The sequence below is a fragment of the Nannobrachium achirus genome (assembly GCF_963921795.1).
Source record: "Nannobrachium achirus genome assembly, chromosome: 17".
NCBI classification, from domain to species: domain Eukaryota; kingdom Metazoa; phylum Chordata; class Actinopteri; order Myctophiformes; family Myctophidae; genus Nannobrachium; species Nannobrachium achirus.
Window position 1 is genome coordinate 38028680 of NC_137824.1, and position 72089 is coordinate 38100768.

The following is a 72089-nucleotide window of genomic DNA, read 5'->3' on the forward strand; positions in this document are numbered from 1 at the left end:
TCTCCTTTATTCTTTCTATAGATATAATAATATACAGTATATGCCCTGGGTGATAAAATGGCAAAGAGGGTGATAAATCTTTTCAGCCCTCAGGGCTGATACAGCAGTAGCTGACCAATCAGTTCAAGCTAAAGTGCCACCGCGGCCTGAAGTGTCACCACTCACCATGCCTCGATGTGTAATGCCCTCAGGATGCCACGTCAACATGGACAACATGCTGTTAGCGTGTTGATCCTACATGTAAGGTTATTCTATCATTGACAACATTGACATTGACATTGACAAGGTAGGGTAAGTGATTTAATTTAAGTTTCAGTTTCAGTTTTCATGTAGGTGACAGGCAGGGGGCCTTCCTCCAATCATGATCAAGTGGGGGCAGGCCTTGGAAAGCCGGAAAGGCCCACTCCCACTCGACCATGATTGGAGGAGGGCCCCACTCTATCCTGATTGGAGGAAAACCTGTCTCCTCCACCAAAACTGAAACAGTTATTTTTGTGTTCTCCTCATAAGATAGGGATAAGGCTGAAGTCCAAATATGGACCAAACACTCAATAGTAACTAGTACTATCAGAACATAGGTTGTTATTAGGCCTATTTGAATTAAATTAAATCACTTTCCCTACCTTTAAAGACTAACCAATGGTATTGGTATGTGAACAACAAATGATCACCTGGCCATTTGTTGTTCTCCTCAAGCCTAGAATGTATTTTTGGTGTAAAATGAAACTCAGTAGGAGGCCTAATGTCCTGTCAATACCACTATCCCTCTGGTCTCTCTCTGTCTCCCTCTCTCTCTCTGTGGGCCTCTGTCTGTCTTTCTCCCCATGTGTGTCTGTCTTTCTCCCCATGCGTGTCTCGCAATTCCTGTGTCACTGTGTACTCCCTCTATCCTCTTCATCTCACAGTCTCTCTCTCTCCCACGCTACCCCCAGCCCAGTAACATAATTATTCTTTGCCAATCCCAGAGAGAGAGAGAGAGAGAGAGAGAGAGAGAGAGAGAGAGAGAGAGAGAGAATGAGAGAGAGAGAATGAGAGAGAGATTTCCATGGATGGATGGAGGGACAGACAGACAGACAGACAGACAGACAGACAGACAGACAGACAGACAGACGGATGGTCGGTCAGGCCACAGAGAGAGGATGAAAGCAGCTCCTCATTCCCCTTATGGAGCGTTTCCCCTCTTATAACATCAAATGTGTATAATTCCGGAATGCCGCCCTTTAATTCTGTTTTCTCTCGCATCCAGTACATAGACTAATGCTGCTCTAGGGGAGGTGAGACTGACAGTCACATGCCTCAACAGTGGCTGTCAGAGGGAGGCTGCTTTGCTTGCCTGCCAAGTGCATTGTCTTGATGTAAAAATGAACGTCCCTCGTTTTCAGAGCTAAGTGCTAATTGTAAATGATAGCATTTGTGAAAAGGGTTAGGGTGCCACACAATTATGTCCTTTGGACTGCACGCGCACACAGAATGCATGGGTGCAGCTTTAGTTTGGTCAACTCTCCAGCCACTTTTAACAAGCAAGGAGATACCGATCGGTATCACAAATTGCTATTCATGAGAGCATATTTATCTTTTCCAGACCCCAAGTCCCTGGAATGAGCTGTCTATATGCCGGAGATGTGTGACAGTCCCACATGCTAACTGCCGTCCGAGCTCATTATTTCACCGCTTTCTTCAACTGATCAAGTAGCTTGACGTCTCAATGTCAGCTGAAGGAACCGGAGTCAGCTGTGTTACCATATGAACCAGAATAAATTAATATAGGCTCAACATAGAGGTCCTTTTTGGCGGCTAAAACTTCTATGTGGTGTGTGTGTCTGTGTATGTGTATGTGTATGTGTGTGTGTGTGTGTGTGTGTGTGTGTGTGTGTGTGTGTGTGTGTGTGTGTGTGTGTGTGTGTGTGTGCGCGCGCGTGTGCGTGTGTGTGTGTGTGTGTGTGTGTGTGTGTGTGTGTTACATACTGTATGATGTGTGATTCATGACTTGCTTGAGGTTTGTGTACATGCTGGCCATCTTAACTCTGAAGTAATCCTTTGAACTAACTGTGTGCGTGCGTGCGTGTATGCTCGCTTACGTGCATGCGTGCATGTACATGTGTTGAGATGCGGCCTTCTACATCCAATAGGTGGTTGCCATGGAAACAATCCCACAAGCACATGAAGGGCTCCGTCGCCAAGACGATCTGCTCCAGATAGGAAGCAGTGCTGAGAGACACAGTCACTCACACTCACCACATCCCACAAGAACTGAGCTGTAGATTAGAACATGCATCGTATAATATACATTAAAGGACAACTTTGTTTTTTAAAACAAGGGTTCATATTTTAGATTGTAATTAGAGAAAAGAATGCGTACAAGTGGCTAAATATCTCTTTTTAGACACAATAAGCCGGCAGTTACTTTATTACTATTTACAGTAACACTACTAGCCCCCATAAGTCACATCTGCCCATGAAAGATTGTCGTGTATCTTGGGAATGGGCTTATTGTGTCTAAAAATACATATTTAGCCCCCACCCACTGAAATCAAAATCGTTAAAATCGCTAAAACGATAGAAATCAGTAAATGAAAACATTTGACACTCATCTTTTCTTTTCTCTAATTACATTTTCTGATTGCTCATACTCGCTCCCTATGGGCCGAAATCACTCACTCTCACCACATCCCACAAGAACTGAGCTGTAGATTAGAACATGCATCGTATAATATACATTAAAGGACAACTTTGTTTTTTAAAACAAGGGTTCATATTTTAGATTGTAATTAGAGAAAAGAATGCGTACAAGTGGCTAAATATCTCTTTTTAGACACAATAAGCCGGCAGTTACTTTATTACTATTTACAGTAACACTACTAGCCCCCATAAGTCACATCTGCCCATGAAAGATTGTCGTGTATCTTGGGAATGGGCTTATTGTGTCTAAAAATACATATTTAGCCCCCACCTACTGAAATCAAAATCGTTAAAATCGCTAAAACGATAGAAATCAGTAAATGAAAACATTTGACACTCATCTTTTCTTTTCTCTAATTACATTTTCTGATTGCTCATACTCGCTCCCTATGGGCCGAAATCACTCACTCTCACCACATCCCACAAGAACTGAGCTGTAGATTAGAACATGCATCGTATAATATACATTAAAGGACAACTTTGTTTTTTAAAACAAGGGTTCATATTTTAGATTGTAATTAGAGAAAAGAATGCGTACAAGTGGCTAAATATCTCTTTTTAGACACAATAAGCCGGCAGTTACTTTATTACTATTTACAGTAACACTACTAGCCCCCATAAGTCACATCTGCCCATGAAAGATTGTCGTGTATCTTGGGAATGGGCTTATTGTGTCTAAAAATACATATTTAGCCCCCACCCACTGAAATCAAAATCGTTAAAATCGCTAAAACGATAGAAATCAGTAAATGAAAACATTTGACACTCATCTTTTCTTTTCTCTAATTACATTTTCTGATTGCTCATACTCGCTCCATATGGGCCGAAGTCCAGACTGATACCGTAGACTAGAGGAATGCCTGAGTGAAGCCACATATCAGTCTGGCTAATGCCAGGCTAGTTAAATGTATCAGTGTGTCGCTGCATCAGAAGGATCAATGCTTTGATGCTATAGGCCAGTGGATCTCTGCTTCTGAAAGTGTGGTCCGGGGGTTCCAGCTAGGGTTAAATCACTTTAACTCTATTTTATACTTTAGTTATTCAAAAAGAGATTCTACAGCTTGTGGATCTGGATTCTCAAAGAAATATCATTGAAACAACTTACCGGTAACACATGTTGTATGGGTAAACTGGTAAACATATGTTCAGATGGGGTCAGCGTACAAATACATAATTAATTTGGAGTCCTTGACATGAAAAGCACATACTGCACAAGTTGTGAGCTTGGAGGTGAGCTATTTTCGGTGCTTTATACCACACTAAACTAAGCATAATCAAGTCAACACTGGAGATGTAATGTACTACATGGATTTCTACTCAGACAGGGCAATTCTTTCTTGAATGCTGCATTCAGGTATGGCATAGAAAGGGGCGTTTTCATTTCTTTCACCATAGTGAAGATTTTTTTCTTTCTTTCTTTTAACACACATCCTCTCTTCTAGGAGTCACAACATACATTCAGGTGTGTGTGTGTGTGTGTGTGTGTGTGTGTGTGTGTGTGTGTGTGTGTGTGTGTGTGTGTGTGTGTGTGTGTGTGTGTGTGTGTGTGTGTGTGTGTGTGTGCGCGCGCATGTGTTCAAAGTGAAGGACTGTGTCGTACACATCATCAGGGCTGATAGTGAGTAAACAAGTTGATATATGATATTGATCTAACTTAATAAATCTATATTGTATTTATCAGCTGGTCACATGACTCTGCTTTGTCCTGTGTTATCCTTTCATTTCACTCTCCTCCTTGGAAACTATGTCATTTCACCTTTCTGCCACTAGAGAGCAGCAGAGTTGCTGTATAAATGTCTGCCCTGCCTCTCCAACTGGAGAGTTGGCACAATTATCACATCTACTGAAGTCACAAAAGTTCATCTCCTTACTTCACCCCTGCAGTCTACTGGCCATGTGTCCAGGGCCTTAAACCACCACTGGAGAGGAGCCAGTCATATCAATGACTGGCTTGACATCTTTACTGTAGGTCCAGTGATATTATAGATAGAGTCGCACTGAAAGCACTTACAGTATTGATATTGTAAATCCCATGACTTTAGGATAAGCTCCACAGCCTGTGGAGCTCAGTGCGGGAGTGGATATTCCAAGTACCACAAATACACATTACTTGTACATCCTATTACTGTACAGAACGTGCATAGGCCTACATTTGCAAAGATCAACTGTAACTATAGTAAACTATGATTATATATATAGCTTAAAAAGCAAACAAAACAGGGAAAGTCTTGACTTGTTATCTTGACCCCTGGTGCCAACAAGTCCAGAACCCAGGCGTGGAGGGTCCAGTTCGCCCCGCCGCGCCCCAAGGCTGGCGTTAGTCATTTCCTGTTGGCCGCTCTGCCCTGGCCAGGCTGTTCCTGTTTGCATTCATGTAAGAACAAGCAGCCATCACCATGATGGAACGTTTGGTTTGGAGAGCTGCCGAACACCTCTTCCTCCTCCACGCATGCAGGCCGAGGTGGAGCTGGTAGAGACATCTAACAGGCTGCTTTTCTCAAAGTGGGGATCTGGGGACCCCCGGGGGTCCTTGACAGGGTTCCAGAGGGTCCACAGCAAAATGAGGAACAGTTTAAACACTTAAGCCCACTTTTAGTATCTGTATATTTTTGAAAAAAGTTTGAAAGATCTTGAGAAATGTGGACAAATCATCTGTCCTTGGCACAAAATCTTTTCAAATAGTGGTCCGCAGCCAAATACTGTACATATGAATGTGGGGGTTCTTGAGAACCACTGATAGGAAGGCAAACTATGGTTCTGTGTTTAACCACATATCCTGTAAGCCCTATAGGCTACTTTGTCTTAGGCCAATAGTGAAAATAGCAGATCGACAAGCTTGATGCATTTTGAGCTTGTAGAAAGTGCGGCGTTGTCAGATTTGACATTTCACTATTTTGGAACATTTAGATTTTTACTTTTTAAAACATTTTAAGCTTTATCTTTTTAGCTTATAATGAAACAGCCAATGAGTTTACATTATCTATATAGAGTGACCGTAGGGGTTCATCTATTACATCAAAATGTAATAGATGAACTGTCCGTTTTAAACGATTAATCATGCATTCTTGCCAAGAGACGTGGGATTTACTTGACTTTTTAATGAAGTGTTGAATGTTTATCGCTGGGCAGTTTGGAAGTTACTTTTAGATTTGCAGCAGCTTGATTTATTGTCCTTTCCCATTCTGAAGAGAGCTGCGAACCTAAAGCTCCCAAACAGACACTTTTATGTACTGGCCTTCCTTGTCTGCTAAAATTATACCACCATCACAGTGGCTACTTTTATTACTGTTACTCATGTTTTATAGCCTACGGGGTAAAAATAAGACCGTCCACGGGACAATGAGACCTTTAGTTACGAGACAGATTAATCATCTCTTGGTAGACTGATTCCAACAGCAATGAGAATGTTAATCAGGCACACTTTGACAAACAATTGGGGTGTTTTCAAGGTGAGAGCACCAGGGACATGCAGAGAATGTTAGAGAGGCAGGGGCTGAAATTTCTAAAAGGGCCTTTTGCAGACCTCCAAGCTCACAACGCGTCGCAGATCGACACGTTGTGAGCTTGGAGGTCAGCTATTTTCGGTGCTTTATACCACACTAAACTAAGCATAATCAAGTCAACACTGGATATGTAACTGGTAATGTACAACATGGATTTCTGCAGAGAGGGCAATTCTTTCAACTTCAAGTTCAGGAGAATTTGGACAAGGCAATTCTCTTGAATGCTGCCTTCAGGTATGGCATAGAAAGGGGGCACTTTCCTTTCTTTCACCATAGTGAAAACTGAAATCATGGTCTGGAGAGCGTACTTTTTACAGACAGGTAAAAGGGCAGGGGCTCAAGCCCCATTTGATGTCTATGTGTGCAAGTGCCTGCTTTGACAAACAAGTGGGGTGTTTTCAATGGGAGAGCACCCTGGTGCCCTGCACCACTCTGACCAATCAAATTGCCATATAGTTTAAAGCTGGTTAAGTTTAGATATACTACTACTACTACTAATAGGAAGATGCAATTGGAAATAGCAAGTGTGGTTGCTTGCAAATGAATTTTCCCCATTCAAGTCAATGGGGAAAATGTATTCACTAATACATTATTAATGGCCATATACGGAGAACTCTGATGTCATCAGCCCATATCTTGGAAAGCCTATACTGTCAGTCTCATGTGGTCTATGATGTCAGTCATCTTCACATTTGAGAAAAGTTAAGATTTTAATTTAAGTCAATGGAGAAAATGTATTCACGAATACATTTCTTTAAATGAAACTATATATAATATATCCCTTAGCAAAATGCACCTCTACGTGTCCCGATGAAGCCGGTCGATTTGACATATGGAGTGGTGGCGGTCTACGCCTTAGCTAAATGGAAATTGTGATATTTATGAATACTTCACTGAAGTACAAAGGATTTTGAAATTCTTTGACAATAATGACTTTAACTTTTGGTGCTTTAAGTATATTAAGGCTTTTACTTGTATCAGGGCAATTTCTACTTTTTCCACCACTGCTTAAATTGATGCATATTAAGTGCAGAATACAAGGAGGGGAGAGAGGATCATATTATCCCAATAGTCATGCGTATTCTCTCATCGGATTACCTTCTAACTAGTGTGGAAATTACGTGAAATTAACCACTTTCACTTGCACTTGAAATTGCGTCAAGTTGTGAGCTTTTTGAAATAGCGATTACGTCACGTGGTTAAACTGTTCTTCATTTTTATGGATAACATGGAACATTAATGTAGATCAGGCCTCAAGTCCTATAAAAACAGACAGGCATTTTCTTTATCTTTTGGTTGTTGTCTTCTTTTGTGTATCTCCTGCAGTGTCTGAGGCATTTGTTATAGATATCTATACAGTATATCTCTCTGTTTGTGTTTATTCATGAATGATGCTAATTGTTCAACATGTTAGGCTTGAGCTTATGACTGAGAAGATGATGGTTGAGAAGGGAATGACATTTTAAGGAAACTCACTTGGCTCCTGTGGACTGTAATTTTAGGCTGAACCAAAGTGCTGTGTCGGCCAGTGGCCCATATTTAAGAATGATCTAACCCAGTGGTTCTCAAGTGGGGTTCGGGGACCCACAGGGGTCCTTGAGGGAGTTCCACAGACAGGATCCCCAGCAAAATGAGGAACAGTTTAACCATTTTATACTTGGGATATTCAAAGATAACTGATCTACTGGACTACTTTAATCTCATGCATCCAAAAGCCACCTTCACGCTAAATAGGTCCTGAAACATTTTATACACATTAGACAAAAAAGGTTTCTTGCCATATACAGTAACTGACCTGAGACTCTTTATGTGTTAGGTGTAGCCTAAGACCTATAGGTATTTATGCTTTCCAGAAGTCTCATTTACTGACATGATCTCCAGTACTTTTTCTCCAGTGTTTTTCAAGACAATTCTCTATTGTCTATTTTGAGCTCGAAAGACATTTAGTTAATTGAACTCAATAGCTATACCCGGACAAATACGGGTTAAATTAAATACATAGAAACCTGTGTGTTCTTTTTTGTGTCCTCATGTGATAAGTTGGCAGCGAGCCTTCTGAACCATGTGAGCAGGCATCCTCAGAGCTCTCTGATGCGCCACCACCACCACTCTAAAGATAGAAAGTGACATATTCAGACCACAACTTGTACGATTGGCCCGCATTTCTTCCACAGCAGATGTCTGACATGCCATCAAGGCTGTGGACAGACCTCAGCCAGGGGCACTGCACTGAAGGAAGGACACCAAGGGTAAGGCGGTGGGTGTGTCCAGACATTCATGTGACGGAGTAAAGGAAAATCTAATTTTACTCTTAAGGAAAGTTAGGAAGACCCAATGCAACAGCAACAACAAAAACAACAATTGTTATCAAACCATTTAGGCCTGAACGCAAATCTGTGTCACTGACTTGAACCACTTTAGCCATTATTTTATGCTTTAACTATTACAGCAGATATACAAGCTCACAGTGCAGCTTGTAGATCTGCTATTTTTGAAAAACAATGAACATTTTGTGCAACTCTTCGAATATTTTTGACCTGATTCTATAAACGTCTTCTAAATTCTTCTTCTAAATCAGTGGTTCTCAAACTTTTTCATGTCAAGGACCTCCAAAATGATATGTAATTTGGCCACGGACCCTCATCTCAAGCAAATGTTTGAGTTACAAATGTTCGCTTTTAAAAATATACATTCAAAGACTATATTCGGCTTGTAGATCTGCTATTTTGTAAGCTTGTGAATGGGCTTAAGTGGACCACCTGGAAGCAGGGCCAACCCAGAATCTAAGCTAAGCCTAACCGCCAAGAAAGATTCACTTTTAGACCAGTTATAACCCAATTTTAGACAGACGTTTAGCCGACTATGATTCACTGGGCTATTTTCAAACATTTTCAGGGATGAAACCAGCCACGTTTAAGCAACTTTTAAAATGCTGGTTCAACTTCAGGGAGGTTGTCAGATTGAATGAGTTGCATCCTGTTGCATTCATTAAATGGTCTCAAAGACATTACTGTGTTGAGTGCAGAGGTACAGTGCCTGTGGCAACGCTGTCATTTAATTGCATTCTTGCCTGACAGCCTTCAACCTGATGGGAATCCTATACATGACAGTCAAATAGTTCTAGTTTCAGAGTTTACTTTTGGAAGTCTTAGTTGTCATTGAAACAATATAGGTCTAAGTACAGAGGATTTCTAGATTCAAGATTTAAGGCGTGACTAAATATTCATCGACTGAGAGAGTTAAGAAGAGTTGTTAGAGGAAAATATTAAATCCAAAAAGACCCTGGCAACCTGCCATGTCTACCAGAGATGTTAGTACATGTACAGTACAACATACAGTATTTTCAGACTAAACCCCTTTAAAAAGAGAGGGAAAAAAAGCCCATTCTTCATTGTGCGATCTCCTTACATATTACAGAAGGCTAGCTGATTTCTGGGGCTTTTCAGCATTTCAAAGGAAGACAGCAAGCTTTAACATGACTTCATCCGCAGAACATGTTGACATTCTTTCTATCTCTACTGAAAGCTCTTATCGGAGAAACAGAGTTTCCTCTGCTGAGGGGAGAGACACGCTGTCAGCATGGCACAGCATTTTTGTTATGTCTAACAGCCCATATCTCAAAAATGGACAAAGGACAGACAACTTTAGTGCTTTGTCATTATTATCATCGCTGTGTGATCCAGTTCTATCTCTGTATGTCAGGCCGCCACCCAGGTGTGATGTTGTTGAGACGTGCAGGGCAGACTGGACTTGGCATGGAGGGTTGGTGCAACATTCCAGCTGGATCCTACGACTCTGCATTGGCTGAAAAAACACATGGCCAGCATTCTCTCTGAACACAACCAGCTTGTTTTTTTCGCTGCCATGGTCAGCTGTGGAAGAAGTGGATAAAAACACTGTTGCTTTGAGCATAATATAGTGTTCTGTACACAGACTGACTTAGACTGACTACTTACTGATTAAATTAAGATGTACAGGCTTTCAGAAAGCATGAAGCTATACTTTTAGCAGGGCCTTAGAAAGAAATATGCTTGGAATAACAGCTAAACTATTCATTCCAAATTAAAAAAAAGTTACTTCAAATGTTGCTAATGAGGGGAAACTTGGCCATTCAAGATGCTAATGTGTGTGTGTGTGTACTGTGTGTACAGGTCAACAAAACTCAATATCAAACCTAATCTGATACACAGTAGTGCCAGTCTTCCAGACCACTGACCGTCGATAAAGTCAAGTTCAAAACATTTACTAAGTAAGCATCTCAACCACTGTTGTCCGAGCGACAATGAATTTGACGAGCTGGGAGTGAGAATGTGTTGGACAATGAAGCCATGTACCGGTATGCAGGTGTCCTGTGTGTGCAGAGTACTGAGCCCAGAGTGATGTATGCTCTGATTAGAGCAGGGGTGAGCAACTTTGATGATGGAGAGGGCCACCACATTTTCACACTCACTCCAGAGGGCCACAATGCATATACAGTCAAACATTGGAAAAATAGACAATCTACAAACTTGTAGATCTGCTGTTTTTTTGTTGATATTTTTCAATTGGAATCCTGAAAAGTATTTAATTTCAAATGCATTTAAATTATGTTCTTATGTTAACTTTATGAGCTTAAATACAAATACATTGGGCATAAAAAAGACTAGTACTAGTCATTAAGCTACTAACTAATATAATGGTGGGTCATGTTTGCATGTTTGGAATTACAACAGCTGAAACCAATAATATTAAGTGAAGGTGGGGGCCGCATGTGGCCTCCGGGCCGCCAGTTGCCCATGTATGGATTAGGGTATCCCCAGAGTATGTACCACTATGCAGCTCTACTAACGTACTGAGCTACTCTTTCCATTTATCCAGGGGACGTACAGTAACAGTACTGGGACTTTTAGAGGTTTTTTCTCCACCCTTCCTTGGTCCAGTAAGAGTCATTGGCAAAGGTCTGGAGGAGCGCAAATGGGAGAAGTGAGGTCATGGAGACACTATGAGGCTGTCTTGGCACAGCTGGCCCACTGAATGAAGAGCTGCAGTGTTTGGATGCTGGCTGGTGTCTGAAACAGGCTGACTGGAGCAGTGGTTCTCAACCTGTGGGTCGTTGTGAGCATGTCGATCTGCTATTTTCACAATAGAACCGTGTTATACATAATGTAATGCCTCAACTCTTAGTGCTCGTCAGGGTGGGGGGGTTGTACTTTAACCTTTGGTACTTTAAGTACATTTTGATATCAACACTTTCATACTTTTACTCAACTACATTTTGAATTCCGGACTTTTATTTCTACAACAATGATTTTCTTTTTCATTTCAAGGACCCTCAGTAGGCCACAGACCCCCAAAGGATTTGCTATATATCTGTGGGTCCCCAATCGGCTGTCTCTCCCCCAATCTACACTGTAAAATCCTCAGAGTTCATTTCACTTTGAGAAATGGAACCATTTGTGGAACCTTGCATACTCTCAGAGTTACAGACCCGCAAGGGTATACATTTGGACCCTTGGTGGTTCCCGGACCCACTGTTGAGAACCAATGAGCTAAATGACTCCAGCGGTCCACAATGAGGACACTGAAAGAATAGAGAACGACATAGCCTATAGACATACAGACAGAAACATATCATTACCAACGTGAGGGAACACGTAGTGACAGAAAACTGCTAAATGGTTTCCGCAGTCAGTGTGCTCAGTGTGGTGTTGCTAATGGTCTAATATGGTTGCTAGGTTCTGCTTAAAGTTATACCATGTAACTTTTTTTATAAAACAAATCTTAAAATTGTCCTAACTGTTAAATCGCTAAAGTTTTAGAACCCCCACTCCGTTATTTTCAGCTTCTGAAGCCTTCTCTTTATATGTTTTCTACTTAGCCGTGACAGGGGTGGGATTTCCCGGCAAAATTACGTCATCACACTACCGGCCAATCACAGCGAGGGTTATACACTGCCGGGCAATCACAGCGCATCTTGAAGTGGGGTCGCCATATTTGTAGTCGCCCGTGTGTCTCTTTACTCAAAAGGTAATCTCGCCTACCAGGCAGGGTGAAGTAGTCCGTTTCTCCGGAATGCCTGAACGCACAGGAACCAGGGACCCCTCTAAAGATAGCTCTCGGCGTTGTGGAGGCAGACGCGGGGGTGTGAAGGTACGAAAAACGGGCGAAAGACGCGAACACGACCGCGGTTTGCTATAGGGCTACTGACCACTAGTTGAGCATCTTACACAGTATAGCTTTAAGATCAATGACAACTGATGGTTTACTGAAAAATGCTGTATGAATTCAACACAACTAATTTCATGCTGGAAGCAAGGTTTCATTCCAGGGATCCTAAATACTGTACATGACAAGACCATAAATTACTTACTTATCCCTGGGCTTTATTGAGATATAATTGACTGTTTCTGCTTTGAATCGTGGAGGCCTATGCCATTCATAGGGTGAGGAAACTAATCTCTCTCTCTCTCTCTCTCTCTCTCTATCCCTATGTGAGGGCAGAGACGGACAGACAGAAAAGCAGGCAGGCAGACAAGCAGGGGAGGGTGTGATTGACAGGTTTAGCAGGGGAGGGTGTGATTGACAGGTTTATGTACACAGGATTCCTTTTCAAATGGGATTTGGAAAACGTCCCAGACTGACACTAAACTATTAGTGGTTTTGAACCGCACTTAATATGTTTTCTATGATTTAAACTAGAAAAGGTCATTTTATTCACATAATACTTACATATACGTATACTTATACTGTATATGTCTTATTGAATGTTACTGTATTGTATAGTACAGAAGATATTGAAGGTCAAATGTGTCATTCATAAACGGCGAACAGTTGACGCCAGCATCCTCACTTCCCACACCAATGGTGGCAAGCTAGCACCGACCGACTCGTTGGAGGCAATGTGGGGTTCGGGGTCTTGCCCAAGGACACTTCCACAGGTGGACAGGGGGAGCCGGGATTTCAACCGCTGACCCATGGATCATTGGACAACCTACTCCACCTCCTGAGACAAAAATGCCCCGTTGTGTGTGTGAGCGAGCGAGCGTGTGGGTGTGTGTATTGATACATAGTTGTATGTTTGAGGAGAGCATGGGATGCCCATAGCACAGCTCTGTGGGGCCTTCCCAACACAAACACAGCCAGGGGCCACAGTTCAGCTCTCGGTAGCTCTAATGCAGGCCCAGCGAGGGGTTAAAACAACAGGACAGACAACTGCTGCTCCAGTCAGGAGAAAATAGACACTAAAGCCTCGTAGATCCCTGCTCCCAGAGTAGTCCACTGTTTATCACAGCACGCACAACACACAGCTCAGCTTTCACATACATTACAATAGATTGAAGTGCAACACTGTACAGAGCCTGTAAATACTGTTATCTGGTGTATATAATCAAGTTGAAGTTCTCTCTCTCTCTCTCTCTGTGTGCGCGCGTGTGCGTGCGTTCGTGCGTGTGTGTCTGTCTGTCTTTAATGCACGCCCACACCCCAGGTTAGATTGGGCTGGAACTTTCCATAGCGGTGAGTTATGATCTGGGGAAGGTAATAATGGGCACCTTTTTGAAAACTTACATTTTAGTCAATGGAGAGGCTGAAACTTTGCATAGCAGATGACTGAAGTCATAGTACAATCATCACAGACTGGCCTCCGGGACATGGAAGATTGACATTGTAGTGTGCACATGCGATGCAAGATTGAGGGAAGAACACACCTGGTAAGGAAAATGGCATGAGATGGAAGGTCATGGTCAGGTCAAAACCTTTGTGCCTATTTCACCCATATAATAAAACTGTTCAAATACTGAACCTAGACAGAGGCCTATTAAAGGAGTAGTTCCCCCCCAAAATGACTTTGTTTTTTTTTCAATCGATTACTCACCCCATGGAGACCTGAGTTCAAAAATACATAATTATCTTTTATGTCACATTCCTAAGCCAATAATTTGATTATTATAAATGTACCCTCATTGATTCCGGATGGAGACCATCTCCACCCGGAATCAATGGGCCTACAAAGAGTCTCCTCAAATTGTTGGCTTAGGAATGTGACAGAAACTAAAAAATATTATTGAACTCAAGCCTCCATGGGGAGAGTAATTGATAGGGAAAAAAAGTAATTTGGGGGTTGAACTACACCTTTAGGGATAACGGTTGTGAGACTCGCTTTTATTCACACACACATTCATTTGATAGATAGATTGTATATGCTAATTATATTCACTGTTGATAGGCTGTACATATATTATCCAGATAATCCCTGCTGCTGAAGGCCGGCTGACACTGTACATATATCAGTCTCATATTCACTGTTGATAGCTAGTCTATTCTAGATAAATTAAATTCATTCATATACACTGGTGATAGATGTACTGTATATTCATGCTTACTGGTGATAGACTGTACATTGTACAAATCAGTCAGACCACGTGCTAGTGTTATTAGACCTAGTCTAATTGTTTATATATATTTTGTATACATATTCTTATGTTTAAAATAATATTACCTAAAAATACAGACATGCACACACAAGGTTTGCAATGGAGAGATGGAGGAGTGATGGGCCACCGGTGCCTTGCTCAAGGTTACCTTGGCACTGCCCAGGAAGTGAACAGCTACTCTGTTCAGCTACCAGTCCTCACTCCGTACTGGGGTCCATGCAGGAATTGAAACCCCAAAACCAAGCCCCATGGACACATGTTTTCAAATTCATATACTACAGCTATAACCTCCCAGACAACCCCTGCAAATTATTTCTTGCTGGGAAAAATATCTAAACAATGGCACTGTATTCAGTCAGGGTTGTGATGTTATTAAAGAAGCATTTTATTTGTCATCTGAAATCAAAAATCAAAAGTATAAAAAGTAATAAATAAATTGAAAAATCATTCGAATTTTGAAAGCAAGAGATCCTCACGGCAGGTTCTGAATTACCTTCTACAATCTCTCCTCTTACATCCCTACCCATCCAAAAACACATCAAAACACCGCAAAACGAACAATATCTGCACAATTAACTTAATCCAGTTTAGCTTCTTAATGTCCTATTTCTTTTGAATCATATTAAACTAATGTAACTTTATTCCCATGCAAATCAAGTTGTATGTAAGTTATGTAATCTTGATCCCAGTGACCTATCTCTTCTCATGAGTTTTGAGGTAATTGGCACAACCTCTTCCTGTTTAGAGAAAAAAGCAATATATTAAGACTAGATGTAAGGACAAAACTATTTTTTTTCAGTGTATAACATCTCCACTAGACCTGAGCGTTTTATTCTTCCTATCAGGCAGCTACAACTCCCTTCACAAACATCTGGCTGTCAGTCAGTCGTTAAGGCGCTGTACAGACATTTGCGTGAAACATCTTCTCCGTATCGCCTGAGAATGGCATTGTCAATGGAAGGTTGTTTGGTGTTTTGTCGTTGCCGTGTCTCTTGGCCAAAAGACAGGCTGCGGTTGAGCTGGAGACACGGCAACGACAAAAAACCTAACAACCTTCCATTGACAATGCATTAGTACGGCGCCCCCAGTGGCCATTCTCAGGCGATACGGAGAAGATGTTTCACGCAGCTGTGTGAGTCCAGCCTAAGACACATCCAACACACTTAGTGCATTCCATTCTATTCATCTAAAGTCCAACTTTTGTCCATTAACCTTCGTTATCCCCGTTATGCCCCGTTATGCTTGTTAACCCATTTAGGCTTAGAATTATTTAATGCTTTAACTATTGAAAAATAGCAGATATACAAGCTCACAGCGTGGCACCGAGTGCGCGCTGTGATCTTGTAGATCTGCTATTTTTTTTTAATCGTGATTTCTTTTGCAAGTCTTTGAATATATCTTTTTAAAAGCCAACATTTGTAACTCAAATATTTGCCTCTGGGGGGTCCCTGGAACAACATATTTTGAGATGGGGGTCCGTGGGCAAATACATATCATTATGGGGGTTCTTGACATGAAAAAGTTTGAAAACCACTGACATAGAAACATAGGGTTAAAAAAGAAGAAGAAAAAAAAAAAAAGGATTTAGGAGACACTTATAGAATCGGGTAAAAAATATTCAAAGACTTGCACAAATGTTCATGCTTTTTTCAAAAAAAGCTTGTAGATCTGCTATTTTTTTAATAGTTAAAGCATAAAATAACGTGTAATAATGGGTTAACCTTATCATGCGTTCATGGGGACGACTTTGATCCCGTGTGCGTTGATGTAGGTGTGGAGGACGTTGACCCTCTTCTCTATGACGTCGATGAGCTTGTCGATGCCCCGCCTCCCTCCCTGGCTCTCCCAGTAGACCTGGTCCATGAACAGAGACTGGAGGAGTCTCTCCCTCAGCTTCCTGGTCCTCAACACACCCACCGCCTGCTCCGGAAGCCTGGAGAGACATGGAGAGAGATCAGTGGTGTAAAGCCAAGCAGTGGTTCTCAACCTGTGGGTAGGGACCCCCAGGGGGGTCCCCAAATTATTTTGGGGGGTCCCCAGATGTTTAGCTTAATGTGCAACACTGTTTTCTCACTCAACAGTAAACAAACCAACATAAAGTTTAAGTGTATATGCACATTTCTAAAGTGACAATTTAAGTACTTTTTAATACCTCTAAAATGACATTAAAAATACAAAAGGATAGAGAGCAAAGGACAGTGTGAAAGAGACAACAAAGTAACAAAGAGAGGAGAAAGACAGCAGTTTATCAGTGTCTTCCTAGTCTCACATTCCTGGAAATGTCCACCTAACTATACGTCTTGTCACATACCGGTATCAATTCGATGCGGTTTCAAGAACAGCGTCGAGAAAGGCCATGACAAACCTACGCCTACAGCTTTAAAGACAAATCATAAAACCTTCCCAATATGAAGGACCGTCCAAAAGGTTTTGGTTTGATTCTGCAATGCAGAAGCAGAATGAGCAATGAAGGCTGTTTGTCTCTAGTTGAACAAAGGGTACGGAAACTGGCTTGCAGGTCTATTGATTTCCTATCTATACCTTCAAAGATTCCTTCAGATTTCATACTTTATTGTCCCCAGAGGGAAATGCTTTCCATAGCACTGTACAAAGCAAACAACAATACATACAACAGCACACAATAACAACAGACAGTATAATGACAGACAGCTGAACACACTCAGACATGTTGCGAGGCATATTGTTTAAGTCGGCTATGGCGGCAGCCTGCAGGTATCAGGTATGCAAAGCAAGCCCTAGTCCAGCGAGATTGGGAGTGGGGAGAGCAATTATCCTGCCAGAAGTGGTGTTGGTAATGGGTATGTGTGGGTTTGGTCTCAAAAGTAGTCTTAAAAAGACAAAAAAGTGGTCGCACACACAGTAGCCAAAGTGCCAATATTTATTTTAGGACACAGAGCTCAGAAAAAACAACGTTTCGGCAACAAACTGCCTTCCTCAGGGTATATGTGTGGGTTTGGTCCAGCAAGTTAGTAACAAATAACATGTTAAAGAAGCAGGTGGAGCTGAATAATGCTCTGGTAGAGCTTCAAGGCATTATGGCACACGTGTTTGAGCTGACTTTAGATCCGATTTGATTTGGAATGAGCTTGAGAGATCAAATTTTTGCCTTTGTCTTTTTAGAAACCTGATTTTGACAAAACTATTTTTTTCAGTGTATAACATCTCCACTAGACCTGAGCGTTTTATTTTTCCTATCAGGCAGCTACAACTCCCTTCACAAACATCTGGCTGTCAGTCAGTCGTTAGACACATCCAACACACTTTCATTCCATTCATCTAAAGTCCAACTTTTGTCCTTTAACCTTCGTTAACCCCGTCATGCTTGTTAACCCATTTAGGCTTAGAATTATTTAATGCTTTAACTATTGAAAAATAGCAGATATAAAAGCTCACAGCGTGGCACCGAGTGCGCGCATCTCTACATCTCAAAAGGTTTTTCACTAATGGCAACAAGAATCCCTCATTGATGACATCCAGGTGGACGACATAGTGTAATGCACGTAGTGTAAAGAAACCTGATATCAGACCAACTCTGAACAGCAGATGAGCTTGGGCTGTGTGTGATGGGAGATCAGAGGAACTCTGGTAAGAGGAGATGGGACAACTGTCCCTGCCAGGCACATCAGAGCCTGCCCCGACCGCCCCGCAATGGTCCCCGCAGTGAGACTGACAGATAGATTTATTGATCACAAGACAGATGAAATGTCAAGCATTTCCCCAAGGCATGGAGAGAGACAGACACATACAGTACAGTAGTATACCTCTCTACTACACACTAAAGGGGAATCTGTGATGGCCCCGAGCTCCTTCATGATATGCCTTTTTTTTTCATTTTGTACTATTTAATCTGTACTCAGATCAATGTTTGGTTTTACTTACTTCTGCACAGGCCTCATAGAATGTGTACCAGAGAATCAATTTTAAAATATTGTTAATTGTCTTACATGTTTTCAGCGACATAATACATATCAATGTCATATAATAATGCGCCTGGCCTGCTAAGTCAAAACTCACTTTAACATTTTGATTCTGGGTTCTCACAAATTAAAAATGTCTGAACCTTATACAGAAGCATGTTTCTGATTCTGCACTTGCATAATGGCTTCATAATTTATGGGTGAAAAAAATACGCTGAAAATAGCCAATCCGCAAGTTCACAATGGCTTCAATTCAGTGGTTTAAACTTCTCACACTCTTCCAACTCACTCTCTGATTCCCTCTAGGATCCTGAAGTCCAGATTGTCCTCGTTCCGGTCAAAGAAGCCCTTGTTGTCGGTGAAGACCAGGTGCCTGGGGTCATGGGCCCTGTGGATGATGTTGGCCAGTGGCACGCGGTCCCTGTCCACACACTCAGCATGGTGGCCCGTCTCCACACACAGGTCCTCCTGGCGGGGCCTGAAGCCACAACAGCTCCGGTCCAGACGGTTATAGATCTAAACAAGGGACGTGCAGAGAATGTTAGAGAGGCAGGTTCTGACATTTCTAAAAAGGTCTTTTGGTGAAAAAATTGAAAATAGCAGACCTCCAAGCTCACAAAGCGTCGCACTGTGAAGCGTTATGAGCTTGGAGGTCGACTATTTCAGGTACTTGTTACCACACTAAACTAAGCATAATCCAGTAAATACTGGAGATGTGGCGTACAGCATGGATTTCTACACAGAGAGGGCAATTCAACATATGATGCTGCATTCAAGTTCAAGAGAGTTTGGACAAGGCAATTCTCTTGAACACTGCCTTCAGGTATGGCATGGAAAGGGGGCATTTGCAATTATTTCACCATAGTGAAAACTGCAGTCATGGTCTGGAGAGGAAACTTTTTACAGACGAGTAAAAGGGCCTTTGATGTCTATGTGTGCACATGCCTGATCTAATAAAGTTACATTTCAGGTGTCTTTGTTGGATGGTACAGTACGATGGTTGAATAAAACATAGCCCTGGGTCTGGGATTGAATCCAAGGTGTACACAGTAACATGCTCTGATGCTCTGTGCTAATTTAAATTAACAGTTTAAGGTCCATGTGGGTAAATTGGAATAGGATTTGGAAGTCTTGCGAGACGAGATTTCGAACGCGAGTGAACTGTTTTACGGCAGAATCTCGACAATGACGTAAGCCTGCAGTAACTTCTGCATGTTAGCTTATCAGTGTGTTTATAAACAGCAGAGAAGTACCGAAAATTGGCAGATAAAATAACAACAATAAAAGGCTGAGGGTCGTCCTTTGTTCTAAACGTTACATCTTCGTCCCCAGTAATGTACCTGCAGCAAGAAGTCAAAGACAGCCACTTTGCTCCATTCATAGTGGTGAACGGTGGAGCAGCCAGAGTCCAATTTAGGCATGATGTTTTTATGCCAACATCTCTGTTTCAGAGAGCTTTGGTACTCCTTCCAGGTTAAAACCACAGTTGATCTGGCCGCCACAAGTGCTCCTGGGTAGAGAGATGGATCCCATGACACCACAGCACACGGCTGGCCATCTAAAGACAGAAAGATTACACAGTTATTTATTAGTGTGGTTGCTGTATTCGGTCAGAGAATTTTTGGCCAGCAAAGTGAACCTCCTGTCTTTTGTCAACTTTTTGAGTGATCTGGGTGGTAAGGCTGCACAACAGAAAACAGCTTTTGGTCATGCTTCGCACACTGTTGTCATTAAACAGTCAACAATAATCGATTCAGCAATACACCGCAATTCAGTTCAATTCAATTCAATGCAGCAACTTGACATAATCGATAATCGAAGCCTAAATATAATGATATATAAGTATAATATAATTATAATGCTGTATAATATTGTGTAATATAAATCTAAATAAAATATGTTGTTCAGTATATCTGACTGCTTGTCATTTGCCAGGAAGGCTGCTCTTGGAGCTCGCCCTCTCTCAGTAATATACGGTAGAAAAATGTGATGCATCGCAATGCATCGTAAAATCAAAGTGTGTCAGCCATGACTGAGGGGGCAGGTGCTCAAATCCCAGAAAAGCGGAGCGCCCACACCGATTTTTGGGGTGGTCTTTTTGTGGGGGTAAGTTCTGCCATTTCACACCAGAAATGTCTTATGCTAATGGAGCAAGATGTCCCACAAAAAAATGTGTGTGTGTGTGTGTGTGTGCCCAATCACCCAAAGCCCCCCCTCTGCATGTGCCTGCTGTGTGTTGTCACTGCTGTTACATCCTACAGTACTGGCTCACCTGCCAGTGAGGAGCTAGCCTGATTTCAGACTCGGCTGGAGCCAGGCTAGTGAGGAGCCCCCACCTGGAGGACATACTGTAGCTGTGGACCAGAGCTAGAGACATAGAGCCTTTGTCATACTCCTCCCGCCCAACACTCCCTGCTGACAGGTACCGCCTCAGCCTGTAGGAGTATTGTATGTGCAGTGACAAATATCTATCTATCTATCTATGGACAGCTCAGTGATCAAGCTCGGTTCAACAACATGCAGCATCAGCAACACTACAGAAAGACAATACGTCAAGGTTGAATTAAGTATAGATAAAAAAAAATCACAAGATGAACCTGAATATTAATTTATGAAAAAGTTAAAAGGAAGGACCAAACCAGACATGCCATCACATTGAAACGACTATATGAGTGAATAACATCGCTTGCAACTCATAATGTTTGGTCATAGTAGGCCTATACTGTACCGTGTATCAAACCGAACCTCCTGCTCACAGCTGGCAGGGTTCTGTTCAGGCCGAGCACCCGGTCCAGGTGGAAAGCGAACACCTCGCTGGTGTCCACGGGTCCCTTTATGATCCCACACTGTTCCCGGCACACTTTGCCAACACCTCTGTGTTTCTGGTGGGTCGGTGAAACGTTTGTGTCGCTTTCAAACAACAAGAAAGGTGGAGAGCCCTCGTACGAGACCTCTTTGATGCGCAAAACCTTGGCATCGGCGAGGAAGCGCATGAGGCGCACGTCGTCCGCGCTGAACCACGGCGGTGCCTTCTGACTGTACGTTCTTATAGAACTAACGTAACGTTGTGACTGATCGTCTCTGCTGTGCGACTTATCCGTTACGTGCAACAATCTGTAATCAATGTCTCTGGTCTCTTTCCGAGGCGTTTTGGATCCCATTCCCAACGCGCGCGTTTGCGCGCCATCCCTCCTCTCCAAAGTGTTCGCTTTGTTTTGCGTAAAAGCGTCATTGTCCGTTCTGTTCCTTCTTAATTTCCTCCTCGGTTTGGGTTTGACTGTTCCCCGGATCACAGCCGGTTTGAGACGCTTAGACGACTTGAGTGTGATATACACCACGTTGGACTGCAATGTCGGGACTGCGATGTCATTACCAGCGTTCCCAGTTCCACCAACCAGTGGATCACCTGACCGCGCTGCGGTTATACCCAGATACAGCTTATTATAGACGTCGTTTAATCTGCGGCTCCTGTGGTCCTTGTCAACCCGTCTGTATCCGACCTGTGAAACCACAAATAACAGGTAGACGAAACAAACCCCGGCGATGATCACGTTCCTTTTCGACGGAGGACACCTTCGAAAGCAGCCGCCGACCGGTCCGAGGAGAGACCAACAACATGTCCAGTGAAAGAGAGACTTCTTCTCCATTACCTACAACTTCACCAGGTTATTGTTAACATGGTCATCATCATCAGATCAGAGCGGATCTCAACTTGCGCCAAAGGCAGACCGGGGAGGAGCGCGCAACTTCCGAAACCCATCTCCTTTCTCCTCTCCTACTGCAGACTTTCTGCCTTCTGGAAAATAAAAGTAGCTGTGCTACGATCCGTGGTGTAGTCAAAGAGAAGAGATTGAGAGTGTGCGATGGGCAGGAGGAGAGAGTACGGTGGATTTGGTTTGGTCTATTCCTTAAAAGAACATTTCCACAGCCAGTGCATCACAGTCGCAGACGCACTGTTACCAGTGCACGTGCCATCAAGGCATCATGTGACTCGGCAATTCCCAGATATTTTTGAGTCAATGGAACTGAACTGAATTGATAATCTTCTCTTTAACTTCGGGATGTTCCTCTTCTGCTATGGCATTGGCATGTTTTTCTTCCAGTCAGCTGAACGTGTTTGGTTTAGGCTAATATTGATGATGTAATGAAGAGAACCGCATGGGCAAAGAACCCAGCCAAGACCCAGCCAAGATTTTCAAGCGTCAGGCGACATCTGCTGGTTGATTTAATCACTGCCATTTTGTTTAGAAATTGTGTAGTTGCTAGTTTATAATATAAACTGGTGTTTGATCGTGTTGATATTTATTGATCACCTACGTTTAGAATGAATGGTGAGCAGTGAGCAGGAAGGAGATGGATGCATCCATCCAGGGATAGTCTCGCGTGGCCAGACGGTTGCCTCCGCGATTTGGTCAAATGCTCCCAGCATTCGGAGATTGTGGAATAGTTGTCTGGCTACTAATCCAGGGACATTAAATAACAGGAAACAGTGAAGCATTTTTCCTGCTGTTGAAGGAAGTCCTGATTACAGACTGAAGTCCAGCAGGACCAAACAGGACATCCTGAGCCACGAAATACATCAACCTGTTCTACCCATTATAACTATGGTTCTACCGTGGCCTGGCACAGCTAAACAATCCACCCATGTTAAAACATGGTGGGGATGAAGATATACTGCAGTTAGTTCGCTGCATTAGTAGGCTATAGTCTGGGCTGGCTATGCCAGGCTTTTTAGTTTATTTTTTTATTAATGAAATTAATAAGAAAAATCATTGCGTTTTTTATTCATGAAAATCTTTGCTTTTTGGGGAATGTTTTTGAAAACTGTTGTGAAATAATAATAAAATCCATTGAAATCCATTCCAAAACCTTTTAGTAACTACTTTCAAACAAATTCACAAATTCACAATTATAACACCAGACAGGCTACAGACCTTCACCCTCCTTTTTATCACACTAGTCAAGGTCAATTTTCCCTAAAATACAGAGGTACTACCCTGTGGGACAAGTAGACTATAGGGTAGGTCAACTCTCATCATTGAATGTAGCCTATATAAGAATACATTGAGGGTTGTACTGGTTAACCAATAATCTTGTTATGGATTTTTAGATATTGATTTGATTTATTTTTTCTTTTCTATCAGGTTTTAATTATTTTTGTATGTATGTAGCCTATATGTATGTATCTTTATATGTATGTATTATGTGTGTTGTATGCATATAAGTATGTGTATAACAAATAACATGTATTTGCAATACATGTTATTTCATCTGTTTGTTGTATAGGTAGAGGCCTCATATAAGCCCTTTGGGCTTCTTGCCTCCTCCTAGCACTTTAATTATTTTCTATTTCTGTGGAATATTTTTTGTATTGTTTTTAAAATGTGCTGAATAAAATCAAATAAAATCAAATAATACAAATTAAGGGACCCACAAAAATGTGTCCGCGACCCACACATGGTCCCCGACCCACTGTTTGGGAAAACAGTGAGCACTGAGCAGCAAGACCATTGACGAATAATTGGTGTCAGCTGTGCTCAGTAGGCTAACGTCCTCGGGTCCGTTTGCCAATAAGTTTTTTTCACCCTCCTAACAGAAAACACCAAACAAATGTTCCTAACAAAATGTCATCCTCGTCTTCCCCTTTTAATTGTTGTGCTCTTATCAACGGTGAGCCGCTGCAGACCAGAACATGTTGCTGGTCAAGGTGCGTAACTGCGTTTTGGTCTATCTGTGAGCCTGATAGAATAGGCGCTCTATTGTTGTGCAATGTGCATTCAAGTTGCAGCTCATATTTTGGTAGGTTACTGTAGGATATCATTGTATGGTAGAGTGGGCACCTATCTAAAATTTGCTTTTTTGTCCAAAATGTAAAAAATATACATTTGATAGTAGGCTGCCTACTATTTGCATCGGTGCACACTCTTCCTCAGTGCACACTGTCTTTACTTGTATCTATCAATGTATTCGCTATGCAGTGGTGGGAAAAAACTGCAATGTAGAAATACTATTACAAGTAAAAGTCCGGAATTCAACATTTACTTGAGTAAAATTAACAAACGTATTGGCATCAAAATGTAGCCTACTAAAGTGCCAAAAGTAGACTAATACTAGGCCTAGCATAGGCCTACTCATTATGCCAAATGTCCTATTTCAACTTTTCAGATGTATAGAAATCTCTTGAAAATAGCAGATCTACAAACTCACATTGCATCAAATCAAGATTCATTGAGAGCTTGTAGATCGGCTATGCCCAAAATGTATAGGCTACTATGCCCAAAATGTATAGGCTTGAAGTGGTTGATGTATGTTTTATAATAATGATAAAAGCCTACCAAATATCTAGAAGGCTCTAAAGTTGTCAAATGTAGTGTAATAATATTTCTCTCTGAGATGTAAAGGAGTAGGAGTGAAAGTAGTGAAAACTGGAAGACTTCAAATAATACATAAATATAGTAAAAGTAGTAAATACCTCAATGTTACTTGAGTAGCCTATAATGTACTTCGTTACTTTACATCTCTGTATTTTCATATGTTGTTACTGTAGGATCATTGTAAAAACAAATTTATACATTTCAAAAGGAGAAAAAAAGAAATGTACATTTTGCATTGAGGTGCCCACTCTTCTTGGCTTGTATCCTATCAATGTATTCCCTATTAGGCCTATATTGAACATCTTACTCATATTTGGGTCAATGCTAATATAGTCTGTTTTTACTTTGTGTGTTTTTCCCAGATGTTCAGATCTTCAATTTCACCTTTATTTATTCAAACGAGACCAATATGACCGATTTCGCTTATGGTTTCGCTGCCAATGTGGTTGCGGTGCTCCTGTATGGAAGCAACTTGGTGCCCATTAAAAGGATAGACACAGGAGATGGTAGGTAGCCTATAGCAGGCTTTTTTTAAACTCTGGGCACCCCTGTAAATAACCTTTTCATAACGGCACCCCTGAATTGCACTGTAACGTTTTTGAATCTTACATCCTATTATGCAATGTAAATATGCACATCTTTCCACCTGAGATACGGTAGGTTATGTCATGGAGAAATATCAGTTTCCATCAGAACTGACTGAAAATAAATGTATGTTTGACGTTTAACCACTTGAACCCCTTCGTGCCTATTCTGGGGGAAGGTTCACCAAAAATAGCCTATCTACAAGCTCGTAGAGCTTGTTGTGAGCTTGTAGATCGGCTATTTCTGTCGAAGAGAGTTGGCCGTAGATGGAAAAAGAACGAAGTAAAGTGCAAATGAATATTGATGAATTCCAAATGTTATGAAATTATTCTGTGGTATATCCCTGGACAGGCAACACGAAACCCTGGCCTATTTAGGCTATTGCTCAACCCAATGAGGCCTACAACAAATTACAATTCTTGTTAAACTCATATTGCATCCAGATTTAAAGGTGGACTGTTGTTTTGGTGTATGTATGTGTGTGTGAGTTCTGCTGTCGTCCTGCTGTCTGTAGGAATGTTCTTCCAGTGGATCAACTGTGCAGCCATTTGGTTCCTCGCCAAGTTTGGAGATGTGATGCTTCAATCACCCAAGTTCCAACCTATTGCCATGCTGGGAGGGGTCATCTGGGCTACAGGTACAGTAGGATATCTGTTTCTGGACTATTAATATAAAAACCACACTAATGTGAAGTGAGCGGTGCTATTTTAGAGTTAATTTCATGAATTAACTATTAATTTCTCCATTGACTATTTGACTTTCATTAAAAATTGTACTTTTCCCAAATATGGAGATGACTGACATGATCATAGATGTCAACATCATAGACCAAATGAGACTGACACAGTATGTCCATATATGGGCATTCCAAGATATGGGCTTAATATTGATGACATCAGTGATCTCCATATATGGGCATGAAAGGGACAACTTGCGCCTTGAAAGGGACAACTTGCTTCTTGTGCAAGTAGTCAATACATCGCCAACACTGTCGAGTATGATTAAACGATGAAGTACACTGAGCTGTGTTCTGTGTATGAATGGTGCTACAAATGTATTATCAAAATATCCTTAATGATGTTTGTTAACAGGTAACATTACAGTCGTACCCATCGTGAAATCCATTGGTCTTGCACTTGGGATTTTGATGTGGGGGTCAAGCAGCTTGTTAATGGGCTGGGCAAGTTCAAGGTGAGTGACTTTGGTTGTTTAAAATTAGCCAGAGAGAATTGTTAATCGCTGCATTTGATCAAAAATATTTGTTCAATATTGATTTTGTATTGTTTTATTCCCTTTTTGTTCCTGTAATTTTTATATTGCTGTAAAGCACCGGTTTGAAACATGTTTATAAAGTTATTTTTATTAATATTCTAAAGTCCATTTCAGATTTGGGTGGTTTGGGATCACAGCTCAGCATGTATCCCGGCCACTACTGAACTATTGTGGGGCTGGTTTATGTCTGCTCAGGTGAGAGAAAATCACTAAGTGGACTTAACATTATTACTGCTCTACAGTGTTTGAAGGACAGCTGTTTTTGTCTGTCTGTTACAGTGGGCTCATCTTTTTCTTTGTAAAAACAAATGTGGAGACTCATCACAGCTCTGAATTGACTCCCCTGCTTGTTGATCGAGTAAGTGATATTGATGCAGTATATTGGTATTTACTACACCTTTTCATCACCACTGGACTGGAAACGGTCAGACTGTTGAAACCAGGTGCAGGACACAAACATTACTGGGTGTGAGCGCAGTTAGGGCGCAAAACCGCATTGACTGAAACAAGCACACTAGAGCTACTGTAGAGCAGCGAGCTACAGTACATCTACACGTGACCTCAAGTACAATTCCATGTCAAAACTACTAGAAGGATGCATTTCAGATATGCTGTAAAGAGTGCTTTGTTCTGCCCACTAGTTGGGTGAACGTAACTTGGCAGCTACCACAGCACAAGCAGCTGAGATGAACTGAGCAGCTACAACAAGAGAATGTAACTTGACAGCAACGCCTAATCTCAGCTGTCTGACGGTAACATGGGGGTTATGGGGTCACATGGATCTTGAATAGTTTCCCTGATGGCATAGTTGTGAGTGGGGAGCGTGACAGTCTGGAGGTAAAGGTTGAGATAAGGGACCTTCTCTGACAATTGATTTCCTTTCTGTACTTTACGAGTGTTGATCAGAGCTTCTGTACATTGACGCTAGTGTAGTTGGTTTTTATGAACAATAAAGTCATTCTTCCATCATTCTGCAGCGAATAATCGCAGGGGTTTATGGCACACATTCCTCAGAGTTCTGGATCGACAAGATGGCACCCAAAACACGGCGTTTTACGTGAGTAGTCAGACTTAACAAATCCATATTATCCACTGAACAAATATAATCAACTGTTCTATGAAAAGGTTGTTGAATTATTATTTGTTTGGAATTATTAATCAGTCAGACTCACACACGGCTATGTCCTTCATAACATAATCATGTATTCTCAGTCTTATTTTATTAACTTAAATATTAATCAGCTCCATTGTCATTGATACTAACTTACCTGAATAATGGGGTCAATGTTGTCAAGTTAGACCTTTCAAATGAATCCATGCTTTGCATTATCTATCTATAAATGCGAGAAGTCTCTGCGTGTGTGTCTGTCTGTCTGTGTGTCTGTAATCCGCGTATCTCGAGAACCGTTCGTCCCACCGGCTTCAGATTCGGCACGCGCGTTCCCCGCCGCGGCACGGAGTGCAGTGCCGGGCCTCGACCCGACCCGACGCGCGGTTTTCCGAAACCGGCTCGAAACGTTCGGAATATCCTTATGCGGAGCTGATTGTTGACATCAGGCTGTTCCGGAGGAAATCGGCGCAAGCGCTGACTCATTGTGACATCACTCATAAAAGGCTCTGACATCACGTACGCCACATGAGTCAACAAAAAATCTCTGAATATCTCCATATATAGCATATATGGGCATAAAATGGACGCAGAATCACAAAGATCTCCATATACGGGCATAAAGGTACACAGACAGACGGATACAGAGATCTCACGTTCCCGAGTTGGCCAGGTCGCCGACTAGACGCTGGGCCGCCCGAAGGGCGGCATCACGTACGCCACATGAGTCAACATAAAATCTCTGAATATCTCCATATATAGCATATATGGGCATAAAATGGACGCAGAATCACAAAGATCTCCATATACGGGCATAAAGGGACACAGACAGACGGATACAGAGATCTCCATAAATGGGCATAAAATGGACGCAAATGGCATATATGGGCATAAAATTTACGCAGAATCACAAAGATCTCCATATACGGGCATAAAGGGACACAGACAGACAGATACAGAGATCTCCATATATGGGCATGAAATGGACGCAAATAGACAGATATCTCCATATATGGGCATATATGGGCATAAAATGGACCCAGAACTATATCTGCAGTGATCTCCATATATGGACATAAAATGGACGCTGACAGACAGACAGACAGATAACAGATATCTCCATATATGGGCATAAATGGACACAGGCAAACAGATGGTCAAAACGGGTCCTATGACAACAGGTATAATGGGGTTTGCATTAAAGGGCGGGGCATTCATTCCCCATTTACATCGTTCCCGAGTTGGCCAGGTCGCCGACTAGACGCTGGGCCGCCCGCTTCTAGTAACTCAAACAAAAGAAAAACCTTGTGTTGGACTATCTACTAGTTTCAAGTCTCCAATAAATTACTCAAACTACAGTACTACTTTGGATTATTGTTGTTGGTAATGTCAACTGGCTATAATCATGTCAGATTATGTGCCTTAAGATCTATGGTGGTCTTAAGTTATTTTGATAAAACATAATGACTGGAAACCACCCCATCCACTCACCATCACGCAGGATGTAAGTCTTGTATGCTGTCTGTCCAACAGAGGCTGTCTTTTGGCTGTAGGTTCTGGTCTGCTGTACGGATCTTCGTACGTTCCCATCCTCTACATAAAGAGTCATTCTTGTTGCCATGACAGCATGTTCCATGGGGCCAGTATGAAGGGTAAGACAGTTGTCAGGCTGCCATCATCAACACATGAAAATACATCTTGTCCCGCAAAACACATTCGTAAGGAAGCATAAATTGGACTCAACACTAAATGGAGAGAGAGATTAAACATTTAGGGAAAGTTGGATGAGATTCTTCTGTTTGATTTCGTGAGATTACATTTCTACTGTGGTGTTGGTAGCAGGGGTGCTCAAACTTTTTCATGGGAAGGACCCCTAAAATTATATATACCGGTATTACCATCTCAAAATATTTAGTTCCAGGGACCCCCCAGAAGCAACATTTGAGTTACAAATGTTCGCTTAAAAAAATACATATATTTAAAGATTTGCACACATTTTCATGACTTTTCAAAAATAGCATATCTACAAGCTCGCAGCGCGCTGTGAGCTTGTATATCTGCTATTTTTCAATAACTAAAGTATAAAATAATTCCGGGCCCCTCCACCTTGGGCCCTAGTAACCCAGTCCCACTTCCCCCCCTTGTGACACCACTAGTTGGTACCAAAATGACTGTTTCACAATAAGAGTTGTCTTTAAGCTCTGCACCTTGGCCTAGAAGAAGAGTCATGTAGCAGTGCGTGATGTGAGTCACAGAGTGAGAACAGTACAATGGACAGCACTTTAAAAAATGCAAATTATCAAAACCTGGGATTCTGGTTGATTAGCCCAGCAAGAAATTCTGTTCATTCATTGTACGCATGTTTTATAAGCAATACACATTAAATGCTTTGCAGACAGGCAGCCTCTGAACTCGAGGTCCCCTGATCAATCATTTCGATCCTTGAAATTGTTTGGGTCTGAATTAGGCTGGTAATTAATACATTGGTAATTAATACATATTGAGACAGTTTTGGCCCCACACTCCTCCCCACCTCCTGCTCAGCAGGCCTGCCCACCCCTCCCCAACCCTCTCCCAGCTCCTCCTGCCTCCTTCTCAGGCCTGCACACCCCTCCCCAATCCCCACTCAGCACAGCAGTAGCAGTAGGTCCCGATTGTGATGTCACAATCGGACCTAAAATCAGACAGCCCATTCTGAGACCTGCTTACAGTACATAGCCCATAAACTGAGAAAGGGACAATGGTCAGAAATAGGACTTTGTGAGGATAGAACGTGCTGGTGGGACACCAAAAAAATACATAGAAATTGGAAAAATGTACATTCAACATATGTCCCCCACGTCCCGTGATAATGAATGCTTGAGTGAGAGAGAGAGAAAACAAATGAGAAAGCAGTTTGTTAACCTCTCATGCTTAAATTCCGAAGTTTGGATGCTCATATTCTGAACTTGCCAGTTCTACGATTAAGAACACCTCTGTTTTAGTTTAGACTGGCCTAAACATTTCTGCATGTGTACATGTTTTTCTTTCAATTGTCTCTGCACAGACATAGATTATGTTTATGCCCAGTGTTGTGGGATCTTCTTGGCCAGCACCCTGTACTTCCTAATCTACTGCGCTGCTATGAAGAACAGGCCCAGGCTGTACCCCACAGCCGTCCTTCCAAGTAAGTCACTAGCTAATGCTTTTTATCTTCTACAAGATTCCACAAAAACGAATGATGACAGAATGGTTTATCAAGGTGTTTCTTAATGGCTTGAAATGCTATCTTGCAGTTGTAGTCTTCAGTTAGCTAGCTACAGATGAATCCATGTGCCGAAAGGGATGTAATGGATTTAGTTTAGGCCAAATAACACAGTCAGTACAGTATGTTGTGTTGAAGCACAGTAAAATTTTTAGTAGCTACGCAACATTCTGATGGCACCCGAACACTGACCTGTGTTGATGTGGTCCTATACTGTGAATAAGACATCAACTTCATTTTTATTCAAATGGTGAACTTGTTACACAAAGTAATGAGGACACAAAGGAATGGTGAATAAGAAAGGATGATTCTCTCGAGCAGAGTTGGTGCCGTCAATGTCGACAATAATGGTACACACCTGAGTAATCCACCATTTTACATACAGGCTGACTACAATTTAAAAATGTGAAGTCAAAAGGTTGAGTGTCTTGACAGGTTTCTGGCTGCTTGAACGTCCCATGGCCCTCAGCTATGAAAAGAGTTGTGAATTTTAGAGGCTGCCTCAGGCATAATTAATCTGTGATGAAGTTATATAAAATATTAATTTCCAGGCAGCATTTATCTAGTAATGCAGTAAAAATGGCACATGCAGTATTTTGCGTCTGTGTGTGTGTGTGAGAGAGAGAGAGAACGCTATTAAAAACTCTGCTGATGTCAAACTTTCCTTTGCCAGGCTTCGTGTCAGGCCTTATGTGGGCATTGGCCACCTACTGTTGGTTTCTGGCCAACAACTACCTGAGTTCTGTTATTACCTTCCCTATAGTAACAGCTGTGAGTACACCCTAATGTCTGTCACATGTATACTGTACCATATCTTTTAAAATGTTGGCTTCAATGCAAGAAAATTGATCTTTTTCTCAGTGGAATGAATTGGTAATTAGTTAATCTGACAGTTAAAGGAGCTATAGTCAACTTTTTCATTGTAGGTGTACATCCTAGTCTACAGACTAGGATGTAAACAAAGTACGGGCCCTGTAAATGTAAACAAAGGGCCAAAATGATTATTTTATCATTATTTTACGCTTTTTGTGGTCATTTTTTAATTGAAACACATATATGAAGCTTATTTTTTTATAAAATATTTTCGAAACATTATTTTTATTTTAGCATCCGTTTTTCAAGAAAAAGTTGACTATAGCTCCTTTAAAATGATCAGTTCTACAAGATAATCAATACTTAGATGTGGGTACCGTCATAAAATGATCTTGATTGTTTTCAACAACTCATTTATATAACGTATGGAAACACAGAACTATTACAGTACTGTATGTAGCTATTCATTCAAAGCAATCAATCGTTCATCACTACAACGATTCCATTCCATGGCCAACAGTAGAAGACTGGTTGTACTGGGTGACTCCCAGATGTGAATGTATGTGTGGCGCTTTCCCATAAGTATCTTATGTTTCTCTCTGCAGGGCTATGGTCTGGTTGCGGCATTGTGGGGGTCCCTGGTGTTCAGAGAGATTAAGGTAAATGTCACATCACCAAATGTCATGTCCTATGAGTGTGCTCTATGCTTACTGGATTAGTCCTGTTAGAGATAAGAGTAGGCTATATGAGCAGGTTATTTTGAAGCTGCTTCTCTGACAGTGAGATGAAGACTGATTAGTTGCTCACATGAACCTATGTTGTCTGAACAGCAAACAAATCCATCAGATTAATTCAGTTCAGGCGTGTAAATCAGATTAATTCAGACTTGTAAATCACTTAATTTCTCCATTGGCCTAATTTGAATAACTTTCAAGAAATGTGGTTGGTCAAACCTATTGAAACGCAAAACAAGTGTATTACACTCCTATAGTATCCATTAACAACAGGTAACAGGTAGAAAACGTTAAGCAATTCAATAAATGGTTAAAATGTTGTAAACATGTAAACTTTCTGCAGGGTATAGGAAACTGTTGCATCTTCTTCCTGGCTTCCCTGGTGGTCCTTGCCGGCTCTCTCCTGACTGCCATCTCTAAACTCTAGTTGACATTGAACCACCACTAGGTGGCAATACTACACAGGAATGTCCCTCATGATGCCATGGCATCCCTCTGTAGCTGGAGGAATGAGTGTATCATCCATCCTGTTAATTATTTCTCAGTTGAGTTTGTGTCACTTGATTGATTCTCTTCTGCTTCTGGGGACGGAAACACATTTAAATCCTTCACATCATGTGCTTGCAGTTGCAGGCCATCTGTGTTGAAAGGATATTGACTTGTGTATTTTGCCTTGGGATTAAAATGAATGTTTGAAAGTACTGTTGATTATTATTGATTTATTTTACTTTGCATTAACATTTTCTCCAGTCTTGCTATCCCAGTGTGATTAACTGTATGATTCAATTCAATGTGACTTTCTACAGAACTCTGAGTAGGAGGACAAGCATCATTTAGACAAATGATAGCGGTGTACAAACCCCCAAACCACGTCATGAACAAGGTTTCATCAATCTCTTGGCTAACCACTTACAAGCTGCCCTAAATCCACAAGTTTCCTGTGTCCCATGAGCTCTTGCGTGAAAGTTGGGCATCACTTCCTGTTCCTTCCTAAAGACGGTTCTCACAAAACTGAAAAGTGATGACTCATCACTAAACCATAGTTTTGTGGGGCTGTCTTTAGCCCAAGGAATGTTTTTTCGTGCAAAACAAATGCTTGCAATTAGGGGTGTGTAACGATATAGTAACTGAATCAAAAAGTCGATTTTAATTTGCAATGATCTACTATATCGATATGCAAAAGCATATATTGTACCGTTTTGCAGTGTAGATAATCAGTATTGAATTGTTTTGCAGTGCAAATAATTGATTTTATGGAAACGAAAAGTATTTGTTCGTTGTATTTATCATTGAATCGAATCATACATCGTCATGAATTAACCAATATCGTCCATGTATCGTCAACCATGTATCATGATGCGTATCGTATCGTTGTTAAAATGTATCGTTACACCCCTACTTGCAATGGATTCAGAATCATGAAAAAACCCTAGTTTGACCCCTCACATGCTACTTAAAGCAGATTTATTTTTTGTATTCTTTTCCTGTATAATAAAGTTAATGGGACCTGAACTTTCAGCAGCTTTTTCAATATGTTCCACAACTCGGATTTCTTAGGACTTAAATGTGTTGTTACTAACACATTTATGAAACAAAAGAGTTGAAAGTGTTTGTTTCTTTTGAGATTAACCCCTTATAATCTATAAAATACTAAAGTGGAGGGATGTGAAAAGCACATAGGCTTCTGGGTTGATTGGGTTCAAGTAGAACATGAGATGAGGTGTTTTGCATTTTGCACACAGTTCAGTTTACGTTATAACATGCAAATATGAGAATACAATTCCAAGAGCAATCAATACTGTCTGCAATTGTAGTCTGACGGGGTTCACAGGCCTGTTGTGAATCATCTACATGCAGTTAACAGTCATGCATACAAATCTTTAGGACATTTACCAGAAAAACAACAGTTGTAATTTGTTTAGCTATATCACATTTGAGGTGCTTGAAGGTATTTATACTGTATGCTGGCTTGTGTAGCGATCAGAAAAGACATACAGTAGTCTCTCTCCTATGCCGCCTCTAACCTCGCGTCACCAGGCTTTCTCGGAGGAAATCCTGGTATTCCTTTACAACGGGCCGTTTGATCCGGTCTAGGCGGAAACCACAAGCAGAAGAAGCGGCGTCGTTTTGTTTTGGTTCCCTCCTTTTGTTTCCCCAATCCCCATTAAAAGGCTTGAGTAGCCTAGTGTAGTCTTGCCAGTCGCTACGAGTAGGACTAAAAGATGAATATACTAAACAAAATTTCTAAAAGCAAAACTACGCCACATCAAGGGGTTTATTAGATGGGGCCTAAAAGTATGTCCTTGAGCGCAGGCAAATTATTTTGGGTTAAAACTGAATCCGGTTTGATCTTTCCGGCCAAATTGTAGTCCTTTGAGGACTACAACATGACGTAGAGTGGTTTCCGCTCCCGAGCGGATCAAACCCTGAAAAGTGAAGGGATCGCAGTCTATGCCACCTCTGCTCGTAGTCTCCACCCACTATTACGGCAGACAACTGACACCTGTGTTATTGAGAGCTGTATAAAGGCAGCAGTAAAAGTAGCTCTGGTCAGGTCAGGCGGCTGGCTAAAAGACTAGACCAGGATTTCTCTACCCCTATGAGGGCTCAACTTCAGTCAAAATAAACGAAACTACTTCGCTACTCACCTAACCAAAGGTAGTTTTGCGTCTATTCTCTGTAGTGGGAAACCTCTCAGCACCCCACCCACTCTGTAAAATACATTATTTTTGTCATGAAATAAAACGCATCCAACTCGACCGCCGCTTATTTCCGGCTTGTGTCTGCAGTGGCTCGCTTCCGGCTCGAGGTGGGTGCATTTTATTTCATGACAAAAATAATGTATTTTACAGAGTGGGTGGGGTGCTGAGAAGTTTCCCACCACAGAGAATAGACGCAAAACTACCTTTGGTTAGGTGAGTGAGTAGCGAAGTAGTTTAGTTTATTCTGACTGAAGTTGAGCCCTCGTTGGGGTAGAGAAATCCTGGTCTAGTCTTTAAGCCAGCTGCCTGTCAGAGCGTCTGGACCAGAGCTACAGTAAAATCAGCCTGAGCGAGCGTCTCCATTGACTTGTCTCCATGGCTACTGTCAAAGCTTGCCTATTGGGCTGGAGCTTTGGCTTTAAGCAGTTACCAGTGCAGGTATGTTTGTTTTTTTTGGCGTTATTACCATGTATCATGGGCATTGTGAACCTTAGTTGTCTCAGCCAGGCCATTTTGCACCCTATCCGCCCTTCCGTCCTTCTGACCAGCTAATCTTTGGCACTGTTGCCAGGTCACTGCGAAACTGTGGACAGACACTCCCTGGATGCCAGAGCAGAACCTCTGCCCAACATTTTTCAGCTCTGCCTGTTATAGCGCCACAATGAGACAGATTTTTGCAAAACATTTTTTATATATTACTTCTACAGATTCTGTCCAAAAATCACGCAAATTGGTACACAGTATCTCTATAGTCATGTGATCAAGACAGCTCTGTCCATATGATCAGGTTTCATATTCCAGCCTAATTGGCAGACAATGGCTTCCAAAGTTTGCAGGACTGGTCTGTTTTGAACAAAATGCCTCAAATCATGAACGCAGTGTGTGATTTCCATGACATTTTGCACACACATTTCCACTAGACTGAGGAGGTCCAGCAGGTCGACTTTTGCAATACACAGTTTTGGAACAACATTTCTCAACAGTATAGTACTTGTGTGACTTTATTGTCAAGGTTTGGTGCGCTACTCCTCCCAAAGTGTTGGCGGCACACACACAAGCCATATGTCAAATGGACTGGCCAGACTAGCAATAGAATACAACAGAACTTCAGAAGATAAAATGAAGCATGGATTGGCACAAACATTCAGTGAAGGCAGTTCAGAACTTCAAATCGCATATTGGGACATGGTCTGAAAATGAATTTAATTCTTGGGATTAGCTTTGGCTTTAACCCCTGTGAACTCCAGATTGTTCTTAATGCTCCACATAAGTGTGCCTGAAAGCTATCTAATTCAACACTCAACCTTGACAAACTTTCACTAACTGTACAAATATTGTTCAGAAAGTCTCTCTCCGAGCGAGTGGTATTCGCAGTACAGTCATTCCAATTCCAGTCGGGCACAGTGTCATTTAAAAGCCTCAACCAGAATGGCAACTCGATCCTCAATCACAAATGAAGACACTGACCTTGCCCAGCCCAACAAGCTTGGAACCTTGAAAGCATTGATGGAAATGTCAAAGTATAAACCAGTGTTAGCCTAGGTGTAGTCTGACCTTTGGTCACTACCACCTATTCACTGACTTCTTGGTTGCTTGGATACATTGTAGAATGTTGGGATCCCATCATTCCATAATGTCTTACATCCTTTCAAGTCTGTCAGTGCTGTCCAGTAAAGCAGTACCCTCAATCTCAAGTCTGCCCATGGATTTTATGATGGGAATATTACTTGTGAACAACAAACATCAATAGGAACAAATCACACACAGAACGCAGCTCAATGCGCATTAAAGGTAGTTTTTAATACTTAAAATACGAAAATACATCATTTTGAACCGCTCCTACTGTACATCTGGCTTTGTCCGTTTGTCCTGCGTCTGTTTCTACGCCCAGGGCCACTTTGGCATAATGTGGCCTCTGTCCTCAAGAGAGTAAAGTACCATGCATAATAGTACAGGAATACACAAGAAACGGAGGGGGAGAGAGATTTGGTCCGTTTGATTTACTTTAACTCTGCTCTATGACAGCCATTCTAAAACTATGTGTCCCAATAAAGACATAGCCTACATTTTATCAAGAAACAAGAAACACTCACGCACGCATGCACGCACGTGCACACACACACACACTCACACCGCCTTTCCTCCAACAGCGAAACGGGTGCACTACTGACAGTGCAGTGCAGCAACAACACAGACAGCCGTTCAGCTGACAGTGTGCAGAAGGTTCAAGTGGTCTGGGTCAGTATTCCCTCCTGTAGCTGTAGAAAGACAGTCTGTCCTCCTAACTGGAAGTTGTGTTGGTTCTGAAAGTAAATCTGACAGTGTCTCTTGCTGTCAGTGAGCCGAGTCAGAATAACAGCCTGTCTGTTTCCTGGTTTCTCTCAGATTAGCTGGCAAGGGGTGGAACTATGATACCACTGAACTATTGCAAGGTTCTCTCACACACACACACACACACACACACACACACACACACACACACACACACACACACACACACAGCACAGTCCAGCCTGAACTGATAACATTTGACCTAATTGCTCTGAGTCCCCTCTCAAAGACAAATACCGGTACATATGATTTTGCGGCGGCCACAAGAAAAAGTTTGAGCACCACTAATATGGCATCATCAAGACTGTACTTTTTTTTTTAAATCGGCCTCAGGTCTAAATGGGTTCAAACTGAGATTTTATTGAAACCAACCTTTGGAAACTATCGTCGTCTTCAGTGAACCAATGTTCAAAAGGTATGAGCCGTGTGGGTGATCAGTACTGGGGAAGCTACGTACTTTCAAAATGAATTGTATGGCATATTACTCATTGCACAAGAAATTCCTCTGAGTCATATTTAGGTGATGCAACTTAACTCAAATCAGATTGGTTTTTTTAATCTCAGAATATGTGAAAGATTATGAATAAGGCGATGGAGAATAGTATGGTTAAAATGTCTCTGGTTTGTCATGAGGTGTATGTCTTCCTACCCTCAGCTTCCTGTCACTCACCACACTAAGAAGACTCGCTCACACACCAACATAAGAAAGTGACACAGAGGTTTGGCAGAGGTTTGGCAGATACAAAAATATTCTTTAATGAGCCACAGTGAAATAAAGTCAAAAATATAAAGTGCCACCAAAAAGGGTGTAAGATACAGTAGATATTTCGGTTACAAAAAGCATCCTCAGTCATGTCCTATTTGTAGGGACAAGATAGTCAGAGGATCATTCGTTTTACAGGGCTCAGATCACACAGATAGAGAGACAACGTACTGTAGAATAATATACAATCTAATGTTAAAGAACATCACAATGGTTGGTTACTAGAAAACAGCACAATGCAAACACACTAAAACAAAATAATTACCCAAAGAAAATTATGAATTCATTTTAATAATTGAATTAATTTAAATGCTTGTGAGATGTATCCAATGTGGCGATTCTATATTTTACGAATAAACTGAGTAGAAGTACAACAGTAAAAGTATCATATTATTAGTCTGATATATTTATGGTAAAGTACCCAGACTCCCCAACATTATTACCTATTACAGGTCCATTTTGGTTCCACCATGTACACTCTTCAAAATGAATACAGTAGAGACATTTAAATCACGTTATTTATGGATCATAGGGTCTATTTGGTTCCATTTTACACTCATAGTTAAATTAACACTTGGTTTTACTGTGTTGATCAGTGGTTCTCACACATCTATGGGAGGGCAGCATGCATGTTTATTTGAATGATCAATCGATTGTGTTGAGGCTTTGATCAGCAGAACTAACGTACAGCACTGGCAGGTCAGCAGTTACACTGATGATCTTCCATGGTAATATCCTCAGAATACCACCAGGGGCAGTCCAAAGGAATGGATAGAGTGTTTCTGTGAACGTGTGTTTGTAGGTGTGTAGGTGTGTGTTGGTATCGGGGTCAGAGAAGGACAGCTCTCCTCTGTTCCAGTCCAGCTGGACTCTGATCCTCTGAGGTTTCTGCTTCACTGAGAGATGGGTGAATGATTCTGATGAGCGTGTTGTGTATTTACCATTTTCAAACTCTATTCTCCAGAACTGACCCCTTTCTTTTCCCTTCCTCTTATGGGACTCTGCTAAGACACCTACATTCCAGCATGTATTGCCTCCAACCTCAACATCCCATTTGCAATCTGAGTTAAAGCCCTCAGAACCCAGGACATATCCATAGTGGTCAAACCTCTCTGGGTTGTCAGGAAGCGGCAGTTTCTCTCCACGTCTCACACTGGTCAGATCATCAGACAGGATGTATGCTGCGTAGGCAGTGTTGGGGTCCAGAATGACAGGAGTGTAGGAGACGATGGCCGTCATACTGACCCAGACTCTGAAGATCAGGTTACTCAGGTGTTTGGGCTGATCTATTAGTGCTTCTGAGACCGGCTGTGGGTCCTGCAGTGTGAGCTGGACTCTTTGCACTGTGGTCTTGTAGTTCTGCAGGAATGAGGTGTGGTCAGCTCTCAGCTCCTCCTCTATGGCTCTGATTGTGTCTGAAAGAGTTGAGATGTTTCTGTTCAAACCCTCAATCTTCTCCTTCATCATCTGACTCTTCTGCTGCTCTTCCTCCCTCAGTGCAGCAATCCTATAATCCTCTTGCTCATGTAGAAACTGACGCATCTTCTTAAATTGTTCCTTAATCTGAATCTCTGTGACCTTGGTCTGGAGCTGAATGCATTCTGCTGTTTGATCATAGTTTGTTTTACATTCATTAAACAGCTCCAGTTTCTTCTGTAAAGGCTTCAGTGATTTCTGGATTTCTTTCTTGTGATCCAGTGAAGCTTCATCGATGGGTCTGAATCTGTGGTCAGTGTGTTTTTCAGAATCTCGACACACGAGACACACTGGCTGTTGACATTTCATACAGAAGAGTTTGAGTTCCTCAGCATGCAGACTGCATTTCTGATGTCTCTCCTGTTTGAAGGCCTCACGCACGTTCTTCAGAGCAGATAAAAAACCTCTTGTTTTTCTAGGACTAGGAGGATCCGCTGAATGTCTCTCCTGTATGAAGGCCTCACACACGTTCTTCAGAGCCAGGTTTCTGGGAGGATCTGCAGAATGTCTCTCCTTACAAAGTGGACATTCCTTTATTTTCTTCTCTCTCCACCATTCCTGAAGACAGGCTTTACAGAAGCTGTGGCTACAGGATAGGAGAACAGGATCTTTAAAGATGTCAAAACACACAGGACAGGAATAATCCACTTCAGGGCGAGACGCCTTGGAAGCCATCAGGTCTCGGTGTGAAGCTACACACTGTTCAAGCCAGGAAATCAGCCTGTCAGAAGTGGTAACACTTCCTCTTCTAGTTCCCTGAAGTTGACTTTCACTTTGAATCCTGGTTCTTCTTCTTAAAGTCCGGTCAGCAGAAGATTCCAGTGGTCTGGGCCAGTATTCCTGTAGGAAGACAGACTGTCCTCCCTCACTGGACTTGTTTTGAAGGTGAATCTGAATACAGTCTGTGTGTTGTCAGTGAGCAGAGTCAGAATAACAGCCGGTTGCTGGTTTCTCTCAGATTAGTCTGGCAAGGGGTGGAGTTATGATTTTACTGAATTATGGAAAGGTCAATTTGAGGTGTCCATATACTGTATTAGTGTAGTCATGTCCATGTAGAGGGAAGGGTGTGGTGTGGTGTTGTGTTGTGTGGTCTGTGCGTACCAAAGCGAGGGGGAGGGGGACAGCCCATGTGCCGGTTGAGCATGTCATTTCAGAAAGGCATAGGGTGTGGCAAAAAATAACTTACCACAGCCCCAAAATAGTGAAAATAGCGGCGCATTGAGAGCTTGTAGATAACTAGTTTCACTGTTTGTGCGAGGGCGAAAAGAGAAAATGTTTCAAAGTGTGTACACCTATAATGACATTGCCAAAATAGGGATGCCACGATGAAAGCGGTTAATAAATGAATGGTAAAAATAATAAAACGTTTCTCTAAATTATAACACGTGTCACAGGTAGATGGGCAGTCATGCGATGAAATCGGATGAATCTGCTAAAACAGAGTTGGGGACCATATGCATGAAATAACTGAATTTAACTCATTGACTGCCAGAATTAAAATTCTTCTGGGCCCCATCAAAAAATGAAGACAGCTATTCCTTGTCTTCCCATGCAGTGCCTTTTCCCTCTAAAAGATGAAAAATTTAGTAGGGGCCCGTGAGCTGACTAACAGTAGAGAATGTTGTTTTGTTCTGGTGAGATACTGTATACTCAAACCACGCAATTGCTTGGAGCCCTGATTTTTCATGCTCAAATATATATATTTTAATACATACTGTACATAGGTAATTGGGGTGTGGACTGGGGATTACACTGGTGTGTGAGATAATCAGAGTCAGAATGCAGAAAGACGCACAAGGCGGTGGATGTCCCCGACGGCAACGCTTTGCAGATTACAGAGACCTTTCCTGGGGTGGGGGAAGGTCTCTGTAATCCGCAAAGTGTGGTTGTCATTTCCGTGTATCATTTATGATTTTATCACCACCCACGAAGGCTCTGGCAGGAAATGCAAGTTCCCTGTTGGTATTTCCACTGGCACTGCACTCGCAACTTGCTTAGTGCAGAAGGTGGAGAGAGACAGAGTGAGGGAGAGAGAGAGATGTCTCTTTACATTGTCACATAAATTATATATTTTGTATATAATTGGGGTAAAAAAGTATTACGTTGGTATGTCACTTGTAGCTGTGTTCCCAAAGGGTAGCAAGTGGAAGAGTTTGTGCAGAGGGGGGAATGTTACACCAGGGAGAACATTAAAAAAAATGTGTATATAGGACATTTTGTTACCTGCATCTAGACTGAAAAAGGATAGGCAGAGGTAAGACTAAGAAGAATATAATCAAATGAGAATATAATAAATAGATTCCCGACACAAGGCATCTACACATGGTCTGACTGAGTTTACGTGAATAAATACGATTTTTTTTTAAGTACAAACTATCACCAGTGAATGCATTCATTTAATTGAATATTACAGTAGGCTACAGACTGAGTTATCAGTTATCCTTATCCAGGCATCTGTAATGTTTATGTAGTGCAGTCTCAGCCTGTGGGTCAGGATTGATCCCCATGGGGGTCCCCACATAATTGTTTTGGGGTCCCCAGATGACAATATTTAAGGACTTTTTAATACCTGAAAATAATAATAATATAATAATATAATAATATATATATATATATATATATATGTGTATATATATATATATATATATATATATATATATATATATATATATATATATATATATATATATATATATATGACCATTACTGCATCAAAAGTAATCAACAAACTATATAAAAACTAACAAATATTTGCTAAATTGTCAATATTAGAAAAGGGGCAAAGTTTTGAAAATAGATGATCTACAAGCTCACATGCCGTTGCGAGGAGTTGTGAGCTTGTGTACAATATAATGCCTCAACTCCTATAATTCCAAGTGCTTGTCAGGGTGGAGTGTCCCCAGTTCAAATATGATTATTTTGGGCCAAGTTCATTTTGGGGTCCCCCAGTTCAAATATGATTATTTTGGGGGGCCCCAGTTCTAATATGATTTTGGGGGGTGCCAGCGTTGGCTGGTCAGGCTCGGTTGATGTGGTAAATACTCCTGGCCCCTCCTACTCTATCCAAGTCTATTGAACTCGACATATGTAGCCTCTGGTCTGTTTTAGTCACTATAGATTGTGTGGACAGCAGCGCAGTCTTTAGGGACTGTTTCAGAAATTGTAGCACAGTTGAAAAATAGGATACATTTTAAATCTCACAGTGTACAGGCACAAATCTATCACAAAAGAACAACAGACTTCATAGCTTTGATCGATGCACATCCGCATTTGAGTGCCGACAGTGTCAATAACATGATTATAATTACATCTAACGATGCTTCTCCTCCATTCACGTTTGGTGAATGTAGCCTTGGCCAGGAAAATTTGATGTCTTCAGGTGGTAACCATCGATCATAAGGTGTTTCGACCCGCAAACCACAACACCCTCCTGATGGCCGGGTCGGCAGTGGTGGCCAAATCACTGCCCATCTCCTCCTCCTGACCAAGGCTAAACTCCCCTCTCCTGCTCTATTTGTTTTTTTCCCAACAAGAGGCTTCTCTGGGGAGGTATTGGGTGGGTCCCTCCTGAGGTCTTGAGGTGACACAGGTGCGTAGAGTTCTCCAGTACTGTGGAGTTATTCCTGCCTGGAGTTCTCCTTCGTCTCACCAACTCACCAACCAAGTTGTGTGCTGCACCTGTGACCCCTCTTCTCCACACTTGGTCCTGGCTTGATGTATTTTTACCTTTTGTGTTCCTGCAGATGTTCTCGACACTTTACTTCCAATTTCTCCCCAGCTGATGTTGTTTAGGTGAGCCATCTCGTTAGCTGTGATTAGTTAAGGGCTGTTACCGTTATGTTTGTATTGTTGAGTCTCACATACTCCCCCCCTCTCGGGAGACTCTGAGGGTATCTGTATAAATGTCTGTAGCTTGAGTTGGTGCCCTCTCGCGAGTGCTGTGCATGAGGTTGCTAACCTCATACACCCACGCCAGGCTCTTCCTGGTGGTCATCTGTCTCTCCAGCGTCACCGACCTTCCTCGGTTTCCATCCAGACTTTCCTGGAAGTCACTGGTTGCCCAGAGTTCTATGATTATAATTACATCTAACGATGCTTCTCCTCCATTCACGTTTGGTGAATGTAGCCTTGGCCAGGAAAATTTGATGTCTTCAGGTGGTAACCATCGATCGAACACTGTTAATGAAAGGAAAGCAAGAACAGTGTATAGACCGTTTTCCTGAGCGTTCCCCTGTAGAGAGTGCCGCAACCATTGCCGCGGTGTAAACAGCAGCCAGTGGTGGAGTAGAAGTAAAATTATTGAAAATGGGAAATATTCAAGTAAAGTACAAACACTCAAAATTGTACTTAAGTGCAGTACTTAATTAGCCTAAATGTAGGCTACTAGTTACTTTACACTACTGTTTACGCCGCAGCAATGGCGGCGGTGGCCTCTGCAGGGGAGCACTCAGGAAAACGGTCAATATACCTTCAGTGGAATTGAGAGGTCGGAATAATGTGTGAACCCAGTGAGGGTGCCCTAGCCTAGAACCACCTGGGCTGGCTCACGCCCCTGAATCGCTGAATAATGGAAATTAAAGTATCTGGCGTTTTACATGGAGCAGCAAATGAAGGCACAAGGGCTGTCATGGCAACTACTGGAGCTGGAGGATGGAGGAGTTTCATCAATGGCCTATGATCCTCAGGGAAATTAAAGGCCTATGTAAGTAAACACTGAGTTGATTTAAAGCTGTTGGAGACATGACTGTCCCCCATCTCCACTATTCTGCCCCCACGGAACACAGTGAGGGCAGAACAGTCTTCTACCCCCAGCAGTTTGCTGGGGGTACTCAGTGGCCCCTGTATGCCATATCCTTTGCTTTCAGTCACGACTCACACCCCTGCCTCTGAAATATAATATGGTGGGGCGGCTGTAGCTCAGGAGGTAGAGCCCAGGTCATTGTTATATTGCAGTCGTTGTTGGGGTCCTGCCCTAGTATGTGTCCAATCATCTTCTCTAAGGCAGCCTAGACAAGTGAATTGAGAATATTGGACATTTTATTTTTAGTAGCCTACTCTTGAAGTCATGTCAGAGACAAGCAGTGGGCCAATTACATGAGTTATATTTACTTTGTGGGCCGGCCATTTTTTTAATGGCCGGCCTGGACTGACCAGGAAGGGACCGGCCTTTCGAGAGTTGTCCCGCTTTTCCCAATGGCCAGCACGTCCCTGTCCTACAGTACCTCCTTCCATCTTCTGTCTGTCAGTATATTTCACATCTGTATATAAGTGTTTGTATTTGTATCTGTATTTGGAACTTGTATATCAACATTTGTATGCCAACATTTTTATGTTAACCTATTCTGAGCTTGTCATAATAGCTGATATATATTGGTGTAGAGAGAGAAAAGGACCGAACCAAGTATAGACCCCCAGGGGACCCCAGTCAACTAAGTACAGTGTATGGGCTTAAAGTTATGTGACTCAACATAATTCACAAATACATGCAGACTGATTTGTGTTTGTAAATCATATTTGTATTCTGTACCTCATATTATCCATACCTGTTATGAGCTCACTACCAGACCCTCGCCCAGGCGCATGCCACCTGTTCATATGCGAGACTTTATCCTGGAAGTGAGTGAAAATGTGTTGTTTTGGAAGTAATGAGCACATGACAATTCACACATACACTGAAAGCTATGTTGGAGTTTATAAACAGTCAACTGTCAACGTAGACATTTTAACTTGAACCCCAGCACATATGGAAAATAGACAATCTAAGCTCAAAATACGTTTGATGTGGTTTTGCTGTTTAGCCCTGGCCCCCTATTTTAAATTTACATTTTTAGTTATTTCATTTTTGGATTCTTCATCCACCGTCAATTAATTCAAGGCTTTTTGGGGGCCGAAACAATCCTTTTAATCCACTTTTCTCATAGGCTATGTGGCTTAAAAACCAAATAATCAAATACACAACCATGACAATGGAACTTGTGAGCCTAAACTTATATTATTGTAAGCTATCAACATTACATATACTGTAACAAGAGCCCAAGGGTGTCTGAAGTTCAGAATATAATCTAAATGGGATGTTATGCTCTTTGCCCCTGAATTTACCCACCCAATGGTACATCTATACATTTCAATTATCTTCTCTGTGGCGTGAATTATCTCAGTACCCAGTGTGGCCTTGTTACCATAAGACTATACACCAGAGGCCTGTTCTCTGAATATAAAAAGGACTTAATGGGACCCCTATGTGCAAGGTGAAAACATAGCTATCTCTATTTCATTCAGATACTCACGTCAAGATGAGAACCATTTTATTGCAATTATTTGCATTGGATTTGGCAGTGTGGCTCTGCTCCTGTAATGCTCCGGAACAATCTGTGCAAGCATGACTAGACTCTGAGATCACATTCTCCACAAGCAGAGAATTACTTATAGTGGGGCCAGTCGTACCAACGGGATGTCGGTATAATAGACAGTCGGAATAATGACGTGGCGAATGTTGGTCTTTTTAACCACTGAGACATGAGTTGTCTCTATAGCCTACTTGGTGTGCTCTTTTTCCCTCTACACCAAATCTCTTTACCAAAAATAGCCGATCTACAAGCAACTTGTCCCGTTTGTGAGCTTGTGATTTTGGAGAAATTACAGTACATCACCACCAGTGCTGTGTTCTACCTGTAATGCACGTATACGGCGTCTGCTGTCGGAAATAAAAATATGAATAGCGTCTGCCCTTGTGAACCTTTCAAAGTAGCGTATTAGCTACGTGTGCGGTTAGGGTTAGGGTCAGGGTTAGTAATGTAGAGAGTCGGACGAACACAATGTCAGAGTATTGCGTGTCGGGAGACGGGAACAACACAACGCAGCCCTTTACAATGAGGTACAGCTTGTAAGGATAGTGCATTCACACAGTACATTCACATGAGCAACATAGTGTATTCACATGAGCAACACAGCTAAACGTGTGAGTAGCGCCCCTCAAAGAATTGCCAAAAAAAAAACCCAATATGCTTCACACACCTGCCTGCAAATGGTACCAGGGCTGACACCAAACAATTAAGCAATATTCGGCTTGTGCCTGCAGCAAAGCAGGCGTGCCGATATTCTCAATAACACACACTCTCAAGTCTAATATTGTGATTATACTCAGCAAACTTGCAAGTAGCCGGGGACCCACAAGCCCAAAAGCTCAAGGAATAGGGTGTTTTCTGCCGGAAACATCGCGAAAAAAAAGTTATGGCCATTTGTATATTCACTGTCCCATTGACTCCACTACACTGTGACTACACAGGAAAAGAAAAATATTTAAAAAAGAGAGAAATCTGCTTTAAGTAGCTTGTGAGGGGTCAAACCGGGGGTTCTTCATGATTCTGAATCCATTGCAAGCATTTGTTTTGCATGAAAAACATTCATTGGGCTACATTTCGACCCCAGAAAATGGTGAAAAGTGATGAGTCATCATTTTTTTTTAAAGGTGATGATTCATCACTTTTCACAGTTTTCTGTGTCTGATTTCTTTCCCAAGGAATGTTTTTCATGCAAAACAAATGCTTGCAATGGATTCAGAATCATGAAGAACCCCTAGTTTGACCCCTCACATGCTACTTAAAGCAGATGTTCTTCTTTTTTTATATATATATTTTTCTTTTCCTGTGTAGTCACAGTGTAGTGGAGTCAATGGGACATTGAATATACAAATGGCCATAACCTTTTTCGCGATGTTTCTGGCAGAGCAGGCCTCTCATTCTGTGGACCTTAATGACCAATCTAATAGATAACACTGAAATAAAAAGTATGGCAGAAAATCACAGGTCATCTCACCTCCTGTAGGGGTGGGTCCCTGACTAAAGACATGCTCAGGTGCCATTCACACACCTGTGACTGGCTCACACCTCTCAGCAGGTAGGTGTGTGCTCAAAACAAGAGCGATTGGGTGATTTTGGCAAATGTTTTGGAGGCGCTACCCACACGTTCAGCTGTGTTAATCATTCCACAAAAGCTGTACCTCGTTGTAAAAGTTGACTAATCAACGATAAAAATGATATGAAACACAATACCAATTGGTATCACTGAAGGGGAGAAATAAAGTTACGTTTCTGAACTTTTTGTGGGCTCTGAATCATAATAAAGACATGATGACTATTCTAGGAATGCTCAATCTCTGCTCCCACCTGCCTTCACCATCAGTGGGTACTGTATATGTTAATGTGATGCATTCATTGTAAAGTACTTTGGGAAAAGTAGCTGCATAATTGCACACCATTTCCCATATTGTAACCCTATTGAAATGGCTGTGCATTGAAACATGGTGGTGCTGCTTATCTCAACAATATTTCATTTTAATTTAGCTACCCGTTTGCTGACTCATGGAAGTGAAATTTCTAGTACTTTGAGGGTCCATAAAAATATGTATATATATAACCTGTTTTTGCCTTGAAGCTTTAAATATTATTCAATTCAATTTGTTGTGCAGCAGATTGAAGGATAGAGCATGGCACTCAGTTGACTCATACAGTATGATCCACAGATAATATATTCCCCACAGAGGCTGTGTTTGTGCAGTCTCTCTCTCTCTCTAACTCTCACTCTCTCTCTTAGGTGCAAGTAACAAACATACCATTTTGGAGGCGTACACGAAGCAACTTCACAGACATGTTTGGTTATTACTACTATTATCTACTCCATCAAACTAAGGATTGCCCTGAGTGAAAGATCTACAACAAAACTAGGATATACATCCATGTATCAGCTCAGTTAACAATTAGCTATTGTCACTTTTTTAACGAGTAATGACATTTATGTAAACGTTCACTTACACGCTTGCAAGTTGTCTCAGTGAAAATGAGCCCCGGGCTCAGCACTTTACATAAAAACATCTGAGTTTAGTACAAAAGACAGTAGGCTACATAGAACGATTATTATACAGTTCACGGGTGCCTACAGTTATTTTTCAGATCTTCATTTTCATATGCATTATATGCTGTATGCATTGTCATACCAGCCTGTTCGTCTTTCTCTGTCTATCTATCGCCAACATACATGTGCATAGTATAAGCATCTATCAAAATAGGCAACAAGAATGGCTACAAAGAAGGATGAGTTCTAGGGGTTCGAAGTCCTAACTGAGGATTCAATAGCTCGGGAGCCAGGAGGGAGAACAGTATAAGACTGATGACTAGCATGTTTTAGGGAAGGGAGGGACAGATGTGCTGTGTTATGCTGATTTGCGTGAAACTTAAGAGGCTTGCTCTGCATCAGAAGATTTAGTATACTCATTAGTTTTCCCAGCTATACCTTTGGGTCCGTGGCCCATAATCCATGCAGTTTCATTATGTATTGGAATTTTAACTTTCAAAGCTGCATTTTCATAAAGAAAGCCTGCTCCTTGGGCTGTTGAAACATATTGGCACCTCTCACCCTCTTTAAAATCTGCTCACACCCTTCCTTTCTGGAATAATCCTGACTTCTCAGATCATTTGGGACATGTCTGCTTTTTATGTCCCCAATCCCCATGCAGAATCAGAACACAATATGGAGATGTTTTTTCTTGAAGATCTGCAATTTAGACGGTATTTATGAAGAAAATGTATAAGATCATTTTCAGAGGATGTAGCATCTTTCTTTTTCTGCCTCTTTTTTGCAAGTTGACTGTTTTGTTTCCTTCTTTGACTTTCTGGGCTCTTAACATCAGCTTCCTCTCCTCTCTGCACTTTTTTCTGCCCAGGCTTGGTGGAAACTGTTTGCAGGTGAACCAAACTGGGACCAGTGTGTTGCCAGTCATTATAATTTTGGTGGTCCTTGACATCATACTGTTCCATAAAGTTAGAGAGAGGACCCGACTGAACATGTGCGGAAGAAGTCTAATCCCTCAACTTGTTTTTTATTAGAACTATGTTCTAATAAGAATGTAATGATGTCTTGTTTGTTGTGAGTGTGTCAAGACCCGCTTGCAAATGAGATGCTCCATCTCACGTGGGCAATAAATAATGACTAAACAGTGTGACACCAAACATTGCCTCCCTTTCAAAGTCCGACCTCGGCTACCCCCTATCCTCTGTTCATTATCTGGGTATATCATTTTGTTTTATTTTGCTCATCCCGGTTCCATTGTGTTTCTCATCTCTTTGAACAAGACAGATGCATGGCTCTGCCTCCTCGTGTTTCATGTCTGCTCCAGCCACTGTGGAGAGAGAGAACCTCAAAGCCAGGCTCTGTAGCACACTGTCACCTCACTGCGTGGAGAAGGAGGATTAAGAGACAGAGAGAACCTCAAAGCCAGGCTCTGTAGCACACTGTCACCTTGTATGTCCAAAACTTTTCAAGAAAAAAAAAGAATATATATATATATATATATATATATATATATATATATATATATATATATATATATATATATATATATATATATATATATATATATAATAAAGAATCACTGTTGTATTGCAAGTTACCTATCACACATCTGGTCAACCTGGTCAATTAGATATAAGTTCCATTCCATCAATTTTGGCTAGGCCTTGGGCCTATTGCACCTATAAAGGTGCCCATCATTGACTCTGCATGGCAGGGGTGTACTCTTCCCTGAGCCAGGCCTAAGCCTGACCACAATTGCTGGCTGAGGCTAAAATCGCCTATGATCCAAAGTAGGCCTATGCATCTTTTCTGTTGAATTCATTTGCATCCTCTGACAGCCTAATTATTTGGATCACGAATCTGTGCAGGGATGTCACATTGAAGTGGACACACAAAAGTGGACACAGCTGAGACCAGACAGGGCTAACTGATCACAAAAGTCACAATGAAACGATGTAAACAGGTAAACATGTTCCCTTGAGTTACTGTTTGGAAGTGGGGATTACTTGACTATAGTTTGGAGGAAAGGTTAAAGAAGTAGTTCACAACAAAATGACTTTGATGATTACTCATGCCATGGAGACTTGAGTTCAATAATATTTTTTTGTATTTGTCGCATTCCCAAGACAAAAATGCGATTAAATTAATTTACCCCCATTGATTCTGGATGGGGACCCGGATGCATGGCCCTGGATGGGGACCCGAATGAATGGCAGTGGATGGGGAAAACTTAAGCGTACTTAAAAAAGAAAAAGAAAAGAAATGTCTTAGGAATGCAACAAAAACCCCAAAAATATTATTGAAATCAAGTCTCCATGACATGAGTAATCAATAGAAAAAAAGTCATTTTGGGGGTGAACTACTTTAAAAGTGCCAACCTCTCATACTGTAACTGTGGTTGGAGTTGGTTGGATGTAGACTGCATGCATTTATATTTGGCATTCAGCCAAGGTAATTTGTCCACAAATTTGTTGTGTGTTGAGAGTCTTCAGGTGCCAGGAATGTTAAAGAAAATGGCTACAGACAGTCAAGGCAAGGTACTGTCCTACATCTGCAATCACTGGCATTCACCACAGTTTGTCCACCACATGGGCTGCATAACTCGAAACTTTGCCTTGTGGCTAAATGAAAACCTATTTGTGCATGCGCGCCACCTACAGTGCAAAGATTTATTGATTTTTAGAGGTGGAGACACTTGTGAAGGCGGAAAAGTAAATGGTTGTATGCCAGAGCCATGAGCGTGTTTGAAGACAATAGGACAACTGCTGTGCTACTGCTATGAGTTTGCAGTCCACACACACATACGGGGTGGCTGGGGCCTGGCTTCAATTATAGTCGAGAAAATTGAATACCCTTGGAACCAAGACGTATATTGTATCAGGGAGCACAGTCTGGACCTTTTCTACGGTTGTGTTGAGTGATGTTTCTCTTTTACGCTTTTTGTGGTCATTTTTTAATAGAAACACATAGGCCTATATGAAGCTTATTTTTTTATAAAATATTTTCGAAACATTATTTTTATTTTAGCGTCTGTTTTTCAAGAAAAAGTTGACTATAGCTCCTTTAAGTACGATTTTTAGGTACATTTACTTTATTGTCTGTATTTTACTGTCTGTATTTCCATTGAAATGTATACAGTTAAACATCCTGCCTAAGAGGAATATCCCAAATAACCTTTTACAGACTTTTTTTTTTACGTTGGAAGCCCTTGGTATTTAATTCATGGACATAATAAATAAGCAAAGAAAACATTCAATAATATCGCAGTTATAAAAACACAGGATCAGGGAAACAAGGTGGTGGGGCTATGGTAAGGGGGGGGGGGGTGCTCGCTTCTCGCCTGTCTATGGGAGAAGTGATAACTACCTCCTTCTCTGGCCTCCTGAAAGGTGAGCTTTCAGGGTAGTTTTGAAGGATGCCAGCGAGCTACATGTTTTAAGGGAGGTAGTCAAGGAATTCCACACCTGGGTGGCAGTGTTGTAGAAGGAGAATTTATCCATATTTGTCTTATGGGTTTTGTGTCTTACTAAAGAATAAAACTTGACAGAAGAGTGACCTACATTCTGTAGAATATGACATTTTGTATGCTACATAAGTGAGAGTCTTAGCCCTCCAGAGATGAAACTCACCATGTCCATCAAGGAACTCCTACTGTATGAGCAGCATCGCGTAGGAAGTAGCTGACATGTGAAGAAGCTCTTTCCTGCTGGTTGTCGTATGATACCTTCGTCAAGGGACACACTCAAACAATCGCCTCCCTTGCTTTCCTCTCTGCAAATGCTATGGTGGAGACTGTGTAAACATTACAAGGAGGAATAAATCACCCAATATAATTCTGAAATTACTTTATCAACACCTGAACCAGAATTGTCTTTAACAAAAAATAAATAAACTAAGAATACTAATAAACCTTCAAAATGACACTTTCTAAATTTGAATCTTACTGTAGCTATAGTGTGTCTGCTCTACAAGGCATCCTTTTTTGACAACTGCAGATTTTCAGTTATGTATTCAAAGTGTACTTTGGAAGACACATCATGTCTCTTGTATTCTAACTCTCTCCTGACTGACAAACTATAGTTCCACTACGTTTTGTATAATTTAATTACATCTTCAGAGGGATGTATATTATATTATAATATTATAATATACAGTACATCCCTCCAGTCTCTCATCTCATCCCCACTATGATGTGCTAACGGGAATGAGGAGCACATTCAACCACAGACTCAACTCATCATATCATCATATTCACTGTATCCATTCATAATGTGTAGATATATGGATAATGTATATATGTATTATGTATATATGCTGTCAACTTACAAGAGTGCAATATGTCTGAAAAACACTGGAGCAAAATGTGAATAAAGATATACACCAACCCCCACCATAAACAAAGAAACTATGGTAGGCCAATGTTTAAAGGATACTGTCATCGGTCACCAACATATTCGCCTAAACGCTTTTGGTCCTTTCGCCTTTCATTTTCGCCGTGGAGGAGAGTCTTTTCACCTACCTGTCTGAGCCATTTCGCCTACCCTCAATTCTGCTGTCAGACTGTCCATGTTTGCATATTATCCCTTTGTAATTGAAATATTATAGTGACTATGATAGTGGTGTTACTAGTCAAACGGTGACCATTACACACGTTGATGTAATTTGGAATGCATAGGATAGAGATCCTATGCATTCCATAATCACATCAATACAGATGCCTGTCTGTCTGTCTGCCCACAGACGGACCCGGCCTAGAACATTTAAAACCGCCATTGACAGGCAAGGTTGATTCTATAGGCTATTTAGGCTATTTTGGTGGGTGTCAGGCATAATCGCCTATAACATTTTCGCCAGGTCTTTTCGTGGGGCACTTTTGCCGTGGAGGAGAGTCTTTTCACCTACCTGTCTGAGCCATTTCGCCTACCCTCAATTCTGCTGTCAGACTGTCCATGTTTTCATATTATCTCTTTGTCATTTAAATATTACTAGAAGCTGGGCCGCCCTTCGGGCGGCCCAGCGTCTAGTCGGCGACCTGGCCAACTCGGAACAATGTAAATAGGGAATGAATGCCCCGCCCTTTAATGCAAACCCCATTATACCTGTTTTCATAGGACCCGTTTTGACCATTTGTCTGCCTGTGTCCATTTTTGCCCATATATGGAGATATCTGTATCTGTCTGTCGGTGTCCATTTTATGTCCATATATGGAGATCACTGCAGTTATAGTTCTGGGTCCATTTTATGCCCATATATGCCCATATATGGAGATATCTGTCTATCTGCATCCATTTTATGCCCATATATGGAGATCTCTGTATCTGTCTGTCTGTGTCCCTTTTATGCCCGTATATGGAGATCTTTGTGATTCTGCATCCATTGTATGCCCATATATGCCATATATGGAGATATCTGTTTATCTGCGTCCATTTTATGCCCATATATGAGATTTCTGTCGCTTTTTCAAACAATCGTGGGTCGGGTCGGGTTGAGGCCGAGCACTGCACTACCTGCTGCGGTGGGGAACGCACGTGCCGAATTTGAAATAGGGAATGAATGCCCCACCCTTTAATGCAAACCCCATGAATGCCCCACCCTTTAATGCAAACCCCAATATACCTGTTGTCATAGGACCCGTTTTGACCATCTGTTTGTCTTTGTCCACTTATGCCCATATATGAAGATCTCTGCACACACAGTACCGGTTGCGGAAAACTCTGATGTCAGACTTTATGCCCATATCTGGAGAACGCGCGTGCCGGTGGGAAGAAGGGTTCTCGAGATACGCGGATTACATACATACATACACATTCACAGAGATTTTGTGCCCTTCGGGCGGCCCAGCGTCTAGTCGGCGACCTGGCCAACTCGGAACAATGTAAATAGGGAATGAATGCCCCGCCCTTTAATGCAAACCCCATTATACCTGTTTTCATAGGACCCGTTTTGACCATTTGTCTGCCTGTGTCCATTTTTGCCCATATATGGAGATATCTGTATCTGTCTGTCGGTGTCCATTTTATGTCCATATATGGAGATCACTGCAGTTATAGTTCTGGGTCCATTTTATGCCCATATATGCCCATATATGGAGATATCTGTCTATCTGCATCCATTTTATGCCCATATATGGAGATCTCTGTATCTGTCTGTCTGTGTCCCTTTTATGCCCGTATATGGAGATCTTTGTGATTCTGCATCCATTGTATGCCCATATATGCCATATATGGAGATATCTGTTTATCTGCGTCCATTTTATGCCCATATATGAGATTTCTGTCGCTTTTTCAAACAATCGTGGGTCGGGTCGGGTTGAGGCCGAGCACTGCACTACCTGCTGCGGTGGGGAACGCACGTGCCGAATTTGAAATAGGGAATGAATGCCCCACCCTTTAATGCAAACCCCATGAATGCCCCACCCTTTAATGCAAACCCCAATATACCTGTTGTCATAGGACCCGTTTTGACCATCTGTTTGTCTTTGTCCACTTATGCCCATATATGAAGATCTCTGCACACACAGTACCGGTTGCGGAAAACTCTGATGTCAGACTTTATGCCCATATCTGGAGAACACGCGTGCCGGTGGGAAGAAGGGTTCTCGAGATACGCGGATTACATACATACATACACATTCACAGAGATTTTGTGTTGACTCATGTGGCGTACGTGATGTCAGAGCCTTTTATGAAGTGATGTCACAATGACTCAGCGCTTGCGCCGATTTCCTCCGGAACAGCCTGATGTCAACAATCAGCTCCGCATAAGGAGATTCCGAACGTTTCGCGCCGGTTTCGGAAAACCGCGAGTCGGGTCGGGTCGAGGCCTGGCACTGCACTCCGCGCGGCGGCGGGGAACGCGCGTGCCGAATCTGAAGCCGGTGGGACGAACGGTTCTCGAGATACGCGGATTACAAACAAACAGACAGAGATTTGTCGCATTTATAGATAGATAGTGACTGTGACAGTGGTGTTACATGTCAAACCTACACACGGCTATCCTATGCACTCCATAGTAATCACATAAATACAGAGCTATTGGAATCAGGTGCGCCCAAATAATTAATTAATCCATGTCCCGATACTATACATTCTTTGGTGCAGTATTGAACAGTATTGTAAAATGAACAGTATTGTAGGCCTATATTGTTTTAACATTAGGCTATACAAAATATATATGTAGGCTATTAGCCTATATAGGTCTATATAAGATATGCTACACCTAAATAGCCTATAGAATCAACCTTGCCTGTCAACAGGCATAAAAAACTATTTTGCCATTTTTTAGGAATAAAATGTGATGTAAATAATAAATGTCAAGTAAACTGTTAGATTCACTTGACACCACTGTCACAGTCACTATAATATTTAAATAAGAAAAAGAGATAATTTGCAAACATGGACAGTCTGACAGCAAAATTGAGGGTAGGCGAAATGGCTCAGACAGGTAGGTGAAAAGACTCTCCTCCAAGGCGAAAATGCCAGGCGAACGGACCAAATGCGTGTAGGCGAATATGTTATAGGCGAAAGTGCTGGTGACCATTTTGGTGTAGCACATATCTTATATATAAGTTATAGGCCTAAAGGCAAATACATATTTTGTAGGCATATAGCCTAATGTTAAAATAATATACAATACTGTTCATTGTAGGCCTACAATACTGCACAATACTGCACCAAAGAATTACCATGTCCATGGTGTTTATAGTATCGGAACATGAATTAATTATTTGGACGCACCTGATTCCAATAGCTCTAATCTTGATGTGATTACTATGGAGTGCATAGGATAGCCGTGTGTAATGGTCACCGTTTGACAGGTAACACCAATGTCACAGTCACTATAATATTTAAATAACAAAGGGATAATATGCAAACAGTCTGACAGCAGAATTGAGATTAGGCGAAATGACTCAGACAGGTAGGTGAAAAGACTCTCCTCCACGGAGAAAATGCCAGGCGACCAAATGCGTTTAGGTGAATATGTTTTAGGCACATTTGCCTGACACCCTGTCATCAACTATGTAATTCTGGTCATTCATTTCCTGTCAAGAAAATGTGAACACACCCTCAAGCTCCCAAGAGTGCTGTAATGCACTAATGAGGTGTTCCCACGCACTCAAACTGCTTTCTCACACTCGCAATGCCACTGTTTAATGACTCCCACAGTTGTTTGACCTATTGATCTGACGCTGGGCACTAGCCAGTAGCCCCACACTAGTCAGGAACATACTGCCACTTAAAGTACAACTCCACAGTAAATAGCTTCTAGGCTCATTCAACATCAAGCCTATCGCTTTTACACTATTTGCTGTGGTCAAAGGTGATTTATTCTTCCATGAATGTGTTACTAGTTGTCATTACAAACACATCCATGCCTTGGTTGTCCCACACAAGCCGCCACAGTCTCATAAATCATGTTTTGGGCGAGCATTCGGCACAACTGCCAATCAAAGTGACTGTACTGACCAATCACAGGGCATCTTTTCCAGGACTTCTCAAAACAGCATAACATCTGTTTAGCAGAGTGTGGCGGCTCGTGTGGGACAACGATGGCATGGATGCGTGTGTAATGACAACTAGAAACAGACTGATTAAAAAAATACTTTTGACCGCAACAAATAGGGTAAAAGCGATATAGGCTTATGGACTCCACTCTATGCTATGAGGGCTGTTGGGTTCTGCTGGGGAAACTAGACAACAGGGGCATTTCTGCCTAATAGACCTGATGTGATGGACAGTCATTTGGTATTAATATAGGAAAATTAGCCTAGATATTATTTAGTCTGGAGTTGTCCTTTAAACTCTATAGGCTATTAGTTCTTTGCAAAATCTCAATATTTCGAGGTTCCAGTAGTCCGGTTAGGTATAGGGTTAGGGTTTAGGCTTTGGGTTAGCATTCACCAGGTTAGCATTCACCTGTGTCGGCAGGTTACCGTTAGCGCGTCATAGCTCTGTTTGTCACAATGCCAAATGTTTGTAGCAGTAGGTTACTTAGGGGGCCTTGTGTACCATGTCGCACTCTAGTGGCTCCAACCAGGATGGCATATTAAACATCTTTGGTTAAAGACAGGCTGACCATATCATGATGTCATTCCTAGTGAAACAGGCTGGGTCAGTTGGTGAGTCACAGCCAATACAATGGAGTGGTGGGGAGATCACACTCAGAGCGCAGATCTCCGCCAGGCTGGGTTGCCTACCCAGGGCTGTGTCAGGAAGGAAGCTGTGGGGGGAAATAAAGTTTGTACGACAGATGGTGCAACTTTGTGCATTTGTGGCGCTGCCTGTGGGCAGAAGTAATATAGCTCCTGGAGGTGTGTGCTATAAAGGTCGCTCTCTACATGCAATTCCAATAAATGTATATAAATGTGAATTGCATCAAAAACATAAATCTTATAGTGATTATTTTGCTTATAAATGCAGGGGCGTCAATTGGGTATGGCAAGGGTATGCAGCTGCCATACCCTGGGTCCAGGGGGGGGAAATAAAAGTTACTTTTAAATATAAATCCATGAATGTCTCTTTGTCTATCTGTGCTGGTTATTATGTTGTTAAATTACAGTAAAATAACTACAAATGCAACTTTTTTTTTTAAATGGTCACTTTAACAAGGCATTATAATTATATTCTCCACACTTGTATTCTCCCCATCTTTATGGTATATTCCCAGGTTCCGCAGGTCAGCTGCACAGGTGCAATGCATTATTGTTAATTGTAGCACATTTACTAACATGCCAAGTTGCTGCACTTGAACAACCATTCCAGGCTGCCATATCCAGCCCAAGAAACCATAGAAACCTGTGTAAAAAACTGTTTTTTCAGACATTGTGAAAATAGCCGATCTACATGCTCACAACGCCTCACAGCGCGAGGCATTGTGAGCATGTAAATCTGCTATTTTCACAATAGAACCGTGTTATACAAAATGTAATGCCTCTTTTCCATGAGGACTCCCATCTTTGCCATACCCTAGCTTTTGCTGAACTGACGCCACTGTATAAATGTAACACATTTACCGCCATTGACGTAGATCTACATCATGTCCTATTAGAATGGTTGACTGCCAATGACAGGGATCTACATCATGTCTGTGTTTTCAGTGATTCCGATAGAGGGCGCTCTCCCACAAACCGCAAGCAATTCCAGGACTCCAGGGATACAACCGGAAATGACATTATCCCCCAAATTTTCTCTCCGTCTGGCTCAATGTTATCAGATTTAGATAAATCAATTTTATTTTGGATTCTTTTTCCATATTGAGTCTTTTGGTCAAAACAAGCTTTTTTTTCTACAGACCCTAACTAAAGAACGGATAATCACGGATACAATTTTTCTTTTCCGGGTAGATAGATTAATTAATTAATTAATTAATACAGTACATTTAATATTAATTTTGACAACACAAAATCTCTCAAACTGTCATTTACTGTAGCCTATACGTAGAAGCAAACCCAATGATCTGCTTGTGGTGAGGCAGACTGTTGGGAATAATGTAGCCTACTGGGGGCGGCATAGCTCAGGGGTAGAGAAACTGGTATTAGAGCACGAAGGGTATAAATCCCGAAGGGTTCCCAGTTCGAATCCGGGCTCCCCCTGAGTTAATGTCGAAGGGTCCTTGGGCAAGACTCTGAACCCCTAATTGCCTCCGGTGAGTAGGTTGGTGCCTTGCATGGCTTCCTCCGCCACCGGTGTATGAATGTGTGTGTGAATGGGTGAATGTAATGCACAATCTATGTAAAGCGCTTTGGATTAAAAGCGCTATATAAATGCACCATTTACCATTTACTGCATGAGAACCTCTGTCTGCAGGTGAAGAAAATATAGATTTATTGAGCAAGGAAACAGCTGACAAATGTGTTTGACACTTGGATCTTCAACAGGGGCCGACAATCAGGGTGATTAGTCACACTTAAGTAAAGGCAAAGTGATTCATTGTATATCTTGTCATGCAATGAACAAATCAGTGAAACAGTTTGTTTTACAGGTAGTGACTGACCAGTGGTGTAGTGGTGATTTCTTATCTGGTGGTATGCAATACATGTTAGAGTGCTTTAATAATGTGTGAAGTACATAAATAGTAGTAGTTCTTTTTTTTCTTCTTTTTTGCCTTGCAAGCTATAATTTAGCTGATTAATCCATCAGCCACTGTTTTCCAAATGTTCTCTTTGGAGATGTCAGAACATCTTACAGCTTCTATTTCAATATTTGTATTGTTTTTTGACAAAATGATCCAACAATTGTTTCAGCATTTACAATGAGAAATTGTAGTTGTTATTTTACTCCCAGACAGTAGACTGTACTTATATGTTCGTCACTCCCATATCATACTTGTTTCCATCCAACATTGGATGATTATAGCTACACCCCCCCCCCCCCCCCCCCCCCCCCACACACACACACACACACACACACACACACACACACACACACACACACACACACACACACACTGTTACTATGCTTATACACCTACAGGATTTAGCAGGTCATGGAATGGACCATTATGCATCTAGCCAGGGTCACAAAATTGGATGATTCTACCCCCCCCCCGCCCCCCCCCCAATCGTCGCCTCTGGCCGTTCTGTGCGCAGATAGTAATTACAGATTTGTATTTGTGATAGGTCTATACCTCATGCAGCGTAATTGACAGTGAGTGAGTGAGTGAGTGAGTGAGTGAGTGAGTGGAGAAGGTGGAGCCTCGGTGCCTTGTTCAGGAACATAACATACTGTAGCATATAGGATGGGAGTTGGGACACAGCTGCTGCTGGTGTTGGAGAGAGTCTGATTCATGTTCTTTCTGTCCTGAGGAGGATGGAAGCATGCCACGGATCTCTGCCGTTTACAACGGGAGTAGTTGAATGATCAGTCGTCCTCGTGGCTCCTCGCGCTCTGCCTCGGCTAGGCTCTATCCCAGCCATTCCATTTGTCTTTGCTTGAGTCGTTTTGCCCACTCCTCCGGTAACTTTTTGGGTGATTTTTACGCACAGGTTTGCGCCTTGGATTTTGCGCTCGCCGGGACGTTATCATGCACGTTTATGTCGCTGTGATGATGATGCTGGTGTGTGGAGTCACTGCTGGTAAGTAAGTTGATTAATGTATGTTTCACGTGGGCGCTGTAGTGATGGAAAAAGTAGAGTAGCCTACTCACATGTTTTATTTGAGTAAAAGTATTATAGAAATAGGTCTACTCTTTTTACAAATAGAAGTCCAGAATTTACTTGAGGAGTGAAAGTGCAAAAGTAGGTATTGGTATCAAAATGTAGGCCTACCAAAAGTAAAAGTAGATATGCGGAATGTATATAAAGGTATAAAAAAATCTTTTGAAAATAGAGGATCTACAAGCTCGCAATGCATCACAACTGAGCTTGTAGATCTGTTATTTTAAAATGGCTGAAATATATAGGCTATACTAGGGTTGAAGTGGTTATGTGTTTTATAATAATCAAAATCTATAAAGTAGTCTGCATTAAAAATCTATTTTTTTTCTCTATGTGCTTTGATCTGCCTATATGAGACTGACTTGCAGGATGTGGAAATGAAGACTTTGCAAGCATCCTTACTCCTTAGTAGTAATATGGTTCTCAGACTTTTTCATGTCAAGGACCCCCAGGCCCAGATATTTGGCTGCGGAGTGCGGACCCCTATCTGAAATACCAGGGAGCCCATGGCCCACTACAAGACTTGTAGGCTACTTCTTCGGGTCCCTGGACCCCACTTTGAGAACTCACTGCTATAATAAACCTATTTAGGCATATAGGCCTACTCATTTTATGTATTTAGGTCATGCTGCTAACTAAAGGAGATTTTGAATGCATTTCTAAAACACCTAACAATACCAGCACAGCTGCTACTACTGTAGGCTATATTTAGACAGATATGATCTTCACGGTTTTGAATAGGCTGTAATTAGCTAATTGGTCGCACTTGAAACAATAAGGTATAAATTAGAGGCTTAGCACCTGTAGGGGGATCCAGGGACATACTCAGTCACCTTAACATTTTTCAGAATTGAATGCATTATAGGCTACATCTTATGCACTCTGGGAGTAAACTAAAGGATATAGATGCCTATTTTGAAATTAGCATAACTAGTAGGCTAATTAGCAATACTAGTAAGACACCCTAAGGGCGAGAAGTGACCCCGACCTAAGGACGAGACCACATGAGACTGACACAATATGTCCATATGCGTATTCCCAGATATGGACGTAATATTGATGGCATCAGGGATCTCCATATGGGCATATGGGACAAGGACGGCCATATATGGAGCGTGACATGAGGTGTGTGTGTGTGTGTGTGTGTGTGTGTGTGTGTGTGTGTGTGTGTGTGTGTGTGTGTGTGTGTGTGTGTGTGTGTGTGTGTGTGTGTGTGACTGACTGACTGACTGACTGACTGACTGACTGACTGACTGACTGACTGACATGAGGCAGAGGTTTTGATACAACTGTTCCCTATGGTCGCAATAAAATAAATAAATGTAAAAAATAATAAAAAAGACAAGGTGTGCAGTATTGGCAGGTAATAATTATGAGTAATTTTATCCATATAGCTATATCCTATTGTGTCTTTCAGCAGGGCTGGACTTGGACAACAATGCGCTGGCATTTAATTGCCTATCAAATCTAGTTTAGTCAGGGCCAGAGCAGCACATAATGGAGTCCTGAATTATGATGAAGATGAAGTAGTCTCGGTGAACCAGACCGTTGCCTCCCACAATTTTCTTCAAATGCTTCCGTCATACAGTAGTATAGAATTGGGAGATAGTGGAATATTTGTCTGGCTGCAAGACTAAAGTGAATTGAATGAACTGACCCCAATTCTGGCATAGCTCTCTCTCCTCTAATTAAATGTTGACACACACACACACACACACACACACACACACACACACACACACACACACACACACACACACACACACACACACACACACACACACAATTCAAAGGGCTTTATTGGCATGAGAAAACATACGTTTACATTGCCAAAGCAGAAGTGTACACAATACAATACAATACAATCAGAACAAAATATGTACAGGTGAAAACAGTTTTCATGCATCACGGTAACGTGCAGGCAGAGCAGTGATATATATACAATGGTTTTTAAGGTGGTTGGGTTCCATTTGATATCCTTCTCTTATCACAGCAGCTCACGAATCTTGCTGCTGTGTTTGCACATTGTTTTACTTCCCCCAGCAGGTATGGGAGTTTTTCATCATTGGTCATATTTTGAAACTCTCCTTGGGTGGTTATGATCTGTGGGAAGTATGTGTCTCTGATGTCTTGGTACAGCGAACAGGTGGTTAGAAAGTGTAGCTCAGTTTCCACTTCATTTTGTGTGCAGTGGGTGCAAAGTCTGTTTTCTCTAGGGAGCCAGGTATGCCTGTGACGTCCTTTCTCGATTGCAAGACTGTGCTCACTGAGTCTGTACCTAGTCAAGATTTTTCTTTGTTTTGGGTCGGCCACCTTGCTCAGGTATTCTGCCATGGTGTATTCTCTGTTTAGGGCCAAATAGCATTCTAGTTTGCTCTGCTTTTGGGTTGCTTCTCTCCAATGTGTCAGGTAGCTTTCTTTCTGCTGTTTTATAATTTGGTTTAGTCCAGTGAATTGTCTGTCTGGTGGCTCTGCTTGTGTTTGTGTACAGAGTTCCCGGACCAGTTGGCTGAGGGGGCATCTCTCTAGGGTTTCTCTGTGTGTGAGTGCCTTGTTATGAAGTGCATCTGGGTCACTTTCTTTTAAGTGGTTATAAAATTTGAATGCTCTCTTTTTTATTTTGATTATGAGAGGGTATCGTCCTAATTCTGCCCTGCATGCATTATTTGGTGTTTTCCGCTGAATTCTGAGAATTGATTTGCAGAATTCTGTGTGCAGTAGGGCTGCACGATTTTGGGAAAAAACCTAATTGCGATTTTTCTGACTAATATTGCGATTGCGATTTTATTCACGATATTTACAGGGGCTAAAGCAAAAAAAATCCTAAGACGGAAATTTATTTTGACTTGACTAGCAAGTATTATGCTGCATTTTGACGATTTTGGTCATGTTATTAACATCACGGCCATGGCTACAACCCCCCCACCCCCCCCACTCCCATTTTTTGTTTTCTATTTTTTTTTGGCAAATCTGCCTCGATCTCATAAATGGCCCCTAGGGACTCCTCAGGACGGAAATCCATCCCCAGGATGGAGAACCTTAACCCTGTATTTATATATTTATTTTTAGCAAAATGTCAGTAATGGTTTTGTCTGCCTCTCATTATTGTCAAGGAAGAAAGTACCGTATGTCGCTGCCTTGCTTAAGTTTTATCAAGGCAAAAAAATGCACCATAAGACACACACCATAAGTTTCACATGTGTGCGGGGGACGGAGGAGGGGCCAAGTATCCCGCAGCAGTTGCACAGAAATTACTTTCACTTTCAGCTTACGACAAAAGGGATCTAATCTATGCACAAGGATTTAAGGATGTTATATTTATAACTACTACCTGTAGCCATGGAGTACTCCGTTGCAAGGGAAATACACTGTTACGTGCTGTTAGACAGACAGTGTCATGCCTTGGCTTGGCTCCTCTCCTGCTCTGAGGAGATTGGAGCAACCCCTAATGTCGGCTAATCCACGGTGCAGTGATGCGCGGGTACATATAGGAAGCATGATTTGATCATTCATTAGTCAATTAATTATGAACGGATTTCTAAAATTAAAACGTCTGCATAATGCTTGGGAAGTCAACTTCGCAGAAAATCGCCAAAACCGCGGCCTTTGCGATTCGCTAATCGCGAGATTTCACATTGCGATTTCGGTTTGAAAACGATTAACCGTGCAGCCCTAGTGTGCAGGGTCTCTATTTGATGTTTGTCCCATTTTTCAAGGTCTTGGTTTGCGGCTGGTCCCAAGATCTCGCAACCATAGAGGGAAATTGGTTCTATCACAGAGTCCAGTATTTTTAGCCAGGTTTTTATTGGGATGTCTATTTTGATGTTCCTTTTGATGGCATAGAAAGCCCTTCTTGCCTTGTCTCTCAGGCCTTTTACAGCTTGGTTGAAGTTTCCTGTGCTGCTGATGTTTAGGCCAAGGTAGGTGTAGTTTTTTGTTTGTTCTAATGGGATTGTATTTAGAAAGAATTGCTGGTTTTGGCGGCTGGATCTCTTTTGAAATATCATGATTTTAGTTTTGGTTAAGTTTACTGTAAGGGCCCACGTCTGGGAGAATTTGTGCAGGAGATCGAGTTGCTGCTGCAGTCCTTCTTTGGTTGGAGACAGTAGCAGCAGGTCATCTGCAAAGAGTAAGCATTTGACTTCTGTTTTGCCTAGGGTGATGCCTGGTGCTGCAGACTGTTCTAAAGTTTTTGCCAATTCATTTATATATATATTAAAGAGAGTTGGACTCAGGCTGCATCCCTGTCTAACTCCCCGGCTTTGGGGGAAGAAGTCTGTGCGTTTTTCTCCTATTTTAACTGCGCATTCGTTGTTTGTGTACATTGATTTTATGATATCATAGGTTTTTCCCCCGATGCTGCTTTCCAACAGTTTGTACATCAGACCTTTGTGCCAGATTGAATCGAATACTTTTTTGAAGTCAACAAAGCAGGAGAATAGTTTGCTTTTGTTTTTGTTTATTTGGTTGTCGATAAGGGTGTTGAGGGTGTAGATGTGGTCTGTTGTACGACACACACACACACACACACACACACACACACACACACACACACACACACACACACACACACACACACACACACGTAGTGGTGTAACACATTTAAGTACATTTACTCTGTAAAGTACTGTACTTAATTACAAAACAATTTTGAGGTACTTTTACTTTACTGGAGTAGGCCTATTTCCAATTGTCAATACTCCTACTCCACTACATCTTTGAGGAAAATATTGTACTTTATTATTATTTTATAAAACAAACATTAACCACTTCAGCCCTATTTTATACATAAGCTATTTGAAAATGGCTGATCTACAAGCTTGTTGTGAGCTTGCAGATCGGCTATTTTGAAACATTTTAGTACCTTTACTTTTGGTATTGGTATATTTTGATGCCAATACTTTTGTACTTTTACTTCATGTAACATTTCAAACACAGGCCTTTTACTTCTAGTATTTTATATTGTGGTATTGCTACTTTTACTCAAGTAAAACATTTGAGTACTTTTTCCACCAATGACACACGCACGCACGCACGCACGCACACACGCACACACACACACACACACACACACACACACACACACACACACACACACACACACACACAAACAATACTTTTTTCTATTATTGTATGATCTGAGACATAATATTATGTTTATAAACATGAGCCCGCCATGAGCCTGAGACTCCTTGCTCAGATGTCCGGTATATTCCGGTTTTAATATTAAGGGGCTCCCCGTGGCTTGGAAAGGGTTAACATACGGGACAAAGATCGTCCCGTATCATCCCGACGGTTGGCAACCCCCTAATTTTGGGTCACGACCTGAAAGATTTGGAAAGCACTGTTATTTGTTAAAGAGCACCAAAGTGTTGATGTCATTTACACATCCTACCTGGGTCCCGTTTTCCCCCCCATTCTGAATTCCCATAGACCTTTTTCATATCATGTCATATTTCTTATATGACGCGTGTTCCAAAAATAAACAAATGATCTCGCCAGTTTGACTCATAAGCCATGAAGAATCACCCCAAGGGGGGTAAATGAAAACCGGTGTGTGCAAGCTCACCTTCTACAGGACTAAGTCTGATGCTGTGTTCAAACCTGAAGCTATTTCTTTTGTTTCTAGTCGCTTCAATCGCTAATTACGAATAGACGAAAATCAAATAGGTCTTATAGTAAGTGTTTAAACTGTTCCTCATTTTGCTTAGGAAGCCCCTGGAACAGTCAGTTGGTGGTGTACAAATCTCCAAAATTGGGTTCAGCATCAGACACAAAAATCTGCCATCTCCTACAGCAGAGTTCCCCAATAGGCGGCCCGCGGGCCATTTGCGGCCCGCGGGGGGGCTACTGTCTGGCCCATACCAACCCCAGTAATAATGGTGGTATAAGAGCAGCAACAACACTAGTATATCGTCGTTGTCGGGTGGAAATCTCGTATCTCCAAATTTGTACGCTCTTTCCCAAATCATACAAGGCTGTCGCATAAAAGTAGTGAAAACAGCAGATCTACAAGCACACAACGCCTCACGGTGCGAGGCGTTGTGTGCTTGTAGATCGGCTGTTTTCACTAGTTTAAAGAATTTTTAAAATGATAAATGCAAAACGAACGGTTTTGGACATACAAGATTTTCACCCGACAACGACGATATCTGAACTGTCGCTGGAGTAGCGGGAACGCCACCGTCGCCCCCTGCAATGTTGTGGCCCTCAGCTTGGTACCCTAGACATAATTCGGCCCGTGGGGAAAACTAATTGGGGAACCCTGTCCTACAGTATGTGGGTATAGCTCTGCTATGGTTTGTGTGATTATACATTTTGTGTGTGTGCGCACGCGTGCACATATATTTCAAATTGCCTTTGCTGTGAAATGTACAAGAGGCCCCTTGGGGTGATGCTGCAACTTGCACTATAAATAAATGAAAACTGAACTAAACTGAGTATAATTCCCAGCCAATAAATACATCAAGCTGCATATGTGGAAAACTGCATTCAAAAAGAACAACTCTTATTCCTAAATAATGGTAGACATGCACTTTAAAAACATCTGTATGTATCACAATCTCATGAGATGTCATGTCTGTTTACCTTTCGCTATACCATAGCCAGAGCCTTCAATCTCCTGACTGATGCTGGCAACAACAGGCTCCTTGCAGAGTTCAAATGAAAACACATAGACATTGCTAACATACCAGATATAATGGAAGGCAATGGGTGTGAAACCTTGCACAAATCTGGAGTCATATGCCATAGACCAGTGGTTCTCAACCTTTTCAGACCGAGACACCCAAAATAATCATATTTTAACTGGGGACCCCCCCACCCTGGCGAGCACTAAGCGTTGAGGCATTACAAGTCAATTAGTATAACACAGTTCTATTGTGAAAATAGCAGATCTACATGCTCACAACGCCTCGCGTTGCGAGGCGTTGTGAGCATGTAGATCGGCTAATTTCACAATTTCTGCCTCTAATATTTGACAATTTGCCCAATGTTTAATTTGTCATTTTAGAGGTAATAAAATGTCCTTAAGTTGTCACTTTAGAAATGTGCAGATACCCTCTATACACTTAAACTTTATGTTGGTTTTGTTTACTGTTGAGTGAGAAAACAATGTTGCACATTAAGTTAATCATCTGGGGACCCCCCAAAATAATTTGGGGACCACCCTGGGGGTCCAGACCCACAGGTTGAGAACCACTGCCATAGACGACATCTCAAGCTGGCCACATTGACTCAGAGATTCGAGATCGCTGATTCGATTTGTTTCAGTTGACCAATTTCCCTTGTGCCTCCAGCTCGTCTTCGGGTTGCTGCAGGTGTGTAGAGGTTTACTGAAATCTACAGTACAGTGAGGGTTTTTGATATGTTTGCTGCCCACAGAAGAACAAGAAATTACAATCACTCTCTTGAATTTGCCCTGCCTTTGTGTTCCTCAGCATCATTCAACATCTCGGAGGAGAAGGGCGTTTGCCCGCTTGGATATTTCCCCTGTGGGAACCTAACCATGTGTCTCCCGCAACTCCTACATTGCAACGGTGTGGATGACTGTGGCAATCAGGCTGACGAGGAGAATTGTGGTGAGTCTGATCTTGGCATGTTATTTTGGTTAATCTGTAGTTCTACTGTATTGTCTAGACACTTGGTGGCAGGCATTAGATATGCACAGGGTGTGCACTGTGCACGGAGGAAGCACAGGCAGACAGGTGTTTCAATTAGTGCAGACACAGAGTGTGCCACTCTATGTGCCCTACCTGGCTCTGGCAGCTGGCACTGTCCCTAAACGATGCAGTTTGGGGCCGCTATACCCGCTATACATTATGCGCTTTTGCCTAAAATTGCTATTTTGGGCACGTACTGTTTGTTTGGGAAAGCACATAGCGGATTCTAAAACCACTCTCTATGCCAAATTCGTTTATTAGAGCATGCGCCTGCAATGGACATGTCTGGAGTGGGTGTGTGTTGTTGCGACCGTAGGTCGCATTTACTACCAAAACCTCCACCGGCTGTCCGTCCGTCAGTCAGTGAGTGAGTGAGTGAGTCACACGTCACACGTCACACTTTTGCCCTGCTCATATCTCCACAACCGTTGCCCCCATCCATGCCAAATTTTGCACACACACTCCTTACCTGCCAAACTACCACCTCCAAGGACCCCCGGAGCTCCAGGGACTGGGGGACCCCCAGGTGTAAAAAACATTCCGTCCGTGAGTCATACGTCACACGTCACACTTTTGCCCTGCTCATATCTCCACAACCGTTGCCCCCATCCATGCCAACTTTTGCACACACACTCCTTACCTGCCAAACTACAACCTCCAAGGACCCCCGGAGCTCCAGGGACGCCCAGGTCCCTGGGGGACCCCCAGGTGTAAAAAAATACCCAATGTGCAAAAATGACCAAATGACCACCCCAACGGGGCTGCTCACGGGGAATTCCTGGGGACCACCCACTCCTGGTGCTCCAGAACGGATGCAAAAGTGGTGGCGCCCCCAGTGGAGGACCCCCTCCACTGCAGCTCACATAAAATGCCGTAACTCGGCCTAGGAGCGTCCGGGAGAGCCGGGCCCGGTACCTATTCGTCCGCCAAGGCAACGCGGAGACCCCACCCCTCATTTCTCACATGGCCCTCTTCTAACGCCACCTTCAGGCCGATTTTTAAAACACATTTTTGGACACTGCTCCTACAGTTTTTGCCCTAAAATCACGCAAATCGCTACACAGTATGTCACTCTACACTCATCCCATCAACATGAATCTGTCCCATATAGCGCCACCTTCAGGCCGATTTTTAAAAACACATTTTTGGACACTGCTCCTACAGATTTTGCCCTAAAATCACGAAAATCACTACACAGTATGTCTACACTCATGTCATCAACATGGATCAGGAACATTTTGGAAAAACACATTTTTGCCCTATTTGGATCAGGGAGTCTTACTGGTTGTTCCGACACGCATTACTATGATGTTGCGTTCGTCCGACTCTCCCCATTACTAATCCTAACACTAACCGCACGCGTAGCCACATAGTCGGAGTAACAGCTCATCCGCACTGCCATGCGAGCGATGAAATCTCATAACAATACATTTGTTTCAATGAGACCGTCCTGACGTACTGCGAGCGACAACATGTCATGCAGTGACATCGTCCACCCCTCCTATATTCGCTTGCAGAGTTTCTATTTGAGTACGTTTTCGCGGCCATGTCCCATCCCCAAACACTTTTTATCTTAATTATTTTTATTTGATTGGTTCAGGCTACGTCACAACGCAATGGCCGACGTTCCATATGAGGACGCAACATCACCGACGCAACATCGCCGTCAAAATGCTTGCTCGTTGGCAGTGCCGTTGAGCTGTAATAAAAAATCCGACCTAGTCTAAAAACAAGTACAAGATTCTTCTTTAAAAACTCAGACAAAATTATCATTGCCTAAAAATAAAATAAATCGAAGTCACTCAAACCCTATCTAACCTTAACCGCACGCGTAGCCATGTATTCGGAGTGATGATGAGACGTCGGACTGACGTGTGCCCCTTGTCTGGAGTCGGGCTGCCTGGGCGCACAATGGCATAACATTCAGAGGTCTCCTTCTAACCTAATTACCCACGAATCTCAGTGATTCAAGTGTTCCTATAATCAGCGTGATAAGTAAGGAATTCACTCTAAAATCCTAACTATACTTAATAAGAATATGATTCCAGAACGGTGATGTGTAGATGTCCCCTCCACGGTGTGACAGGCAGGTTTCTGTTTCTAACTTCAAGAATACATTGACTTTAAATACAATGTCCAATAAACATGGCCTAGCCCTAGACAGACAGCTGTTATCTGACAAGCAATGACAGGAAATAGGAAATCACACATCTCAAAGCACAGGAAGAAGTCTACAGTACATTTAAGACATCAAAAGGACTGATTGGTCTGAGCTCTTCCAATATACACTGTGCGACCTCACGACACCTGTAGGCTGCCAGACCCACAGCTGACCGAGAGAGAATATGCATTGAAGCTGTGACTCACAGAGGGTGATGCTGTGACGTAATAAGGTATAGAGACTTTAACATTATGCAAAATGCTACATGTTTAAACCAAAATATCCTAGCTATCACAGCGTGAGTGCCAATTCCTTGTATTAGTCACTCTGAATAGTCTATTACTATCTCCTCCCACGGGTGAACTTCTCACAGAGGAGTGTGCGGAGGGAGGAGCAGTTAGGGGTTAGGTGTCTTGCTCAGGGACACTTTGACACATTGCTGGAGCTGGAATCATACCTGGGACCTCCGGTACCTCCAGAGTCCTAGGCAGGCTCACTAACCATTCAGCAGAAAATTAAGGCCTTCATTTTCTGGCCCGCTTTTGGTTCTTGAGATAAAAAGTTTGGAAACACTGATCTAAATTGTGTCTGGCCTCATATTGTCTGAATTATGGTTTGTTACTACAAGTCACAATAGCATCTTTTGGTGTAATTGTGCCTTTTCTCTTTACAGGCCAGCTATAGAGTACAAGACTTAATGAGAGAAAGGGGTGCACCACGGAGCACATAATGATCTCAAAAATCAGTTTGTCGTAGCAGCAGTGGATGCCAAAAATGATTTAATTGCATAACAATATTACATAATGATCAAGAACCAGGAGGAATGCCCCAATAATAACACTAGCACTGTCTGATGCAGAATGTCAAACTGCATCTTCACTCCAGTGTCTCCAGTGTCCAGTATGCATGCACACAATACACGCACAATGCACATGTGTCATAACACATCTGGTGCCTTTCCCGAGTTTGAAAAGGTACCACCCCTGTGCCAACCCTGAGTTTCCCGAGTTTTCAATTTCTTTTTCCAAAAATGTTTTTTGGACTTCCAGAAATGTATTAGGCATGATCGCGATCGCGAAATTGCATGTTTAACCCCCATACCAACCCATTCTTTCAAACATGGCAGCCATGTTTGTTTACATCTGAAGAAAACATAATGGCTGATAAATCATGAATGCCTGAACGGATTTCCAAGCAGATTTTTTGGTTTGAAAGCTGTGAACAGTGTGCACACACGTGGTGCATCATCTAGGCATGGGTGTGCACGATCCGTGCACTATAAATTACATGGAAGTCTATAGAGACCATGGCATTGCGGGACATTGAAGAGAAA

General features: G+C 42.0%; 4 protein-coding genes across 4 annotated transcripts in view; 2 read left to right on the top strand and 2 right to left on the bottom strand.

Moving 5' to 3' along the window:
- Positions 1-16318: 16318 nt before the first annotated feature.
- Positions 16319-22178, bottom strand: gask1b (golgi associated kinase 1B; the record flags this gene model as incomplete). The annotated part of the gene is made up of 4 exons (XM_080746713.1): positions 16319-16526; positions 18821-19047; positions 19872-20089; positions 21260-22178. 4 exons carry the CDS (start codon positions 22176-22178, stop codon positions 16319-16321), a joined length of 1572 nt encoding a protein of 523 aa, XP_080602839.1.
- Positions 22179-22689: 511 nt separating this feature from the next.
- tmem144b (transmembrane protein 144b) lies at positions 22690-33088 on the top strand (the record flags this gene model as incomplete). The annotated part of the gene is made up of 12 exons (XM_080746714.1): positions 22690-22732; positions 25268-25411; positions 26005-26127; positions 26582-26681; positions 26877-26957; positions 27042-27120; positions 27740-27819; positions 29404-29522; positions 30917-31036; positions 31788-31885; positions 32533-32586; positions 33005-33088. 12 exons carry the CDS (start codon positions 22690-22692, stop codon positions 33086-33088), a joined length of 1125 nt encoding a protein of 374 aa, XP_080602840.1.
- Positions 33089-39102: 6014 nt separating this feature from the next.
- On the bottom strand, positions 39103-42162 carry LOC308302462 (nuclear factor 7, ovary-like; the record flags this gene model as incomplete). Its single annotated transcript, XM_080746717.1, has 2 exons — positions 39103-40317; positions 42157-42162. The coding sequence occupies 2 exons, from the start codon at positions 42160-42162 to the stop codon at positions 39103-39105; spliced, it is 1221 nt and encodes a 406-aa protein (XP_080602843.1).
- A 2511-nt stretch (positions 42163-44673) lies between these two features.
- The window catches only part of rxfp1 (relaxin family peptide receptor 1), a gene marked incomplete at both ends in the record, with an annotated part of 108736 nt that continues 81320 nt past the window's right edge, over positions 44674-72089 (top strand). Inside the window, 2 exons of the mRNA XM_080746718.1 lie at positions 44674-44758; positions 68374-68514. Of these exons, the coding sequence (XP_080602844.1) occupies positions 44674-44758; positions 68374-68514 (226 nt within the window). The remainder of the gene's footprint in view (positions 44759-68373; positions 68515-72089) is intronic.